The following is a 72,089-nucleotide window of genomic DNA, read 5'->3' as shown; positions in this document are numbered from 1 at the left end:
AGCCTTCACCTATCTTTGTATCATCCGTAGACTTCGCCACAAAGCCATCAATTCCATTATTGAAATCACTGATGAACAATATGAAAAGCAGCAGTCCCAGTACTGACCCCTGAGGAACACCACTAGTCACCGGCAGCCTACCAGAAAAGGCCCCTTTTATTCCCACTTGCTGCCTCCTGCCTGTCAGCCATTCCTTATCCATGCCAGTATCTTTCCTGTAATGCCATAGGATTTTATCCTGTTAAGCAGCCTTCTGTGTGGCACCTTATCAAATGCCTTTTGAAAATCAAAGTAAATGACATTCACTGCCTCTCCTTATCTACCCTGGATGTTACTTCCTCAGAGTGTCACGGTGGGGTGCTGGTAACAGACCCAAATGTGAGACACAGACACTGACGTACAAGGAACAGGACTTGACTAGAGTAGGGACGCGACAGGATTCAGACCAGGAGCAGGGACAAGAATGCAGACTTGGGCTGGGGAAAGCAGGACCAGGACTAGAAACCATGGACTAGGAGACAAGGCATCAACTTCGAGCCCGAGACTGGATAAGGACCCAAAACCTGGGTCTTGCCTCAGACTCAGACCCCAGAACCAGGCAAGGACATGACATGGTTTCAGGACAGGACGTGGCTGGGGTCTAGAGGCCTGAGCTTGGAGACAGGCTGGGGTCTTTGCTCTTGAGGCTTCAGGTTGGGGCCCTCAGGTTCTTGGAGCTTGGCTGCAGGCTGGGGCCCTCAGGTTCTTGGAACTTCTCCTGGGCAGGACACAGGTCTCCTGGGCAGGACAGGGAGGGACAGACCCAACCACAGGGTAACAGGAAACAGCCTGGCTTACCCGAAAGAGGCAAGGGACAGGAAAGGAGCACAATCCAGGGTGGCTCTGAGTCTCAGAGCAGTCAGCAACTTTGGCTGGCTACAGAAACAGCCAAATCCATGCCATGACAACTACTCCAACAAGTGGCAACAAGGCTCCATGAAGCAGTGGTCCTCCAACTAGGCCTAGAGATCACAAATGGTTTCACTAGCCTTCCATCAGAAGGTTACTCCAAGGGGAACTGACAAGACAAACTAGCAGCTCACACTCAACCCCAAGGTTACTTATATTCCAAGCCCCAAGATGGGAATCAGGTGCCTATGCTTAACTCAATCAAATGAGGGACAGCTGGAAGACCCGGAGTCCTGAGTCCATGGACCGGACCGTGAACTGGAATGCGGACTTCACGGACCGGACTATGACACAGATTAACAGATTAGTTAGGCAAGATTTCCCTTCACAGAAACCATTCTGATTTGAATCAGAATCAGGTTTATTATCACCAACATGTGATGTAATGTTTTGAACGGCTTGTCAAGCCTCATATCACAGCCAGCCTCCCCTCATCGCTGGATCCTCTACAGTTTGCTGATCATCCAAATCGCTCTGCGGAGGATGGAATATCCACCACACTGCACACAGTTCTCTCTCACTTGGACAACAAGGACACTTATGCCAGAATCCAGTACATTGATTTCAGTTCGGCATTCAATACCATCATCCCGCAGAGTCTAGTGGAGAAGCTGTCACTGGTTGGCCTTAGCACTGCCATGTGTCGCTGGATTCTGGACTTCTTGACAGAGAGACCACAGTCAGTCCGTGTTGGCAGGAACATCTCTGACTCTATCACACTGAGCACTGGATCCCCACAAGGCTGTGTGCTTAGCCCATTGCTGTTTACACTGCTAACACATGACTGTGCAGCCAGATTCAAGGAGAACCTGATCATTAAATTTGCTGATGATACCACAGTGGTGGGGCTCATCAGCAAAATGATGAAACAATGTACAGGGAGGAGGTCAAACACCTAGAGAGCTGGTGCAGGGATAACAACTTGGTGCTTAATGTCACCAAAACCAAGGAGATGAACGTCGATTTCAGACGGTCTCAGCCTGAGCACACACTCCTCAGCATCAGCTGCTCCACAGTGGAGTTCGTGGAAAACATCAAGTTCCTTGGGGTGCAGATCTTGGACAATCTCACTTGGTCCAGGAACACCACTGGGATTGTGAAACGGGCCCAGCAGAGATTGCACTTTCTGAGGAAACTTAAACAAGCATCACTCCCCACTAACATCTTAACTACATTCTACAGAGGCGTGGTTGAGAGTGTGCTGACCTTTTGCATCACAACCTGGCACTCCAGCTGCAGTGCTGTCGACAAAAAAGCCTTTCAGAGGGTGGTTAGGGGAGCAGAGAAGGTTATTGGGGTCTCCCTACCTTCTGTCCAAGATTTCTTTCAGAGTCAATGCCTCCAGAAGACACAGTACATCATTAAAGACCCCTCACACCCTCTCCATGAACTGTTTGTTCTTCTGCCATCAGGCAAATGTTACAGGAGCATCAAAACTAAAACCACAAGGCTACTGAACAGCTTCCTCCCACAGGCAGTCAGACTGCTAAATAGCTGCTCCACCTGACTCTGCTTTGGACACTTTTAACTTGCTCTGGACACTTATAACTTGATTTTAACTGACATGTGGCTGTTGTGTTTTAGTATTTATTGCTATGTTTATTATTTAGTGTTGCGTTTGTTATGTTATGATTGCACTGCTCCTGAGAAACGCTGTCTCATTCTGCCCTGCAGAGCTGATGTACGGTTAGAATGACAATAAAGTTTTTTTGAATTGAATTGAATTGAAATTTGTTAACTTAGCAGCAGCAGTTCAATGCAATACATAATCTAGCAGAGAGAGAGAAAAAAAACATAATAATAAATAAACAAGTAAATCAATTACTTATTTTATCTTTAGTCTCCAAGTACCCTGAAATCTCATCTTTAATAACAGACTTTTCCAACTTAGCACTTTTCCAACCACTGAGGTTAGGTTAACTAGCCTATAATTTACTTTCTTTTGCCTTTCTCTCTTAAAGAGTGAAGTGACATTTTCAATTTTCCAGTCCTCCGGGACCATGCCAGAATCAAAGTGATTCCTGAAAGATCATGATCAATGCATCTGCTATCTCTTCAGCAACCTCTTTCAGGACTCTGGGATGTAGTCCCTCTGGCCCAGGTGACTTAAGATCTTTGAATATGCCTAGCCTTTTTTCCTTTGTAATAGCAATGGCACTCATTCCTGCTCCCTGACACTCACAGACCTCTGGACACTGCTAGTGTTTTCCACAGAGAAGACGGATGCAAAATACCTGTTAGTTCATCTGCCATTTCTTTGTCCCCCATTACTACCCCATCAGCATCATTTTCCAAAGGTGTAAACATTAATGTAAGATTAAGGTCATAGTTTAATCATAATTTGTACTTTTTAAAAAAACTCATGTATTTTTCACAGTAAATGGTGGTTTGTTCCACCTACTGGCAGAAAATGGTATAGCAGTTCCATAACAGTTGATCACCTTTCTTATAGTCATAGTCATACTTTATTAATCCCGGGGGGAAATTGGTTATTTTTCATTGGCTAAGTGTTGGCACTAAGCACATGATGTAATTGTGGAACTGTTGATTGCTTTATTATTATCTAAGGGATTTCTGTTATCTAGACTATAAAGGTGGTGGGTTTTTCAGAGGCACCATCTTTGCCTCCTTCACCTTTGCTTTTCATTGATTCTCTGCTTTTCCCCTCAGGTTTTCACTTAGTTTCAACTGCCTGTATCTTTGTTTAAACTTTAAAGTAAACTATTGTTAGGAATTATAACTCCTCATCATTCTTGACCCCCAGAAGAAACCTAAGGATCAGAAAAAGAACAGAGAAACAACACTGTCAAACCTGCAACTTCTAATACCAGGCAGGATATGGGTAGTGTACATTAGAAATAGCACCCGCACTTTTCACTCCAGAAAGAGCCTACCGAGCACCACTGGTGAGGCCATGTACCATCCACGCTTGGACCACCAGACTAAAACAGTTACTCCCCCCCCAAGCAGTAAGGCTGATCAACACCCCCACCCACTAACCCACACCTCCACCAGTGTTCCCTCTGAGGTGTGTGTGTGTGTGTGTGTGTGTGTAGATGAACAGATCATCTGCTACTAGCACGCAAAGTAATTTAACCTGTGCACAAAAGGTTGTCCCCATCTACTTCGTTGGCATGTTAAATATATTTCATGATCGTACACAATCACATTTCCTTTTCCTGTTTTTGATGCAGATGGCATTGACAATGTAGAGATTGTGATGATTTGTCTGCAGATTTTAGAACTGATTTATATTATTTTTATTGAATAAATTATTGATTCACTATGTCAAATCCCAAAGAAGCAAAAGGCGTAAAGCACAAAAGAACTGTTGGTTCATTTAAAGTGGTATTGCTTATTGTTTCAGTAGAAACTACAACATCAAAAGCTCGTGAGGTCAGGAACATGCAGCTACAAGAAATATTTATGAATCCAGAAGCTAGTGTTATCCCATACCTCAGTAAATACTGTACATACAGTATATTTAAGACAGGGTTGGATAAATTTTTACGTAGAAGGGGAATTGAGGGTTATGGGGATAGAACAGGTATGTGAAGATGAGACCATGGCCAGATCAGCCATGATCTTATTGCATGGCCAAGCAAGCTCGACAGGCCAGATGACCTACTCCTGCTCCTGTTTCTTATGTTACTTCTGTGTATTGTCGCAAAGCTAAATTTGCTAGAGGATTTTCAAGTGGGGAGAAATGGAGTGATATTTGGAAATCTGACTTTTTAAAGCGTCATTTAGCAAGAAATCACATATGGACGGTGTGCAAAAGCTCCGGCAAGAAAATCCTTTATTACCCGCTACAGCCCGGCTACATATGTTTCGTGAGAGTGCAGATGAGTGAGAGTGAAAATGATTAAAGCCAGAGGATATAATCCTTAGAATAGCTTCAGGTTTACTTGCACTTAAAAATGTTGTCACTGGGCAAAATATTGCACAGCACAAGACTTTGGTGCATACTGGTCATTACAAATATTGGTGAATATTGGTCTCCATGCGCTCCAATACTACCACTTTATCATTTCTTCCCAGTCACCTTATGTACAGACACCCTGTGCCTAGTGTCACTATCTTTATAGGCATCCGTTAGTCTCGTGAGACCATGGATTTGCACCTTGGAAGGTTTCCAGGGTGCAGGCCTGGGCAAGCTTGTATGGAAGACCGGCAGTTGCCTATCCTGCAAGTCTCCCCTCTCCATGCCACCAATGTTGCCCAAGGGAAGGGCACTAGGGCTGATACAGCTTGGCACCAGTGTTGTTGCAGAGCAATGTGTGGTTAAGTGCCTTGCTCGAGGACACAACACGCTGCCTCAGCTGAGGCTCAAACTAACGACCTTCAGATCACTAGACCGACGCCTTAACCACTTGGCCACACGCCAACACAGTGTCACTACATGAACATACAATTAATCTATGTATATAAGCTATCTTATATATTTATGCTTATTGTGGTTTTTATTATTGTGTTCTTTATCTCAATTTTTTTTGTGCTGCATCAGATCCAGAATTTTCTCCTTCACACTTGTGTGTGGAAATGACATTAAATATTCTTGAATCTTGGAAATGCCTACACAAGCAGAATAATGTGTCTTTGAAGTTCTGTAATGTGAGACTCAGAAGGTTTAGTTTCCAAGCTACCCATTAATTTTTCAGAGTCTGCAAATTTTCGTTGTGACATCTGGTATGCAAGGTGCACTGAAGTTGAGAAGCTCTTCTGTTTCATCTACTTGGGCCATTTCCGGCAGGGATACCAGAGGATTTCGGATGTGTCCAGCCTGATAAGCAGCTGACTATCAGCAGGTGAGTGGGTGGATAGAGATAACATCATGGGATGGGAACCCCAGGTTGGGAACACCTGGTCGAGAGTAATTATGATGCTCGCTATCTCAGAACACAGCTCAACATCCTCTAATTCACCAGCCACCAGCCCACAACGTACCGCTCATTGTTCCAGATGTCACCTCTCCTCCTCTATTCACCTTGTTGATCCTGATTAAACCCCGGAAAAAATCACAGGTCCAGGCAGGTGAAGAGAACTGCAGTGGTGATAGGAGATTCCATAGTCAGAGGAATAGAGATGAGACTCTATGGGAACAATAGAGACCCCTGAATGGAATGTTACCTTCCAGGTGCCAGTATCAGGGACATCTCTGATCGGATCCATGAGACTCTAAGGGGGAAGGGGGAGCAGCCAGAAGTTCTAGTACATATTGCACCAATGATATAGATAGAAAAAATGAGGAGGTTCTGAAGAGATATTTTAGCGACTGAGGTAGAAAGCTGAAAAACAGGACCTCCAGGGTAGTAGTCTCTGGATTGCTGCCCATGCCACGTGCCAGTGAGGGTAAGAATAGGGTGATTTAGTAGGTGAATGCATGGTTGAGGAACTGGTGCAGGGGGCAGGGGTTCAGGTTTATGGATCATTGGGATCTCTTCTGGGGAAGGTATGACCTGTAGAAAAGAGACAGATTGCAACGGAACTCAAGGGGGACAAATATTCTTGTGGGAAAATTTGCGAGAGCTGTTCAGGAGGGTTTAAACTAATTTGTCAGAGGGATGGGTACCGGAGTGATAGTGTTGAGGATGGGGTAGTTGGTTTACCATCAGAGGCAGTGTGTAGTGAGACTGTTAGCTAGGAGAGGCTGATGATTGCAAAATATTAAAGAGGATATGAAAAGTTTCTTCAGATACACAAAGTTTAAAAGAGAGGCGAAAGTGGTTATGGGACGGCTATAAAATGATGCTGGAGAGATAATAAAGGGGTTCAAGGAAATAGCGGATGAACTGAGTAAGTATTTTGTATCAGTCTTCTCTGTGGAAGACACCAGCAGTATGCCAGAAGTTCGAGGGTGTCAGCGGGGCAGAAGTAAGTGAAGCTGCCTTTACTAGTCAGAAGGTTCTTGGGAAACTAATAGATCTGAAGCTACTGTACATAAGTCACCAGGACCAGATGGACTACGCTCCAGGGTCCAGAAAGAAGTAGCTGAAGAGATTGTATTGGAGGCATTAGTAATGATCTTTCTAGAATCAATTGATTCTGACATGATTCTGGAAGGAACGAAAGTTGCAGCTGTCACCCATCTCTTCAATAGGGAAAGATGAAGAAGAAAGGAAATTATTGGCCAGTTAATCTGACCTCAGTGTTTGGGAAGATGTTGGAGTCAATTGATAAGGTGGTGGTTTTGCGGTATTTGGAGGCACATGATAAAACAGGTTTCCTTAAGGGAAAATCTTGCATGACTAATAGGTTGGAATTCTTTGAAGAAATAGCAAGCAGATTAGACAAAGGAGAATCTGTTGATGTCGAGTACTTGGAATTTCAGAAGGCCTTTGACAAAGTGCCACACACAAAGCTGATTAACAAACTAAAAGCCCATGATATTATAGGAAAGATACTAGAAATGGATGAAGCATTGGCTGATTGGCAAGAGGCAAAGAATGAGAATGAAGGGAGACTCTTCTGGCTGGCTACAGGTGACTAGTGGTGTTCCACAGGGGTCTGTATTGTGACCAATTCTTTTTATGTAACATGTCAATGACTTTGCTAATGGAATTAACAACTTTGTGACAAAGTTCGTTAATGATACACAAATAGGTGATGGGGCAGTTAGTGTTGACATAGAGAGGCTTAATCTTAAGTGTGAAGGGACTTGGGAGCCCTTGTGCAGGATTCCCTAAAGGTTGATTTGCAAGTTGAGTTGGTGGTGAGGAAGGCATATAGATGTTAGTATTCATTTCAAGAGGACTAGAATGTAAAAGCAATGATGTAATATTGAGGCTTTATGAAGCACTAATGAGGTCGCACTTGGGATACTGTGAGCAGTTATGGGTCCCTTATCTATGAAAGGATGTGCTGACATTGGAGAGGGTTTAAAGGAAAATGGTTCTGTGATTGAAAGGCTTGTCATATGATGAGTGATTAATAACTCTGGGCCTGTATTCACAGAAATTCTGAAGAATGAGGGGTGACCTCATTGAAACCTATTTAATGTTGAAAGGCCTCAAAAGAGTGGATGTGGAGAGGATGTTTGCTATGGTAGGGGAGTCTAAGACTAGCGGACAGGGCCTTAGAATAGAGGAGATGAAGAGGAATTTCTTCAGCCAGGGAGTGGTGAACCTGTGGAATCTGTTGTCACAGGCAGCTGTGGAGACTAAGTCATTGGATGTATTCGAGACAGAGGTTGATAGATTCTTGATTAATTGGGGCATGAAGGGATATGGGGAGAAGGCAGGAGTTCGAGGCTGAGAGAGAAGATCGATCAGTTATGATGAAATGGCAGAGCGGACTTGCTGGGCCAAATGGCCTAATTCTGCTCCTAAATCTTCTGGTCTTGTGGTCTTGATGGGTGAAAGTGGCAGCTCCTCTCACCAACCTCACCCAGGTGAGAAGAATTGATTGGATGTAGATGCTTCAGGCCATTAGATTAGATTATGAGGACACTCAGTCCTTGTCTATTCCTGATAGCAGGCGGCAAAAGGGAGAAACCCTCCCTGCCATAAACTTCCAGGTGCCGACAACTGCCGATGCATTGGAAGCGCCTGACCACAGCCGACTCTGAGTCCGTCCGAAAACTTCGAGCCTCTGACCAGCCCTCCGACACCGAGCACCGAGCACTATCTCTGCCGAGCGCTTTGACCCTGCCCCGGCCGCCGAGCAACAAGCAAAGCCGAGGACTCGGAGCCTTCCCCTCCGGAGATTCAGGATTACACAGTAGCAAGGCATTTCAGAAGTTTCTCCAGATGTTCCTCCGTTCTCTCACATCTGCTCCATCAAATCAGGATTGTGCATGGCGCCCTACTTGACAGATTACAGATATCATTCACCGGAGTGCCTGCTGTGCGCTGCATCACACCGCTGTCTTCTCCTCCTCCCCTCTTAAGGAGAGAAAGGTGTGATAATTCCAGAAGTTTAAGCACAGTTTTAAAGTAAGTATTCATAAGCAGAAGGCCCCGAATCCTCGGCTTTGCTTGTTTCGTGGCCGGGGCGAGGTCGAAAGCGCTCTGCAGAGGATGGCAGTCAGGAGGCTGCATCAGAGCGGCTGGTCGGAGGCTCGAAGTTTTCGGACGGACGGACTCGGTGTCGGCTGTAGTCGGCTGCTTCCAAGGCATCGGCAGTTGTCGGTGCCTTGGAGATTTATGGCAGGGAGTTTCTCTCTTTTGCCGCCTGCTATCGGGGGCTCGGAGGTCGATCGGGATTTGAGGTTTTTTTTTTACTGTGCCCATGGTCTGTTCTTCATCAAATTATGGTATTGTTTTGCACTGCTGTAACTATATGTTATAATTATGTGGTTCTGTCAGTGTTAGTCTTTGGTTTGTCCTGTTTTCTGTGATATCACTCTGGAGAAACATTGTATCATTTCTTAATGCATGTATGCATTTCTAAGTGACAATAAAAGAGGACTGAGTGTTCTCATAATCTAAATCAGGATAAAATTGTGCTTAGCTGAATATAATTAAATTGCTAAGCCTCTTTGATATTTAAACACATACCTGTTTTTGGTAAAACCTCTGTGCTTCTTCGGTAGGAAGACAGGAAGCTGATATGCTGAGATAATAGTCACATGGAGGAAACAATGAACTTTCCTGTGCAATACTGGAAACAATTTTCATAAAGTTTGATTTATTAGTAAAGCAGGATCCGACAAAATTGTCCAGACCAAATGATTTGGCAGAAAATTCATGAGAAATGGCCAAAGAAATAATTAACTGTAGCAATCAGAACATGTCAGCTTTTTATCTGATTCACTTCAAAACTTATCCTAATGTGCCATAAATTTAATGGTATTTTGATGAAACTTCTGCCTTTGAGTAGTTTTTATTTGACTGAAGTAGTTAAAATTACATGGAACTGTTGGATCAGAACATTGTAATTGCAACAATTCTTCGAATTGGCATAGGGATTACCCTCCCCATCACAAATTGAACTGTGTCCTTCCCACTTGACCTGACTTCGGCTACATTCCTGAGTACTGGTCCTGAAACATCTTCAGTCAGATGCTCCACACAGAAGGCCTACGTTTAGTAAAAACCGGGCCATGTATATTGCGTGCTTATTTTCTAGACTATGAGGACAGTGCAGTCTGTCTGAATAACCTATAATCATCTGCTGCTATTAGCTGGTGCTAACCATCAGTGAAGGATGTCTGGTTGGAATTCTACCTGGTTTACTTGCTTTATTAAACTGCAGAAGAGATATCAACTTATGAACACAAAACTGGCCACCGGGATGTGTATTGCTAATGAAGGGATAACAGGACAGTAACCAAACACAATGAAAAAGCAAGACAGTCACCTCTAAAACACAGGCTAAGAATGGATAGAGAATATATGTTGGTGAATGTCAAAGTGTGAGATGTAACATTTCATCCTCTACAAAATGGAAACCTTCCTGAAATCTACTTTGCCAGGTTTTTGCCCATATCTTTTTATAGATAGAAAGATAAATAGATATACTTTATTGATCCCGAGGGAAATGGGGTTTCATTACAACCGCACCAACCAAGAATAGAGCATAAATATCGCAATACAAAAACCACAAACGATCAAACAACAAAATGCAAAATATGTCAGATGGAAAGAAGTCCAGGACCGGTCTATTGGCCCTGTTGATTCAAATGCTTGTCTCAATGTGAGAACACCTGACTCCACCACACTCAAAGAAAGGGTGTTTGAAATTCCAACTACCCTGTGAGTGAAAAAAGTTTTTTCCTCAACTGTTTTCTAAACTTCTTGCCCCATACCTTAACTGCATGACTTATGGCGTCAGATAACTTTGAGTATTTAACTGCTTTTTTAATTAGATAAAGTCGGGTTGCAGGACCAGGTGCTGTGTTGTAGCTGGATGATGCGGGAGCTAGTGGACCTTTTTATGGTTCCTGGTGACCACACCTGCAGTGAATGTTGGCTGCTCGAGGAACTCAGGCTCAAAGTTGATGACCTGGTATCAGAGCTTCAAACACTGCAATGCATCAGGAAGGGGGAAAGTTACCCAGATACTGTCTTTCAGAAGGCAGTCATACCCATTAAATTAATTACTTCCAATTCAGTCTGTGGCCGGGGACAAGAGGGTGTGAAACAGGTAAAGGGATCCAAGAGGTAGCGCTGGAGGAGTGAGAACCAACAAAATAGGAGAAATAGGGCAGAGGTTCTGGTGAGGGACATTTAGCAGCTAAGGGCTAAATGAAAATGTGGAACCAAAAACATTATAATCTTTGTATTGATACCTGAGCTCGCGCAAGTTGGCACAGAGTTAATATGATCAGAAAGCTAACTGCGTGGCTCAACGATTGGTGTGGGAGAAGTGGGTTTGAATTTATGGGATGTTGCTACCAGTATTGGAGCAGGAGGGTGCTGTTCCAAAGGGATGGGCTCCATCTGAACCACAAGATGGAATCCAGGCGAATCACAGAACTAGGGCTATGGATAGGGCTTTAAACTAAATATTAGGGGGTTGGGTTCAATATCTTGGAAATGTATGAAAAATGTAAAGCTGAAGGAGAGTGCAGGAGAAGTTACTCCAGAATAAAGAATAAGACCAAAAGTTAGAAGGGGATAAGAATTTAAATTCAGGCAACCTGAAGACAAAATTGAAGGAAGCCCGTTGAATACAGGACTGAAAGTGTTACATTTGAGTGCCCACAATATACATAATAAAGTAATTGATCTTGCAGTTAGAAATTGGCCCATGTGATATTGTGGGCATCACCGAGTCATGATTGAAAGAAGATCACATCAGGGAGCTTAACATCCTTTGTATTGAAAGGACGGGCAGGTGAGCAGGTTGGCTTCAATGGTGAAAAATGAAAACAAATCCTTAAAAAAACTGATGAAAGATCAGATGATGTAGAATCCTTGTGATGTAGAATCCGGTCCGAACTGTAGCCAGGATGTGGGGTACAAATTACAGTAGGTAATGGAAAAAGCATGTAAAAAGGGCAATGGTCATGGTGGAATTCAATATGCAAGCAGATTGGAAAAATCATGCTGGTGTTGGGTCACAAGAGAATAATTTGTAGAATGCCTATGTAGAACTCTTTTTACAGCAGAATGTGGTTGAGCCCACTAGGGGAAAAGCAATTCTGGATTGGTTGTTGTGTAATGAACCAGATTTGATTAGGGAGCTTAAGGTAAAGGAATTCTTAGGAGACAGTGATCATAATAGATAGAATTCCCACTGAAGTTTGAGAGAGAAACTAAAATCAGATGTACCAATATTACAGTGGCATGAAGGAAAATACAGAGGGATGGGAGAGGAGCTGGCCAAAGTTGATTGAAGGGGCACTAGCAGGGATAGTGGAAGAGTACCAGAGGCAAGAGTTCCTGGGAGTAATTTGGAAGATGCGGGACTGGTTCATCACAAAGAAGAATTCTAAAAGGAGGATGAAGAAAATACAGCTAACAAGGGAAGACAAAGACAGCATAAAAGTGAAACAGAGGGAATCTAATTTATCAAAAACTAGTGGGAATCTGGAGGATAAGGAAACTTTTAAAACCAACAAAAGGCAACTAAAAGAACACTAAGGAGCAAAAAAATGAAATATGAAAGTAAGCTAGCTAATAATATAAAAGAGGAAACCATAAGTTTTTTCAGATACGTAAAGAGTTAAAAAAAGAGACAAGAATAGATATTGGACCACTGGAAAATGACGCTGAGGACAAAGAAATGGTGGATGCATTCTATAGGCATTTTGCTTCAGTTTTCACTGTGTAAGACACCAGCAGCATGTACAAAATATGAGAAGAGTGTCGGGGGGGGGGTGCGCAGAAGTGAGTGAAGTCCCCATTACTGAGGAGAAGGTGCTAGGGAAGCTGATTGGTCTGAAGGTAGGTAAGTCACCTACATACTCCAGAATTCTGAAAAAGGCAGCTGAACATGCAGTGGAGTGATTAGTCATGATCTTTCAAGAATCATTAGATTCTGGAATGTTTCTGGAGGACTGGAAAATTGTAAATTCCACTCCACTCTTTAACAGGGGAGGGAGGCAAAAGAAAAGAAATTACAGGCCATTTTGCCTTACTTCGGTGGTTGGTAAGACGTTAAAATCCACTAGAGTCATAGAGTGCAGCACAGAGACTGGTCCTTCAGCCCATCTAGTCCTTGCTGAACTATTTAAACTGCCTACTCCCATTTATCTGCCCTCCAGACCCCTACCATCCATGTACCTATCCAAATTTCTCTTAAATATTGAAATCGAGCTTGCATGCACCTCTTGTGCTGGCAGCTCGTTCCACACTGTCACCACTTTCTAAGTGAAGAAATATCCCCTCATATTCCCCTTAAACTTTTCACCTTTCACCCTTACCCATGACCTGTGGTTGTAGTCTCACCCTACCTCAGTGGAAAAAGCCTGCTTGCATTTACCGTATAATTAGCCCTCATAATTTTGTATAACACTACCAAATCTCCTCTCAATCTTCCACAAATTTGTTGATCCAGTTAACTACATTATCATCCAGATTCTTCATATAGACGATGAACAACACTGGTCTCAGCACCAGTCCTGCGGCTCTCCACTAGTCACAGGTCTCCAGTCAGAGAGGCAACCATCTGCTACCACTCTCTGGCTTCTCCCACAAAACCAATGTTTAATCCAATTTACTACCTTATCCTGAATGCTGAACAACTGAAACTTTTTGACCAACCCCCCATGAGGGACCTTATCAAATGCCGTACCAAGATCCATGTAGACAACATCTACTGCCATGCCTTAATTAAAGTTCCTGGTAACTTCCTGAACAATTGTAAAATTGATTAGACATGCCCTACCATGCAGAAAGCCATGCTGACTATCCTTAATCAGTTCTTGTCAATCCAAATGCCTACATATCCAGTCCCTTAGAATACCTTCCAATATCTTTCCCACTACTAATGTCAGGCTTACTGGCCCATAGTTCCTTCATTTATTTTTTCCGCCTTTTTTGAACAGTGGAACAGCTTTAGCTATCCTTCAATCTTCTGGTACCTCACCTGTCACTAAGGATCATTTAAGTATCTCTGCTAGGGCCCCGACAACTCTGCACTTGTCAGGCCCTGAGGATTTATCCACCCTAATTTAACTCAGGACAGAAAGCACCTCCTCTTCTGTAATATGCTTAGGGTCCATGAAGTTAATGCTGCTTTGGCTCACTTCATATAGATTCTGTGTCTGTCTCCTGAGTAAATACAGATGCAAAAGAGTTATTTAAGATCTCCCCCATCTCTTTTGGCTTAACACATTGATCACTATTCTGATCTTCCAGAGGATCAAAACTGTTTCTTACAATCCTTTTGCTCTTACAATATCTGTAGGATTCCTTAGGATTCTTCTTCACCTTCTATGCTAGGGAAACTTCATGTCTTCTTAAGCCCTACTGATTTCTTTCTTAAGTGTTCTCTTGCACTTCTTATACCCCATGAACACCCCATTTGTTCCTACCCACCTATAGTTCCATGCACTCCATTTTCTTAACCAGGGTTTTAATATCTCTGGAAAACCAAGGTTCCTTACACCTCTTATCCTGTTATCCTTACCTTTTATTCGGACAGGCACATACAAGATTTGTACTCTCAAAATTTCACTTTGAAGGTTACCCACGGGCCAGACCTATCTTTTTCTATATTTACTTTGAAACAAATGGCATTGTGGTCACTGGATGCAAAGTGTCCCCTACACAAACTTCTGTCACCTGCCCTGTCTCATTCCCTAATAGCAGATCAAATATCGCGCACTTTCTCCTTGGGACTTCGATGTATTGATTCAGGAAACTTCCTTGAACACACTGACAAGGGGAAAAGTAAAAGTGGCAGGCCGACAAATCCAGGGCAAGCATTAAAAAGGGCTAAGAGAGTTGTAAAAGAGTGCCTGAAGGCTTTATGTGTCAATGCAAGGAGCATTCGTTGGATGAATTGAAAGGTGGATGAATTGAAAGTGCAGATTGTTATTAATGATTATGATATAGTTGGGATCACAGAGACATGGCTCCAGGGTGACCAGGGATGGGAGCTCAACGTTCAGGGATATTCAATATTCAGGAGGGATAGACACGAAGGAAGGGGAGGTGGGGTGGCGTTGCTGGTTAAAAAAGAGATTAACGCAATAGAAAGGAAGGACATAAGCCGGGAAGATGTGGAATCGATATGGGTAGAGCTGCGTAACACTAAGGGGCAGAAGACGCTGGTGGGAGTTGTGTACAGGCCACCTAACAGTAGTAGTGAGGTCGGAGATGGTATTAAACAGGAAATTAGAAATGTGTGCAATAAAGGAACAGCAGTTATAATGGGTGACTTCAATCTACATGTAGACTGGGTGAACCAAATTGGTAAAGGTGCTGAGGAAGAGGATTTCTTGGAATGTATGCGGGATGGTTTTTTGAACCAACATGTCGAGGAACCGACTAGAGAGCAGGCTATTCTGGACTGGGTTTTGAGCAATGAGGAAGGGTTAATTAGCGATCTTGTCGTGAGAGGCCCCTTGGGTAAGAGTGACCATAATATGGTGGAATTCTTCATTAACATGGAGAGTGACGTAGTTAATTCAGAAACAAAGGTTCTGAACTTAAAGAGGGGTAACTTTGAAGGTATGAGACATGAATTAGCTAAGATAGACTGGCAAATGACACTTCAAGGATTGACGGTGGATATGCAATGGCAGGCATTTAAAGGTTGCATGGATGAACTACAACAATTGTTCATCCCAGTTTGGCAAAAGAATAAATCAAGGAAGGTAGTGCACCCGTGGCTGACAAGAGAAATTAGGGATAGTATCAATTCCAAAGAAGTAGCATACAAATTAGCCAGAGAAAGTGGCTCACCTGAGGACTGGGAGAAATTCAGAGTTCAGCAGAGGAGGACAAAGGGCTTAATTAGGAAGGGGAAAAAAGATTATGAGAGAAAACTGGCAGAGAACATAAAAACGGACTGTAAAAGCTTTTATAGATATGTAAAAAGGAAAAGACTGATAAAGACAAATGTAGGTCCCCTGCAAACAGAAACAGGTGAATTGATTATGGGGAGCAAGGACATGGCAGACCAATTGAATAATTACTTTGGTTCTGTCTTCACTAAGGAGGACATAAATAATCTTCCAGAAATAGTAAGGGACAGAGGGTCCAGTGAGATGGAGGAACTGAGCGAAATACATGTTAGTAGGGAAGTGGTGTTAGGTAAATTGAAGGGATTGAAGGCAGATAAATCCCCAGGGCCAGATGGTCTGCATCCCAGAGTGCTTAAGGAAGTGGCCCAAGAAATAGTGGATGCATTAGTGATAATTTTTCAAAACTCGTTAGATTCTGGACTAGTTCCTGAGGATTGGAGGGTGGCTAATGTAACCCCACTTTTTAAAAAAGGAGGGAGAGAGAAACCGGGGAATTATAGGTCGGTTAGCCTAACGTCGGTGGTGGGGAAACTGCTGGAGTCAGTTATCAAGGATGTGATAACAGCACATTTGGAAAGCGGTGAAATGATCGGACAAAGTCAGCATGGATTTGTGAAAGGAAAATCATGTCTGACGAATCTCATAGAATTTTTTGAGGATGTAACTAGTAGAGTGGATAGGGGAGAACCAGTGGATGTGGTATATTTGGATTTTCAAAAGGCTTTTGACAAGGTCCCACATAGGAGATTAGTGTGCAAACTTAAAGCACACGGTATTGGGGGTAAGGTATTGGTGTGGGTGGAGAATTGGTTAGCAGACAGGAAGCAAAGAGTGGGAATAAACGGGACCTTTTCAGAATGGCAGGCGGTGACTAGTGGGGTACCGCAAGGCTCAGTGCTGGGACCCCAGTTGTTTACAATATATATTAATGACTTGGATGAGGGAATTAAATGCAGCATCTCCAAGTTTGCGGATGACACGAAGCTGGGTGGCAGTGTTAGCAGTGAGGAGGATGCTAAGAGGATGCAGGGTGACTTGGATAGGTTGGGTGAGTGGGCAAACTCATGGCAGATGCAATTTAATGTGGATAAATGTGAAGTTAGCCACTTTGGTGGCAAAAATAGGAAAACAGATTATTATCTGAATGGTGGCCGATTAGGAAAAGGGGAGGTGCAACGAGACCTGGGTGTCATTATACACCAGTCATTGAAAGTGGGCATGCAGGTACAGCAGGCGGTGAAAAAGGCGAACGGTATGCTGGCATTTATAGCGAGAGGATTCGAGTACAGGAGCAGGGAGGTACTACTGCAGTTGTACAAGGCCTTGGTGAGACCACACCTGGAGTATTGTGTGCAGTTTTGGTCCCCTAATCTGAGGAAAGACATCTTTGCCATAGAGGGAGTACAAAGAAGGTTCACCAGATTGATTCCTGGGATGGCAGGTCTTTCATATGAAGAAAGACTGGATGAACTGGGCTTGTACTCGTTGGAATTTAGAAGATTGAGGGGGGATCTGATTGAAACGTATAAGATCCTAAAGGGATTGGACAGGCTAGATGCAGGAAGATTGTTCCCGATGTTGGGGAGGTCTAGAACGAGGGGTCACAGTTTGAGGATAGAGGGGAAGCCTTTTAGGACCGAGGTTAGGAAAAACTTCTTCACACAGAGAGTGGTGAATCTGTGGAATTCTCTGCCACAGCAAACTGTTGAGGCCAGTTCATTAGCTATGTTTAAAAGGAAGTTAGATATGGCCCTTGTGGCTACAGGGGTCAGGGGGTATGGAGGGAAGGCTGGGTTCTGAGTTGGATGATCAGCCATGATCATAATAAATGGCGGTGCAGGCTCGAAGGGCCGAATGGCCTACTCCTGCACCTATTTTCTATGTTTCTATGTTTCTATGTCTAACTGATTTAGTCCTTTTACAGAATGGGAGTCCCAGTCAATATGTGGAAAGTTAAAATCACCTACTATAAACAAACTTGAGTTTCTTGCAACAGTCTGCCATCTCTCTGCAAATTTGTTCCCCTAAATCCCTCAGGCTATTGGATGGTCTGTAATATAGCTCTATTAACATGGTCATACCTTGATTATATCTAAGTTCTTCCCATAACGCCTCACCAGAGGAGTTCTCCAGTCTGTCCAGACTGAGTACTGCCATGATAGTTTCACTGACTAGTAACACCACCCCTCCCAATCTGTTGTGTCTAAAACAATGGAACCCTCTTCTCTGAAGAAGGAGGACATCTCTGATATCCTGAACTGGAAATCTGCATCCTGGGAACAGATGTGATAGAGGCAAAGAAACTAAGAAACTAAAATAGCATTTTTACAGGAGGTACGGTGGGAAGAGGTATAGTTGAGATAACTGTGGGAATCAGTAGGTTTATGAAAGGTGTTGGTTGACAGTTTTCTTCAGAGAAGAAGAGAGAGAGTTCAAGAAAGGGAAGGGATGTGTCAGAGTTGAACCAAGTGAATTTAAGGGCAGGGTGGAAATTACAGGCAAAGTTGATAAAATTGATGAGCTCAATTTTGAAAAGCATTTGATAGGATGGTGTTGAAAAATATGGAAGTGGACTGAATAATCTGACAAATAGGGTACTCTTTAATAGATGATTCTCCAGGCATAAAGCACTGATCTGTGGTGTCGCACAGGATGTCTGCAGCTCACTGCTCTCCTCATCTTTATTAATGATTGAGATGAAGATAATAAGCTGAATATCTAAAACTATGAATGGTTTAGAATTGAACAGAAAGGCAAACTGCACAGCAAAATGGATTATTATTCAACATGATCAAAGTAGGCTCAAGAGGATATGGCTAGGAAATTGTCTCACTGGGATTTAATAAAGGGCTACTTGGAAACATGCACAGACTCATATATCTGAAATGGAAAAATACAATGGGCAGATGGCAGAAGTTGATGACAAATTTATTATGATGGATAATAAGAGGTTATGGTATCTCACACTGGAGTGAATGTACAATATGTCCCAGTAAGAAACTTTATTGTAATGATGTAAAAAGTCAAAAATTTACTCTATTAATAAGAGTAATGATAAAAATAAGAAATGTTTTGGGTTGGGTTGCTTATTCTAATTCACAATTATTGAAAAATATAAGGTTAATCAAACATGAAGGAAATATCCTAGAGGCACAAATAAGAAGAGAGAGTAGACCACTTGTTCCTTGGCCTAGTGTTCAAGCCAACATCCTCCCCTCCACATCCCTGTGGAAACTTTTATGCTCCCGTTCATACCCTCAGTGTCTGCACTTGTTCAAATTTCAGAGAATGACCCCTGTGCTGCCTATTGCCCGCCACTTTAACTCTAAACTCTCTGCCTGTGGCCTCCTGCTACAATTAAGCCTAAGGTAACTCAAGGAATGGTGCCTCAATTTTCTTGTCCAGGCATATGCAGCATTAGAACATTGCTGAACTTTCAAACATCAGATAATTTTCTTTCTTTCTTTATGTATCAGCATGGACGTTTGTGCTTGTAATTCTGCTTCACTTTTCCTTTCTTTCTTTTCTACAGTTGTAGTACTGGAAATAAGTTTTTCTGATTGGAAGTTTGTGACCAGTGGTGTACCACTGGTATTGTTACTGGAACCTCTGTTGTTTGTGATATATATTAACAACTGTAATGTGAACGGAGGAGGAATGACTAGCAAATTTGTGGAAGGCATGAAAGTTGGTGGTGTTGTGGACAGTAAGGCTAGATGTTACTTGAACTTTGACCTCTCGAACCACCCTGTCTGTGCCAGCTATGTTACTAATCGAAACTGATCCCATCTTGCCTGCACATGGCCTTTATCCTTTTATTCCTTGCCTATTTGCATATCTTTCTAAATAATGTCTATACAAACAGTGGCCACTTTGTTAAGTACAGCTGTATACCTGCTCGTTCATGCGAATATCTAATCAGCCAATCATATGGTAGCAACTCAATGCATAAAGACTTGGAGACATGGTTAAAGTTCAGTTGTTGCTCAGAACAAACATCAGAATGGGGAAGAAATATGATCCAAATGACTTTGACTGTGGTCTAATTACTGATGCCAGAGTATCTCAGAAACTCGTGGGATTTTCGCACACAACGGTCTCCAGAGTTTACAGACAATGGTGCAAAAAATAAAAAAAAAACAACCAGTTAGTGACAGTTTTGTAGGCAAAAATGCCATTTTAATGAAGGACGTCAGAGGGGAATGGTTACAATGGTTGAAATTGACAGGAAGGTAACAATAACTCAAATTACCAGATGTTGCAACATTGGCGTGAATGCAAAACGCATCGACCCTTGAGATGGATGGGCCAAAACAGCAAAAGACATGAACATACACTCAGTGGCCACCTCATTAAGTAGAGTAGATGCCTACTAAGCCTATCTATCACTTCCTCTTGGGAGTATTGAGCGCATGTTTCCTATACGGGGAGACCAGAATTGAAAGCAATACTCTGGATGAGGCCAAACCAAAACTTTATAATGCTGCAATATAACTTTCAGACTCTTGAATTCAATGCTACAACTAATAAAGGCAAGCGTTCTTTATCATCTTTTCCTCCCTATCAGCTTGTGCAGCTACTTTCAGGGGATGATAGACCATACAACCAAATGACCATAAGAAATCAGTTGACCGATAGAGTCTGCTCGGCCATTCCACCATGGCTTAAATCAGCCTCCTCAACCCTATTCTCCTGCATTCTCCCTGTAATCTTTGATGCCCTAATTAAAAACCTATCAACTTCCACTTAATGACTTGCCCCCCCCACAGCTAACTGTGGCAATTAATTCCACAGATTCACCATCAAATGGCTAAAGACATTCCTCTTCATCTCTGTTCTACATGGACATCCTTCTGTTCTGAGGCTGCCCTCTGCTCCTCGGCTCACCCAGTATTGGAAATATCCTCTGCACATCCACTTTCAATATTTTATAGGTTTCAGTGAGGTACCCTCTCATTCTTCTAAACTCCAGCAAGCACAGGCTTCAAATGCTCCTCATGAATTAACCCTTTCATTCCTGGAATCATTCTCAATACCCGCTCCAATGCCAGCACATCTTTCTTCGATAAAGCCCTACACTGCTCACAATACTCCAATACTCCCAGTGGAGGTCTGACCAATGCCTTAGCATCACACCTTGCTAGAGTGTTAATGTACGGACCCAAGGTCCATCTGTACATTAATACTGTTTTGGTTCTTGTCACTATGGTCCTGTCATAGATTCTTGATTAGTCAGTGCATGAAGAAATATGGGGAGAAGGCAGGAGATTGGGGTTGAGAGGGAAAATGGATCAGCCATGATGAAATGATTGAGAAGACTCGATGGACCGAGTAGCCTAATTCTGCTCCTATATCTTATGGTGTTATTAACTATATACTGTTCTTTTAGGTTTGAACTTCCAAAGTAAAACAACTCATTCTTGGCCAGATCCAACTGCATCTGCTATTTCTCTGCCATATCTGTAACTGCTCCATCCACTGCCCTCCTCCACCGTCTGACTGGGCAATAACCATTAGAGCTACCTCGTTGGCTCTTCACACAGCCCTAGATCATCTGGACAGCAAATATGCATGCATCAAGATGCTCTTTATTGATTACAGTTTGGCATTTAACACCATTATCCCCTCAAAACAAATCCCTAAACTGCAAGACCTGGGCCTCAATAACCCCTTGTGCATTTGGATCCTGGATTTCCTCACTTGTATACCCCAGTCAGTTCGGATTGGCAAAAACATCTCCTCCACAATCTTCATTGGCCTTCATAAATCAATGTACTAAGTAGAGAAGATGGGATGTTATGTTGAAGTTGTATAAGAAGTTGGTGAGCCCTAATTTGGAGTATTTTGTGCAGTTTTGGTCACCTACCTACAGGAAAGATGTAAACAAGGTTAAAAGAGTGCAGGGAAAATTTACAAGGATGTTGCTGGGTCTGGAGGACCTGAGTTAAAAGGAAAGATTGAATAGGTTTTGACTGTATTCTTTAGAACGTAGAAGATTGAAAGGAGAATTGATAGATGAATATGAAATGTTGAGGGGTATAGATAGGGTTAATGCAAGCAGGCTTTGTCCATTGAAACTGGGTGGGACTACATTTAATGGTAACATTTGGAGAAACTTCTTCAGTCAGACTGTGGAACGAGCTGCCAGCACAAGTGGTCCATACAAGCTCAATTTCAACATTTAAGAGAAGTTTGGACAGGCACATCGATATTAGTGGTATGGAGGGCTATGGTCCCGGTGCAGCTCATTGGGGGTAGGCAGTTTAAATGGTTCTGGCATGGACTAGATGGGCTGAAGGGCCTGTTTCTGTGCTGTACTTCTCTCTGACTCTGGAATTCTAACAGAACTGCAACTGAAGTTTAGCCACTGGAGTTACTTCTTTGTGATTGCATCAGTATTGTGGGCCCAGGATCCTCTTAGAGATTGACATTCCGTAATTAGAAGCTGCTCATCCTTTCCACTGCTGCCCCTCGATGAGGAATAATGTGTGATCTCCTGACTTCCCCTTCCTTAATTCCACAATCTATTCCTTGGTTGAGTGCAAGGTTGCTTTTTTGTCATGTCTCAATCAGCTGATCCTGTGCACCAGTTGTGTCATCGGCAAACTTTTAAATGGTGTTTGAGCTGTGCCTAGCCACACAACTACTTTATCATTTTGAAAATAGACAAGTACCACATTACACATACCAGCAACTTCAACATTTTGAAGTTGTTTTGCAGGACTTGAATTATCTATCTATACCCCTCAACATATTGTATTTTGAGTAGTTTTGCAGAATTACATATTTACAATGAGGGTAAATCCCAACTAGCAGAACCCGTTTGAATATTCAAATAATTGTGGCTGGCCCAAGGGATTTCTGAGCATAAAATATCAGACACATAAAATATACATATTTCTCTTGTTACAATGTTGAGGGATAAATACCATCGCACTAAAGTACAACAGAATAATAAGTGACCAAGCAGACATGTTATGAACTTTGCATTAAGTGGTGGTATATTGTTAGATACGTGGGCTATGACTAGAGAAATAACGTTGAAGTCCCTTAGCACTTTAGTGCAATGGTGTTTAATAGGTGCATCAAAAATCAAACTTACAAAAATTAGTTAAATGAAAAACTGCCAATATTTACAAAACAATATCTACAAGTGAACACAATAATAGCTCTGTTCTTATTCTTGTCCATTGTGAACTCGCAGCCTCTATCTCTCTCCCCCTTACTGAGGGAGGATGAAGAGCTCCTTTTTTAGGCACTAGGACATATCATCTTTAATTATCAACATAGTTGTAGTGGTAGTTAATAGAGTTATTCCTGTGCCAATCAGTTAGCTGCTCCCACATTCTATACAAGTTGGGTTATCAATAAAGTTTAGTTGAATATTCCGCATACTGGCATTTTGGTGGTTGAAGTGGTTGATTGTCGATGAATTGGTGCTACAGACAAGTGAGATCCCCAACAAGAAAAAATTTATAGTAAGACTGTTCTTGTTCACATATATCTATAAAAAATATCCAGAGACTTATCAACCTAAACTGCTTATGCTCATTTGTTAAATGTATGCATCATGAGCTGAGAAAGGGTCAGGTTTGCCAGGCAACACCTTGAAGCTGACTCCAACCTCATGGAAGATACCAGAATCTACTTAGCTCAGGCACATGAAAGCTTTCATGCACCATAGAATAAACTGGAAGAATTCACGTTGAGTTGAAAAGGAACAATTCTGCAGCAAGATCGTGCAATGCACTACTGTGAGCTTGGATGGCCAGCTGTTACAAAAAAAGCTCACAAACTCAGACCTTTCTGGCTTGAAAGAGACACACTCACCATTCTAGCAACACACACAAAAACTGCTGGTCAACGAGCGGGCCAGGCAGCATCTATAGGAAGAGGTACAGTCGACGTTTTGGGCCTGGGGAGAAAGAGAAGGGGGGAGGAGAGCCTGCACGGCCTCATCTACTGTCAGGATGAAACCACACTCAGGTTGGAGGAACAACACCTTATATTCTGTCTGGGTAGCCTCCAACCTGATGGCATGAATATTGACTTCTCTAACTTCCGTTAATGCCCCACCTCCCCTTCACACCCCATCCCTCATTTATTTATTTATTTAATAAATATGTATTTTACATATATTTTTATTTTTTCCTCTTTTTTTCTCTCTCTCTTTTTTCTCCCTCTGTCCCTCTCACTATAACTCCTTGCCTGCTCTCCACCCTCTGGGTTCCCCTCCCCCCTTCTCTTTCTCCCCATGCTTCCCATCCCATGATCCTCTCCCTTCTCCAGCTCTTGGCTCCATCCCTACCCCCCTATCTTGTGGTGACCCGGTTTGAGCTCACATCTGGGAGATTATGTAAATCAATGTGAAAATATCAATGTGAAATATCTTCTCACTGTTGATTATTACTCACGGAATGCTGAGGTGTCCAATCTGTCCTCTACATCTTCAGCAGTAGTTATATAGTACCTGAAAGCTATATTCATTCATCATGGAATACTTATCAGACAACAGTCCACAATTCAGCTGCTCAGAATTCAAAGCCATTGCTTGGGACTCTGAGCTCAAACACCAGACAAGCAGTCCGCAATAGCCACAGGCAAATGGTGAAGCAGAAAAAGCAGTGTAAACTGTTAAAAGTCTCCCACTGAAGGCAAAAGACCCCCTCAAAGAACTCTTATTTTATTGTTCCACACCTCTTGTGAATGGCTGCAGTCTTTTAGAGCTGTCAATGGGCAGAAGTCTGAGAACAAGCCTTCCTTCCCTTCCAACCTCACTTATCACACCTTGACAGGTGAGAAACTTTAAGACTACACAGCGTGAGAGAACAAAGAGTATGTATAATCTCAGACACAGAACAAAATCTTTGTTGCTGCTCAGGAGTGGTGAAGCTTTTGGGGTTTCAGACCAATTCACCAAAGGAACAATAGTCCAGCAGCATGCACCATGATCGTTTGTGATCAGAACATCACAAGATGAAATCAGGTGGGACAGGTGTGCACTTGTGCACCTTCAAAGTTCACGAAAGGTATAAGACCTCTTTTTACTGGGCATCTCTAGAGATGCGACTTGTTAGCTCCTTGCTAACAGCCACCGGACTCATCGGTGAGTAAACCACCTTTCATAGACTCCTTATGTCTAGCGTTGATATGACTTGGGTCCTGCAAACCCATGAGGTTGGGATGTCTCGCCCACCCGAACACCAATCTGTGTGAATAACGTGTAGTTTACTGCCCCCATGCAATCGCCCGTTGGCTAGAAGTAACTGACCATACACTGGATACAATTATAAAGAAAGTATTTTTATGAATGTTAACTTAACCAAACAGTCATTAAAGAAAAGAATGAATTAAAACAAAAGGACCCATCATAATTAAAACAGTCAAATGTGCACAGATTGGAAATTCAACTCTTCCAAAAGCCATTGTGTCCAATGTACTCACGGTGCCAACTCCTAATCACCAATCCCTGGTAGAAATCCCCCTCTTGGGCTCCTTTGAATTGCTCATTCCTGTCAGATCGAATCGTATGTCTGATACTCTCAAGCTTCTCTCTCCATCTCCTGCTGAGAAAAGACTTTGAACTCCCTCAGGTGTCCATTACAAAACCTCTCCCCCAGCATCCTCTAGAACCTTCTCCCAGTTCCACCATCCTGATTGGAAGACGCAACATTCCTAAGCATCCCTTATTTTTAATGGTAATCCAAACACTACCAGCGGAAAACACTTCTACAGAAAAACATTCCATGAAATACATTATCAGTATCATCTTTACAAGGGCATTACAATGAGCAAAATAAATAGAGTGGCCGGATCCTCATGTTGAGAACCATTTACCTGAAGTGGACGCACCTGTTCAAGAATCTCCATCCACTCCAACACTTCCAGGAACGTAAACCATTTTGTGTCCTTTATTTGTTGCACCACAGAAATATACTCAACAGCCTAGGCTACACACCGTAGCTTAGGGAAAGTGACTAAAGCGTGTTCAGGTAGTCTACCCTGACCTTGATTAGGTTCAGTGTTATTGAAAAGAGTTCTAATTTAGAAAACATTTCACAAAATGCGACTGTTCTTAAAAAAAAAAGGAATTGGTTAGACAAAAGGAGAAAAACAAAAAGTGAGAGAGAGAGTTAAACAAAGAGAAAGACAGTTATAAAGCTGGCAATTATTTTTATATTTATGTAGGGAGCGTTATTAGTGCTATGGGTAAAATGAACCGAATCACTCAATTTCAGTGACTATAATTTTAATGCAATTTTAGGGATGATAAGTACATACTTAGGAATAAACTCTTCTCAGACTTCTAGCTAGGTATCAATTTTAACTGACGTTTCAATGACCAACTCTGCAATCTTCTTCAGGGACAAAGCCTGAGAAGAGTTTATTTGCCATATATATCTGGAAAGCACTAGATCCTTTTTGAAGTACATACCTTATTTTTCTTTTTTTCAAGAAGGGGAGATGTAGTGATCGTTAATAGTGTTATTCCTGTGCTATTCAGTTAGTCACTCCCACATGGGAGGAGTTCATTTTCTCAACAAGCAGGGTTATCAATAAAGTTTTATTGAATATCTTGCATGCTGATGTCATAGTGTGCTCTGCACTATCCCTCAATATTGAACACAACAAAAGTTAACTTAAGACTACACATGAATTAGAATATGATGCACCCCACAATCGTGGTGCATGCTGCTGGAGGAGGAGGAGGAGAAGATGGCGGTGAGATGGTAGCACGCGTGGCCACTTTGGTGGTGATGTCTGTTATCTGTCAAGTAGGGGACTGTGCACAATTCTGATTTGATGGAGATGGACGTGAGAGTACAGAGGAACATCTGGAAGACTTCTGAAATGCCCGCTTTGCTACCGCTGCTACTGTGTGGTAACCGGAATCTCCGGAGCTGAAGGTGCCTCAAATAACACTGAACAAAAATTATATCATGGCCCTCCTGCTCTTATTTTCTATGCCTTGGCTAATGAAGACAAGTGTCCACCTGTCTACAGTGATGCTCCTTTCATTGAGCCTTGGGCTTAGATCCACTGTTGCTCAAGACATACCACTTCTAACACACAGTTGGACAGGAACACAGATAGGTAATATTTTGAAGGATATGGATCAAAATCACTGACAAATAAGGCTATATAGGTTTGGGCACCCTGGTCATATGGGCCAAATTTGGTGCTGTATGATATATGGCTCTACGACTTCCCAAGATCTTATCACATGTTGCATACAACCTAACCTTATGAACATGGTAGGCTTATTCAGAAAGTCAGAAGGCATGGGATCCAGGGAAGTTTGGCCAGGTGGATTCAGAACTGGCTTGCCTGCAGAAGGCAGAGGTTCGTGGTGGAGGGAGTACATTCAGATTGGTGGATTGTGACTTGTGGTGTCCCACAAGGATCTGTTCTGGGACCTCTACTTTTCGTGATTTTTATTAACGACCTGGATGTGGGGGTAGAAAGCTGGGTTGGCAAGTTTGCAGACGACACAAAGGTTGGTGGTATTGTAGATAGTGTAGAGGATTGTCAAAGATTGCAGAGAGACATTGATAGGATGCAGAAGTGAGCTGAGAAGTGGCAGATGGAGTTCAACCCGGAGAGGTGTGAGGTGGTACACTTTGGAAGGACAAACTCCAAGGCAGTAAATGGCAGGATACTTGGTAGTGTGGAGGAGCAGAGGGATCTGGGGGTACATGTCCACAGATCCCTGAAAATTGCCCCACAGGTAGATAGGGTAGTTAAGAAAGCTTATGGGGTGTTAGCTTTCATAAGTCGAGGGATAGAATTTAAGAGTTGCGATGTAATGATGCAGCTCTATAAAACTCTGGTTAGGCCACACTTGGAGTACTGTGTCCAGTTCTGGTCGCCTCACTATAGGAAGGCTGTGGAAGCATTGGAAAGGGTACAGAGGAGATTTACTAGGATGCTGCCTGGCTTAGAGAGTATGCATTATGATCAGAGATTAAGGGAGCTAGGGCTTTACTCTTTGTAGAGAAGGAGGATGAGAGGAGACATGGTAGAGGTGTACAAGATTATAAGAGGAATAGATAGAGTGGATAGTCAGCGCCTCTTCCCCAGGGCACCACTGCTCAATACAAGAGGACATGGCTTTAAGGTAAGGGGTGGGAAGTTCAAGGGGGATATTAGAGGAAGGATTTTCACTCAGAGAGTGGTTGGTGTGTGGAATGCAATGCCTGAGTCAGTGGTGGAGACAGATACACTAGTGAAGTTTAAGAGACTACCAGGCAGGTATATCGAGAAATTTAAGGTGGGGGGTTATATGGGAGGCAGGGTTTGAGGGTCGGCACAACATTGTGGGTCGAAGGACCTGTAATGTGCTGTACTATTCTATGTTCTATGTTAATACTCCCAAGATTCACCTCCTTGTTTTGATTTAGATCTTACTCCATCTGCTATTGGTCTGCCTTTCTTACCCACTCAATTATATCATTTTACAGGTATACTGTACTGCCAAAATATTCTGAGAATTTTCATTTCCTTCCTCAGATTTATGATACCAGCTTAGTTTATATAACACACATTCCAAAACTATTTGAATAGCGATTGCAATGTTTTCCTTAAAACACAATTTAACAGAAGAGTAATGTCACACGCAGGCAGGGTTGTTAACCTTCTAACTATACTTGGGCTCAGAATAACACTTTACTATTTCCATTCCAGCATATTGTTTATGTTTCAAGCTGATGCATTTTAATGTTCTATTTTCATAACTCTGGCAGTTACATCTAATAATATTATAAAGTACACCAGCAATAGGTTATTAAAATTCAATATGTTATGCAATGATTTAGTCAATGAAGGGCTCAATTCACAATTGAGTCTGCTTCACTAGATGTTGTATTGTCTACCCATGGATTTCAATACATGTAATCACAGACAGCAGTTCTCTGCAACCCTGTACAATATTGCAGCAGATCCAATATCACTTCTTAATGTTATTGGTGAAAGATTGGGCAAAAATAATTAGACCATAAGATACAGGATATAGGAGTAGAAGTAGGCCATTCAGCCCATTGAGTCTGCTAACATAATACGGTCACAAAATATGCCAATATGCTGCTGTGTTCAATACAAAATAAAGATCTATCAATATTCAGTGCAGGTGTGAAAGAAGGTGTGGAATTCTGTTAGTCAATCTCCAAGTAGCATCAATATATTTAGAAGTAAGGCTGTTAATTTATCCTCAATCTTAACAGTTGAATAGTAAATTAATCCATGGAATTTACAAGAAAGCACATGATTAGATAGAGCATAACCCTTACAATGACATTCTGGGGTACGTTGGATTGGAAACTGAACAATAAGAAGAATTAAGAACACATACCATATCAAACACAATTGAAATATTCAGCGGGTCTGGCAGCACCAATGAAGAGAGAAATAGAACTATCACTTTAGTTTGATGACTTTTCATCAAGACTCAGGAAGGTTGTCACTAATAAAATTTTAAATTGCAGAAAAGATAAGAGTGTTTGGGGCAGAAGGAATGAAAGAGAAGATCTCTGATGGGTGGAAACCTAGAGAGATTTGCAAGTGGTGTTGAGGAGGATGAAGACTTGTTAATAATAGAAGCAATATCTAGGAAGTATTAACAGGATGAACCTAGAACAGTACAGTACAGGAACAGACCGTTTGGCCCACAAAGGTGTGCTGAACCAGCTGAAAAGCAAATTTAAAACACCCAAATACTAATCCCACGAACCTACACAATGTCCACATCCCTCTTAAATATTTCTTAAAGGTGTCTAATGTATTTGCTCTACCACCATCCAGGCAGCGCATTCCAGGCATCCACTACTCTCTGAGTAAACAACTTACCTCTCAAATTCCCATGAACCTACTCCCTCCACCATCAACACAGGTCCTCTGGTATTAGACATTTCAACTCTGGGAAACAGATACTCTCTGTACACTACCTATGCTTCCTCTTTAAACCTCTATCAGATCTCCCCTCAGCTTCCGCTACTCCAGAGAAAACAACCCAAGTTTATCCAGCTTCTCATGATAGTACAGGCCCTCTAAACCAGGCAGCACCCTGGTAAAGCTCTTTTGCACTCTCTCCAAAGCCTCCACATCCTTCCTATAGTGGACTGACCAGAACTATATACAATACTCCAGATGTGGCCTAATTAGAGTTTTATAAAGTTGCAACATAATCTCCTGACTTTGAACTCAATGCCTCAACTAATAAAAGCAAGCATTCCATTTCTTAATCACGTTATGAACTGTGGAACCAGTTTCAAGGAGCTATGAACTTGGATCCCAAGATCTCTCTGCTCATCAACACTGTTAAGGATTTTGTCCATGTCTGCAACTGATCTACTGTATTCTTTGCCAGTCTTCTGCACTATCCACACTCCACTGATCTTGGTGTCATCTGCAAATTTACTACCCCACCTATACACATTTTCATCCAGGTCATTTATATACATCACAAACAACAACTCCACTAATTACAGACCATCAGCTTGAATAATTTCCTTCAACGACTACCCTCTGACTGCTATGTGCAGACTAGTTCTGAATCTAAACAGCCATTTTGCCACAGAACCCATGTATCTTAATCCTCTGGGTTAGCCTCCCCATGAGGGACTTTGTCAAATGCCTTACTAAAATCCTGTCTGTCAACTTCCCAGCTCTTTACTTTGTCTCTCCCCCTCCAGGTTTCACTATCACCTGGTGTTTCTCTCTCCCCTCCCCTCCTCAGCTTTATTTCTTCAGTCCTGCTGAAGGGTTTCAGCCCGAAATGTCGACTGTACTCATGTGCGGCCAAAAAGTTCTATTGAAAAGGTTCAAAGGAACATCTAAACAAGCCTGTTGCATTTTGGAAACAAGTCCTGTAGACTGATGAAGTTAAAATAGAACTTTCTGGCTGCAATGAACAAAGGTATGTTTGGAGAAAAAAGGGTGCAGAATTTCATGAAAAGAACACCTCTCCAACTGTTAAGCACAGGGGTGGATCGATCATGCTTTGGGCTTGTGTTGCAGCCAGTGGCACAGGGAACATTTCACTGGTAGAGGGAAGAATGTATTCAATTAAGTACCAGAAAATTCTGGAAGCAAACATCACATTGTCTGAAAAAAAAAGCCGAAAATGAAAAGAGGTTGGCTTTTACAACAGGATAATGAACCTAAGCACACCTCAAAACCCACAACGGACTACTTCAAGACGTGCAAGCTGAAGGTTTTGCCATGGCCCTCACAGTCCCCTGACCTAAACATCATTGAGAATCTGTGGATAGACCTCAAAAGAGCAGTGCATGCAAGACAGCCCAAGAATCTCACAGAACGAGAAGCTTTTTGCAAGGAAGAATGGGTGAAAATCCCCCAAACAAGAATTGAAAGACTCTTAGCTGGCTACAAAAAGCGTTTACAAGCTGTGATACTTGCCAAAGAGGGTGTTACTAAATACTGCCATGCAGGGTGCCCAAACTTTTGCTTTGGGCCCTTTTCCTTTTTTGTTATTTTGAAACCATAAAAGATGGAAATAAAAAAGTTTTCTTGCTTAAAATACTAAAGAAATGTGTCATCTTTAACTTTATGCCTTTTGGAAATCAGTTCATCTTTTACTCGCTTAGTTATTCGCAGTAACAGAAATTTTGACCGGGGTGCCCAAACGTTTGCATGCCACAGTATACGTTATCACTCTACCCATAGTTATTTTCTTGCAAGCAAGAGTTCTGAACTTTCTGAGTTCAAACAAAACTTCTTAGCCCTGTTTCCCTTTCAACAGATGCTGTCTGACCTGCTGAGTATTTCCAGAATTTCTGTTTTCGCTACCTGAAGCAGGTAACCTGGTTATTAATATCACCACAGTTTGTGGGAGTTACTATGTGTCAAGTTCCTGCTTTTTTTCTGAGGTTTCAAACCACACTTGAAAACAGCTATGTCTAAATAGCCTTGCGGCATCCTAGTGTTGTGAAGTGTGACTAAAATGCAGTCTTTTTAATTTCAAGGACTAAATCAATGTTGCATCACATAATTGATAATAGGGCTATATAGAGTTACAAGGTAGCTAGAATGGAACTGAAGAGTGGAGATAGGAGAGAGCTGGGGGGGGGGGTGGTGGTAAGAAAGCCTTGGCGAATAGAATTAAGGAAAACCACAAGGTGTTCTATGTGTATGTGAGGAACAGCTGTTACGACATGCACCCAACTGTGCCATCCTCCGGAGTTTCGATGCTTTAACTCTCTGGAAGATGGATAGCTGGCACAGCCCCTTTAAAGAATCAGGCCCTCCCTACTTGCTGCCAGCTATGCTTTGGCACCAGGATTTTAGTATTTAAAGAGCACCTGAACTGAGGTCAGCACTCAATCGTCAGCTGAATTTGGAATTCTCGTTTAGTGTCTAGTTTAGAATCCTGTCTTCGTTTCAAACTTGAAACATGCCTTGATTCTAGTCTCAGATACTCCAGCATTTGGGTCTGAATCATTCTCACCCAGGCCTCTCATCACAGTACGACTGAGCCGAACATGGACCCAGTGGGGTATCGGAGTCTTCCATTGGCTGTGGGCAGCCACAGTGAGAAAAATTCAAGACAGAGCCGGGAGATGCACGACTTCCAGGTCGTCAGGCACCAACTTTTGTTAAGAGGAAACCCGAATCGCTTAGGTGAGGCTGTTGGTCGCTCTGAGGAGTCAGTCTATCTTCCAATCTGGGAGAGGTTTGGTGGTAACCTAGGCGTTTGCTGTGGCTTCCTTACTCATTGTTCATTTGTATTTGTACTCCAGCTGTCCCAGTTCCCTGCAGAATGCAGAAAGATGGCCTTCATGATCTCTCTCCCAACCAGGAGAGCCCTGGCCTGGGCCACTGTGCATTTGGAGTGGAGCCGAGTTTTGTACGGCTTTGGAGGAATTCATGGCTGCCATGAAGAGGGTTTTCCATCATCTCTCCATGCAAAAAAAGGCTTGTACCATCTGATGAAGGTGCATAAGGGCAGTCGGTCAGCAGCTGACTGCGTTATTGAGTTTCAGACTTTGACCAAAGAGAGTGGCTAGAACGGGGAGACCTTGGCCACTCTGTACTGCAGCAGACTCCAAGGTGAACCAAAGGACGCACTTACCTTGGAAGAGCTGGTAGAGGACTTGGAGTCTCTGGTTGATCAGTCCATCTGCCTTGATAGTCACCTGGGACTACTCATGGAGGTCAAAGAGGGCCAGCCCGAGTCCGGCCTCAATGCATCTCAGTTTCACTCCTGACCTCAGGCAATGACCAGTCAGTCTCCTGCTCAAGATCCTGTCAAGTCCATGCAAATCGGTTGCACAGGTGGTCCCAGCATTGGAATCGAAGTTGCTGCTATTTCTGCAGGGAAGTGAGTCACCTGCATGCTGAGTGTCCAAAGCTGAAGTCGGGAGAACAGCTAAGACTGTCCAGTGTCAGGAGGACCGTGATGGAAGCAGCCACTCCACCCAACCCTATTCATTCTGGTGTCGTGCTGAAGGTGCAGATATCCTGGGGAAAGGACCAGCGAGAGGTGAATGCCTTCGTGGACTCTGGGACAGCTTGTAATTTCCTGGACTTGGGGACCACATGCTACTGAAGAAGTTGAGCCAGCCCATGCCTGCTACTGCCCAGGATGGTTGTCTGCTTGCTTCTAGACACATCCTGCAGCAGACATTGGTTTTATGTATGAGGATAGAGGAACATGAGGAGGATATTTGTTTCTGTATTATCAATTCTCCTCAAATACCCCTGGTCCTTGGGAACCATTGGCTGTCCCAGCAATAACCTTTCCATGAATTTGTCAGTACATACAGATGAACTCTGTCTTTTTGTGTGTTTCTCCCTAGCCGTCAGTCTGTGGTTTTGTATTGCCATGTGCTCTTGTTTGTTTTCATGCCCCATGTTCTCCTGTCCCCGCTCCTGCTCTACTCCGGCCCCTGTATTACTGAATACTCTGCCTCTCACCTGTTTCTCATTATTACCTGTTTTGCTGCCACCTGTATCTCATTGTGCTCCACCTATCATCTGCCTCTCCGTTTATTGCTCAGTGTATTTCAGTCCTGTGTTTTCACCTGTTTGTTGCCAAGATTGTGCCAGTGAGTTTTCCTGAGCCTTTCCAGCATTCAAATTTGAAGTCTGTCTGTCTGAATATTGACTCTGCCTGGATTTCTGTGGAATTTTTGATCTCTCCCTGAACGTTGACGTGACTTTGTTGCCCCTCTGGATTTGCTACTCAGTAAATATCACAGTGCGCACAATAGTTGGTCTGCGATTGGGTCCCTACTTCAGCGTCCTGACAGAATTGGAAGGGAGGACCGTTGCATGATCAAGTTGTTGCAAAAGAGAATTTTTTCAGCTTGGTGTTCCGACCCCAGACTCTCTCAAGACCAGTGGCTGACGAGGAGGCCAACTTTTGTTTAGGGAAACCTGGAGCCTCTGAACCTACTCCAATGTCAGCACACTCTTTCTTAGATAAAGGGCCCAAAACTGCTCACAATACTCCAAGTGAGGCCTCACCAGTGCCTTACAATGCTTCAACACCACTTCCTTGCTTTTATATTCTAATCCTATCAAAATGAATGCTAACATTGCATTTGCATTCCTCACCTCTGACTCAAGCTGCAAATTAACCTTTAGGGAATCCTGTACAAGGACTTCCAGGTTGCTTTTTGCCTCAGATTTTTGAATTTTCTCTCCATTTAGAAAATTGCCCATGCTTTTATTTCTTCTAGCAAAGTGCATGATCATTTGAAATATTTCTGTCAGAGCCCCTGCTATTTTTCCACACTAACTTCTCTCAAGGTCCTAGGGAAAAGCCTGTCAGGACCCGGAGACTTATCCACTTTTATATTCCTTAAAAGCGCCAGTACTTCCTCTTCTTTAATCATCGGCGTGATGGCGGCACGACGCAGCGCGCAGCGGCCACTCCGGTGGTGACGTCTGTTATCTGTCAAGTAGGGTGCCGTGCACAATCCTGATTTGATGGAGACAGACGTGAGAGCACGGAGGAACATCTGGTGAAACTTCTGAAATGCCTGCTTTGCTGCTGCTGCTACTGTGTGGTCCAGAATCTCTGGAGGAGAAGGCCCCGAATCTTCAGCTTTGCTTGTTGCTTGGCGGCCGGGGCGGGGTCGAAGCGCTCGGCAGAGGATGGTGCTCGGAGAGGCTGTGTCGGGGGGCTGGTTGGAGGCTCAAAATTTTTGGATGGACTCAGAGTCCGTTGCCGACGGGTGCTTCCAATGGTGCTGCATCGGCGAGTTGTCGGTGCTTGGAGGTTCATGGCAGGGAGAGTTTCTCCCTTCTGCCGCCTGCGTGAGATGATGAGTCTATCTGGACTTTAAGACTTGTTTTTACTGTGCCCATGGTCTGCTCTTTATCAAATTATGGTATTGCATTGCACTGTTGTAACTATATGTTATAATTATGTGGTTTTGTCAGTTTTGGTCGTGGTTTGTCTTGTGTTTTCTTGTGATATCATTCTGGAGGAATGTTGTATCATTTTTTAATGCATGCATTTCTAAATGACAATAAACGAGGACTGAGTGTCCTCATAATCTAAAAATCATAGTTTCCATAACTTCCCTACTTGTTTCCCTCATCTTACATAATTCAATATCCTTCTCTTTCGTGAATACCGAAGAAAAGAAATTGTTCAGAATCTCCCCCATCTCTTTTGGCTCCACACATAGCTGTCCACTCTGATTCTCTAAGGGACCAATTTTATCCCTCACTATCCTTTTGCTATTAATATAACTGTAGAAACCCTTCGGATTTATTTTCACCTTACTTGCCAAAGCAACCTCATATCTTCTTTTGGCTTTTCTAATTTCTTTCTTAAGATTCTTTTGACATTTTTTATACTTCTCGAGCACCTCATTTACTCCATGCTGCCTATATTTATTGTAGATATCTCTCTTTTTCCGAACCAAGTTTCCAATATCCCTTGAAAACCATGGCTCTCTCAAACTTTTAACCTTTCCTTTCCACCTAACAGAAGCATAAAGATTCTGCACCTTCAAAATTTCACCTTTAAATGACCTCCATTTCTCGATTACATCCTTCCCATAAAACAAATTGTCCCAATCCACTCCTTCTAAATCCTTTCGCGTCTCCTCAAAGTTAGCCTTTCTCCAATCAAAAATCTCAGCCCTGGGTCCAGACCTATCCTTCTCCATAATTATATTGAAACTAATGGCATTGTGATCACTGAACCCGAGTGCTCCCCAACACAAACCTCCATCACCTGACCTATCTCATTCCCTAACGGAGATCCAACACTGCCCCTTCTCTAGTTGGTAGCTTTATGTGTTGCTGCAAAAAACTATCCTGCACACATTTTACAAACTCCAAACAATTCAGCCTTTTTACAGTATGGGCTTCCCAGTCTATGAGTGGAAAACTAAAATACCCCACAATCACAACCTTGTGCTTACTACAAATATCTGCTATCTCATTACAAATTTGCTCCTCCAATTCTCACTCCCCATTTAGTGGTCTATAATACACTCCAAGTGTTACTATACCTTTCCCATTCCTCAATTCCACCCAAATAGCCTCCCTAGACGAGTCCTCTAATCTATCCTGCCAGAGCACCGCTGTAATATTTTCTCTGACAAACAATGCAACACCTCCCCCTCTTGTCCCTCCGATTCTATCGCACCTGAAGCAATTAAATCCAGGAATATTTGGTTGCCAATTACACCCCTCTTGTAACCATGTTTCACTAATAGCTACCACATCATACTTCCAGGTATCAATCCATGCTTTAAGCTCATCCACCTTTCTTATAATGCTCCTAGCATTAAGGATAAATGTATTTAAGAGATTTTCCACCTCTTACTCTCTATTTATCACTAACAGTGCAAACAACTTTACTATTTTCTTTTTCTTCCTTCTCCCCTACATCTGTTCCTACACTCTGGTTCCCCTCCCCTCTTGTATCTAGTTTAAATCCACTGGAGCCTCTCTAGCAAACCCACCCGCAAGAATATTTGTCCCCCTCCATTCAGATGTAAACTGTTCTGCCGGGACAGGTCCCACCTTCCCTGGAAAACTGCCCAATTATCTATAAATCTGAAGCCCTCTCTCCTGCACCATGTCTTCAGCCACATGTTGATCTGTGCTATCTTACTATTCCTAAACCTGCCTGCACGTGGTATGGTAGCAATCCTGAGATTGCTATCCTGGAGGTCCTGTCCTTTAACTCGGCGCCTAACTCCCTAAACTCACCTTTCAGGACTTCCTCACTCTTCCTATCCACGTCATTGATCTCTACATGGACCATGACATCCGGCTGTTCACTCTCCCTCTTGAGAATGCTGAAAACTCGATCCGAGGTATCGCGGACCTTGGCACCAGGGAGGCAACAGATTATCTGGGATTCTCGATCTCTTTCACAGAACCTCTTATCTGTCCCCCTAACTATCGAATCCCCTATCACTACTGCTCTCCTCTTTTCCCTCCTTCCCTTCTGAGCTGAGGGTCCCGTCTCAGTGCCAGAGATGCAATCATTGCAACTTGTCCCTGGTAGGTCGTCCCCATCAACAGTATCCAAACGATGTACTTACTATTGGTGGGAACGGCCACAGGGGGTGCGCTGCTCATTCTGTCTATTCCCCTCCCTCTCCTGACAGTCACCCAGCTACCTGTCTCCTGTCTCTTAGGGGTGACTGTCTCCCTGTAACTCCTCTTTATTTCTGCCTCTGCCTCCCGAATGATCCGAAGTTCATCCATCTCCAGCTCCAGTTCCCTAACTCGGTGTGTCAGGAGCTGCAAATGGATGCACCTTTCACAGGTGTAGTCATCAGGGACAATTGTGCTCACCCTGACTCTCCACATACTGCAAACGGAGCATTCAACTGCCCTAACTGCTAACTCTATTACCTGCTCTTAAGGTAATTAGATTTATTAAAGGAACTTACCCAGCCTTATCTCACTTGGAGTGAAGCTCGACCTCAGGAGCCAAAGCCTTACTACTCTGTCTCCCACTACTCGATCACCCTCTACAACATCGCCTGCTCCGTTAATCTTCTCACTTTAAAGCACTCACGGTCCGACTTACGCGCGCTTGCGCAGTTGTGCCCTGTTCAACTGCTGAAGAAATAAACGTATCAAAGAGAAAGATTGGCTCACAGGAGAAGTCAAAGCCTGCATAAAAGCCAAAGAGAGAGCATATAATAGAGCAAAAACGAGTGGGAAGTTAGAGGATTGGGAAGAATTTAAATACCAAGAGAAGGCAATTAAAAAATTCTTTATGAACGTAAAGCTGGAATACCAAAGTAAGCTAGCTAATAATATGAAAGAGAATACCAAAACTTCCTTTAGATACATAAAGTTTAATCGAGAGATTAGAGTGAATATTGGACCACTGGAAACAATGCTGGAGAGGTAGTAATGGGGGGGCAAGGAAATGGCGGACAAACTGAGTAAGTATTTTGCATCAGTTTTCACTATGGAAGACACTAGCAGTATGCTGAAAGTTCCAGGTGTCAGGGGTCATGAAATGTGTGAAGCTACCATTACTAGGGAAGAAGGTTCTTGGGAAACTGAAAGATCAGAAGGTAGATAAGTCAACTGGACCAGATGGTGTACACCCCATGGTTCTGAAGGATGTGGCTGAAGAGATTGTGGAGGCATTAGTAATAATCTTTCAATAATTGCTAGATTCTTGAATGGTTCCAGAAGACTGGAAAATTGCAAATGTCACTCCACTGTTCAAAAAGAGAGAGAGGTAGAAGAAAGAAATTATAGGCCAGTTAGTCTGACCTCAGTGGTTGGGAAGATGTTGGAATTGATTATCAAGCACGATGTCTCAGGGTTCTTTGAGGAACATGATAAAATAGACCATAGTCAGCATGGTTTCCTCAAGTGAATATCTTGCCTGACAGATCTGTAGGAATTCTTTGAAAAAAATAACAAACAGGATAGGCAAAGGAGAATCGGTTGATATTGCGTATTTGGATTTTCAGAAGACCTTTGACAAAGTATCACACATGAGGCTTATTAACAAGCTATATGCCCATGGTATCATGGTATTACAGGGAAGATTCCTGCTTGGATAAAGCAGTGACTGAATGGCAGGAGGCAAAGTGTGGGAATAAAGGAGCCTTTTCTGGTCGGCTGCCGGTGACTAGTCATGTTCCACAGGGTCTGTGTTGGGACCAATTCTTTTTACATTATATATTAATAATTTGGATGATGGAATTGATGGCTTTGTTGCAAAGTTTATGGATGATACAAAGATAGGTGGAAGGGAAGATAGTTTTGAGAAAGTACAGAGGCTACAGAAAGACTTAAACAGATTAGGAAAATGGGCAAAGAAGTTCTGATGGAATACAGTGTCGGGAAGTCTAAGGTCATGAACTTTGGTAGAAGAAATGAAAGGATTGACTATTTTCTAAATGAGAGAAAATACAGAAATCTGAAGTGCAAAGGGATTTGGGGGTGCTTGTGCAGGATTTCCTAAAGGTTAATTTGCAAATGAAGTCTGTGGTGAGGAAAGCAATGCAATGTTAGCAATCATTTCAAGAGGAGTAGAATATAAAAGCAAGAATGCAAAGTTGAGACCTTATAAAGCACTGGTGAGGCCTCACTTGGAGTGTTGTGAGCAGTTTTGGGCCCCTTATCTTAGAAAGGATCTACTATAAATGTACTGGGTTCAAAGGAGATTCATGAAAATGTTTCTGGGTTTGACCAATTTGTCATATGAAGAGCTTTTGATGGCTGTAGGTCTCTATTCTCCAGAATTGAGAAGAATGAGGATGACCTAATTGAAAGCTACCGAATGCTGAAACATCTCAATAAAGTGGATATGAAGAGGATGTTTCCTCTGGTTGGAGTGGCTATGACCAGAGGACACAGCCTCAGAATAGAAAGGAGTTGTTGCAGAACAGAAATGAGGAGGAATTTCTTTAGTGTTACGAGAATACACATAAAATTAAGATGTTTGCTGGCCTGGGCTAGCATCAGTGGCATCAGCAGTTGGTCTGCCACCTGCCCTCAGGGGAAGGAGAGATAAGGAACAATGGAGCAGCGTCTGGAGATGTGTAATGAAGGGATGTGGGAGAGAGAGCTGTCTGGAGCGGCTCCCCCCTTTGAACCCTGAACTGTTTGAAGTGATGGACAGGCGATACCCCAGCAGGGGGATAAAAAGGGACAGGTTCGCTAAGACAGACACACACGCCACCCGAGGTAACGAGACCCTGGAAGCGGTGCGCCTCTCACGAGTGGTGAGAAGTACCGGACAACGCACAGGGTGGAAAGGTACGATCAGCGGGAACCCGGTGTGTGTCCGCCCTTGCCTGGGTGCCGGGTTCACTGCAGAGGATCGACCGCATCTGGAGGAGGGGTCACAGTCGGTGACCTCAGGTGACATCACCAAGGACCCGCCCAAATGCTGTTTGTGAGCAATCTCGCTGATCTGTGAGTGAAGCCGTGCTGAATGATGAGTTGTTCCTGTTCTCTCTGTCTCTCTTCCCCCACGTTGTCCATCGCCATGGAAACGATTACTGCGAACTGAACTTTGAGTCACTTTGAAATTTGGTCATTTACCCCTAGACAACGATAGAGCTTGATTGATGCTGTTATCTTAATTCTGTGCACATGTGTGTTTATCATCACTGAACTGTTGCATTTATTATCCTTTCGATTACTGTGTTGCTTGTTTCTTTAATAAAACTTTCTTAGTTCTAGTAATCCAGACTCCAACTGAGTGATCCATTTCTGCTGGTTTGGCAACCCAGTTACGGGGTACGTAACATTAGCCAGAGAGCGGTGAATCTGTGGAATTCATTGCTACAGGCAGCTGTGAGGCCAAGTCTTTATGTATGTTTAAGGCAGAAGTTGTTAGATTTTTAATTGGTCAGAACATGAAGGAATACGGGGAGAAGGCAGAAGATTGGGGCTGAGAGCAAAATTAGATCAGCCATGATGAAATGGGAGTGCAGACTCGATGGGCCGGATGGCCTAATTCTGGTTCCTATATTCTATGATCTTATGATCTAAAGAAGAACTAGAATTTATTCCTCAAACTTTAGTTTCTGCAAGGGGTGCCATGTTCATCTGCAATTTGTTGGTATGTTTTTTTTCAGTTTGCGAGAATTATACCTGTGTTTGGAAATCCTTTGTAGTTCATAAATATTTGGGAATTTGGAAATCTCTTTATAATACAAAAATCATCTGTGAGTTTTAACTATTTTTTTAAGAACAATTTGTCCAAATTTAAATGCAAGTGTGTTCAAGGATATCTTCAATCTCTTACTCCTGTAGTCAACGGTTTCCACCTGCTTCAAAAGGGCAGCAATTATACCAGTGCAGGGTGAGCTGCCTCATCAGCTATTGCTCACTGGAACTCACATTCACTGCGATGAAGTGCTTTGAGAGGTTGGTCATGGCTAGAAGCAACTCCTGCCTAAGCAAGGACCTAGAAAAGCTACAATTTGCCTATCACCATAATAAGTCTATAGCTCACTGGCTCCCCACTCAGCTTTGGATCACCTGGACACTAGTAATACCTATGTCAGACTGCTATCCATTGATTACTGTTCTCGGTGTCGGATGTGGGAGGCCCTGGAGTCTCCAAGCCTCCCGGACGTCTACATCTGCGCCAAGTGCATCGAGATGCAGCTCCTAAGGGACCGCGTTACGGAACTGGAGCTGCAGCTCGATGACCTTCGTCTGGTCAGGGAGAGCGAGGAGGTGATAGAGAGGAGTGGGAGGCAGGTGGTCACGCCGGGGCCACGGGAGGCAGACAAGTTGGTCACGGTTAGGAGGGGGAAGGGGAAAAGTCAGGTGATGGGGAGTACCCCGGTGGCTGTGCCCCTTAACAACAGGTACTCCTGTTTGAGTACTGTTGGGGGGGACAGCTTACCCGGGGGAAGCGACAGTGGCCATGCCTCCGGCACAGAGTCTGGCCCTGTAGCTCAGAAGGGTAGGGCAAGGAAGAGGAGGGCAGTTGTGATAGGGGACTCGATAGTAAGGGGGTCAGATAGGCGATTCTGTGGACGCAGTCCAGAGACCCGGATGGTAGTTTGCCTCCCTGGTGCCAGGGTCCGAGATATTTCTGATCGTGTCCAAGATATCCTGAAGTGGGAGGGTGAGGAGCCAGAGGTCGTGGTACATATAGGTACCAATGACATAGGTAGGAAAAGGGATGAGGTCCTGAAAGGAGAATATAAGGAGCTAGGAAGGGAGTTGAGAAAAAGGACCGCAAAGGTAGTAATCTCGGGATTACTGCCTGTGCCACGTGACAGTGAGAGTAGGAATGCGATGAGGTGGAGAATAAATGTGTGGCTGAGGGATTGGAGCAGGGGGCAGGGATTCAAGTTTTTGGATCATTGGGACCTCTTTTGGCGCAGGCGTGACCTGTACAAAAAGGATGGGTTACACTTGAATCCTAGGGGGACCAATATCCTGGCAGGGAGATTAGCGGGGGCTACTGAGGTGACTTTAAACTAGAATGGTTGGGGGGTGGGAATCAAATTAAAGAGGCTAGGTGTGAGGAGGTTAGTTCACAACAGAGGGATGGGAACCAGTGCAGAGAGACAGAGGGGTGTAAAGTGAGCGTAGAAGCAAAAAGTACAAAGGAGAAAAGTAAAAGTGGCAGGCCGACAAATCCAGGGCAAGCATTAAAAAGGGCCACTTTTCAACATAATTGTATAAGGGCTAAGAGAGTTGTAAAAGAGCGCCTGAAGGCTTTATGTGTCAATGCAAGGAGCATTCGTAATAAGGTGGATGAATTGAAAGTGCAGATTGTTATTAATGATTATGATATAGTTGGGATCACAGAGACATGGCTCCAGGGTGACCAGGGATGGGAGCTCAACGTTCAGGGATATTCAATATTCAGGAGGGATAGACATGAAGGAAGGGGAGGCGGGGTGGCGTTGCTCGTTAAAGAAGAGATTAACGCAATAGAAAGGAAGGACATAAGCCGGGAAGATGTGGAATCGATATGGGTAGAGCTGCGTAACACTAAGGGGGGCAGAAGACGCTGGTGGGAGTTGTGTACAGGCCACCTAACAGTAGTAGTGAGGTCAGAGATGGTATTAAACAGGAAATTAGAAATGTGTGCAATAAAGGAACAGCAGTTATAATGGGTGACTTCAATCTACATGTAGACTGGGTGAACCAAATTGGTAAAGGTGCTGAGGAAGAGGATTTCTTGGAATGTATGCGGGATGGTTTTTTGAACCAACATGTCGAGGAACCGACTAGAGAGCAGGCTATTCTGGACTGGGTTTTGAGCAATGAGGAAGGGTTAATTAGCGATCTTGTCGTGAGAGGCCCCTTGGGTAAGAGTGACCATAATATGGTGGAATTCTTCATTAAGATGGAGAGTGACATAGTTAATTCAGAAACAAAGGTTCTGAACTTAAAGAGGGGTAACTTTGAAGGTGTGAGACGTGAATTAGCTAAAATAGACTGGCAAATGACACTTAAAGGATTGACGGTGGATATGCAATGGCAAGCATTTAAAGGTTGCATGGATGAACTACAACAATTGTTCATCCCAGTTTGGCAAAAGAATAAATCAAGGAAGGTAGTGCACCCGTGGCTGACAAGAGAAATTAGGGATAGTATCAATTCCGAAGAAGTAGCATACAAATTAGCCAGAGAAAGTGGCTCACCTGAGGACTGGGAGTAATTCAGAGTTCAGCAGAGGAGGACAAAGGGCTTAATTAGGAAGGGGAAAAAAGATTATGAGAGAAAACTGGCGGGGAACATAAAAACGGACTGTAAAAGCTTTTATAGATATGTAAAAAGGAAAAGACTGGTAAAGACAAATGTAGGTCCCCTGCAGACAGAAACAGGTGAATTGATTATGGGGAGCAAGGACATGGCAGACCAATTGAATAATTACTTTGGTTCTGTCTTCACTAAGGAGGACATAAATAATCTTCCAGAAATAGTAGGGGACAGAGGGTCCAGTGAGATGGAGGAACTGAGTGAAATACATGTTAGTAGGGAAGTGGTGTTAGGTAAATTGAAGGGATTGAAGGCAGATAAATCCCCAGGGCCAGATGGTCTGCATCCTAGAGTGCTTAAGGAAGTAGCCCAAGAAATAGTGGATGCATTAGTGATAATTTTTCAAACCTCGTTAGATTCTGGACTAGTTCCTGAGGATTGGAGGGTGGCTAATGTAATCCCACTTTTTAAAAAAGGAGGGAGAGAGAAACTGGGGAATTATAGACCGGTTAGCCTAATGTCGGTGGTGGGGAAACTGCTGGAGTCAGTTATCAAGGATGTGATAACAGCACATTTGGAAAGCGGTGAAATGATCGGACAAAGTCAGCATGGATTTGTGAAAGGAAAATCATGTCTGACGAATCTCATAGAATTTTTTGAGGATGTAACTAGTAGAGTGGATAGGGGAGAACCAGCGGATGTGGTATATTTGGATTTTCAAAAGGCTTTTGACAAGGTCCCACACAGGAGATTAGTGTGCAAACTTAAAGCACACGGTATTGGGGGTAAGGTATTGGTGTGGGTGGAGAATTGGTTAGCAGACAGGAAGCAAAGAGTGGGAATAAACGGGACCTTTTCAGAATGGCAGGCGGTGACTAGTGGGGTACCGCAAGGCTCAGTGCTGGGACCCCAGTTGTTTACAATATATATTAATGACTTGGATGAGGGAATTAAATGCAGCATCTCCAAGTTTGCGGATGACACGAAGCTGGGTGGCAGTGTTAGCAGTGAGGAGGATGCTAAGAGGATGCAGGGTGACTTGGATAGGTTGGGTGAGTGGGCAAACTCATGGCAGATGCAATTTAATGTGGATAAATGTGAAGTTATCCACTTTGGTGGCAAAAATAGGAAAACAGATTATTATCTGAATGGTGGCCGATTAGGAAAAGGGGAGGTGCAACGAGACCTGGGTGTCATTATACACCAGTCATTGAAACTGGGCATGCAGGTACAGCAGGCGGTGAAAAAGGCGAATGGTATGCTGGCATTTATAGCAAGAGGATTCGAGTACAGGAGCAGGGAGGTACTACTGCAGTTGTACAAGGCCTTGGTGAGACCACACCTGGAGTATTGTGTGCAGTTTTGGTCCCCTAATCTGAGGAAAGACATCCTTGCCATAGAGGGAGTACAAAGAAGGTTCACCAGATTGATTCCTGGGATGGCAGGACTTTCATATGAAGAAAGACTGGATGAACTGGGCTTGTACTCGTTGGAATTTAGAAGATTGAGGGGGGATCTGATTGAAACGTATAAGATCCTAAAGGGATTGGACAGGCTAGATGCAGGAAGATTGTTCCCGATGTTGGGGAAGTCCAGAACGAGGGGTCACAGTTTGAGGATAGAGGGGAAGCCTTTTAGGACCGAGATTAGGAAAAACTTCTTCACACAGAGAGTGGTGAATCTGTGGAATTCTCTGCCACAGGAAACTGTTGAGGCCAGTTCATTGGCTATGTTTAAGAGGGAGTTAGATATGGCCCTTGTGGCTACAGGGGTCAGGGGGTATGGAGGGAAGGCTGGGGCGGGGTTCTGAGTTGGATGATCAGCCATGATCATAATAAATGGCGGTGCAGGCTCGAAGGGCCGAATGGCCTACTCCTGCACCTATTTTCTATGTTTCTATGTATTACAGCTTAGTGTTCAATGTTATCATATCCTCATTTCTAATCAACAAACACCAACTGCTGGACCTCTGTACCTCCTTCTGCAACTCGGCACTTGACTTCCTCACTGGGACACCACAGGAGGTGTGGATCGCAAATAATATCTCCTCCTCACTGAAAATCAATACTGGAGCACTTCAAGGATGAGTGCTTAGCCCACTGCTCTACTCCCTCTACACCCACAACTACATAGCTAGGCAAAGTTCAAATGCCATGTATACATTTGCCAATGACACATCTATGGTTAGCTGAATTTCAGATTGTGGCGAGGAGGCATGCAGGAGTGAGATAGATCAGCTGGTTGAGTGGTGCTGCAACAACCTTGCACTCAGTGTCAGAAAGACCAAGAATTGATTGTGGACTTGAGGAAGAGTAAGTTGAGGAAACACACACCAATCTTCATCGAGGGATCAGCAGTGGAAACGGTGAGCAGTTTCATGTTCCTGAGTGTCAGCATCTCTGAAGATCTATCTTGGGCCCAGCATATTGATGCAATTGCAAAGGAAGAATGACAACACCTGTATTTCATTAGGTATTCAAGGAAACTTGGTAAGTCACCATTGACACTCGCAGTTTTTTACAGATGCACCATGGAGAGCATTCAAGCTGGTTGCATCATTGTCTGGTGTGGAAGAACTATTGCACAGGATTGGAAAAAGCTGCAGCAAGTTGTAAACTCAGTCAGGCTCGTCATATCTTCCCCAGCATCGAGGACACCTTCAAAAGGGGGGTTGAAAAACTATATGAGAACGAAGCGTGGCTGACACAGCGCGGGAAAGTGAGAGAAACATTGTAAACTATCAGAAACTAAAGATATAAAACTGTGAAAGGTGGAATTAGTAGTGAGTATCTCTACCCCACTTACTTGAAAACCTCAGAGTGAAACCCCTGGAGGAGAAAAGATAGTGATAAAAGATCTATTGAAGCTACAGCTGTAACAAGCAGCAGCTCAAATGAGACAATATCAGTAGAAACGAGTGTTCAAGATCTCTACTGTGTGACCAGGAATTAGTTCTGTTAAATCACACCAAAGGATTTGGTCAAGTTTTTTTTGTGTAAATTGTGAATCGACTTTCCGTGGATGATCAACTATTTCATCCAACAAAACAAGAAACAAGATGGTGAGCCACCCAAAATGAAGACCCAGCATGGGAATGAAATCTTTCAAGATGCAGACGATTTAATATGGTTGGATGTATAAGTTTATTTTCATTTGAAGAATCTCAATTTGATTTTCCGCAAGAACTGATTATTTTTCCAAAGACTTAGTGAATAAGATTTACTTGTTTAAAAGTTGTGATGTTGAAGAATTGTGAAAGGAGTTAAGCTGTTTAGGTATATAATATTTGAATTTCAATTTGTAGACATACTGACTTGAACTGGAACTGAAGTTATCCATTTTATACTTAAGAATAAGAATTCAATTAATTTTCTAACTATGGATAGGTAAAAAGAAAAGGTTAGTCTGTAAACCCTTAATTAGGGAATAAGATTAGATCTAATTAGTTGGAGAAATTAGAATATCACTGATTCTAACTAAACAGCAGCTTGGTTTTTGTTGATATCTGAGATTTGGAACTTAGACAGAAAGTTGAAATTTTGAATCCTTCTTACTCATGTAAATATTTTGTATATCTTGCTTTTTTTATAATCAAAACTTACCTCCAGAAATGTTTGTTTTCTAATCACCGCCTCCTTCCAATATCTAGAGTTTCTGATGGCCTACTAGCACCTAGTGTAATACTATATAATTTGATTTTCTCTTAAAGAGTGCAGTGCCCAGTCACATGAGATAAGACAAGCACTACACAGGTGTTACAACTGGGTATATTTAAGGTGCAGGTAAACAGGTTCTTCATTTGTAAAGGTTTCAAATGTTATAGAGAGAAGACAGGAGAATGGGATTGAGGGGGAAAATAAATCAGCTAGGGTGAAGCAGACTCAATGGGCCAGATGGCCCAATTCTGCTCCAAAGTCTTATCGTCTTGTGGAACACACAATGATCATTTACTGCCCCACTAAGGACACAATGGAGACACAAGAGACTGCAGATGCTGGAATCTAGAGAAGCAAACAAATGGCTTAAAGAACTCAAATTATTGAGTAGCATCATTGGCATGGAAAAATTGTCAACAAAGTTGAAACCCAGCATTAAGACTGATAGTGGACAGTCAAGATGGCCAGTGTAAACAGAAGGGGAATCATGAGAAAGAATGCTGAGGTAATTAGTACACTGAGGGTAGAGAGAGTGAGATGACAGGCATGTGGTGGCAAGTAGGAGTGGTGAGCAAGGGTGAAGTCAGGAGATAGTGGCAGCTGAATGACAGATGGACACAGACAAAGAGAGAGAAGTAAAAGAAAAAAATAAACAGATGGAGCATGGTGGGTCAAGGCGAGTGTAAAGATGTGAATGCTTAAGAAGGAAATCAGCAAGGCTAAAAGAAGGCATGAGGTTGCTCTAGCAGACAAGGTGAAGGAGAATTCCAAGAGCTTCTGTGGATATATGAAGAACAAAAGGATAGCAAGAGTCAAAATTTGTCCTCTTGAAAATCAGAGCAGTGATCTATGCATGGAGCCAAAGGAGAAGGGGAAGATCTTAAATGGATTTTTTTCATCTATATTTACTTGGGAGATGAACGCAGAGTCAATAGAAGTGGGGCAACACAGTAGTGAGGTTATGGATTGTAAATGGATTACAGAACAGGAGGTGCTTGCTGTCCTGAGGAAAATTAGGGTGGATAAATCCCTAGGGACTGACATAGTGTTCCCTCGGACCTTGAAGGAGGCGAATTCAGAAACCACAGGGGCCTTAGCAGAGAAATAGAAAACATCCTTAGCCATGAGTAAAATGCCAGAGGATTAAGGACAGCTAATGTTGTTCTGTTGTTTACGAATGGCTTTAAGAATACGCCAGGAAATTACAGGCTGACGAGCCTGATATCAGTGGTAGGTAAGTTATTGGAATTTATTCAGAGGGACTGGATATGTAAGTATTTGGATAGATAGAGACTGATTAGGGATAGTTAGCATGACATTGTGCATGGTAGGCCATGTCTAATCAATCTTTTAGAGTATTTTGAGGAAGTTACTAGGAAAGGTGATGAAGGAAAGGCAGTGGATGCTGTCTACATGGACTTTAGCAAAGCTTTAGGCAATGCCTTTGGCATGGAGGCTGATCAAAAAAGTTGAGTTGCTTGGCTTTCAGGAGGTAGAAAATTGGATTAGTCATTGGTTTTGCGGGAGAAGGCAGAGAGAGGTAGTAGATAGCTACTTCTCTGACTGCAGGTCTATGACTAGCGGTGTGCTGCAGGGATGGATGCTTGGTCCATTCTGATTTGAATGAATATGTGGTAGACTGCCAGCAAATTTGAAGCTAACATCAAGACAGGCATAAAGGCACAAAGAAAGCTATCAAAGTTTGCTCAGAGATCCCGAACAGCCGGAAATGGGCTGAAAATGGCAGATGAAATTTAATGCAGATGAGTGTGAGTGCTGTACTTTGGGAGGATAAACCAGGGTAGGATTTACATGGTGACCGGTATGGCATTGAGGAGTGTGGTAGAATGGAGGGATCCAGGAACACAGAGCTATAATTCAGTAAGAAGGCTGTGTGCTTGGTTGCAGCAGCCTCTCTGGATCCAAACAAAAGCGTAACTGTTTGTCCTGTATGCCTTTTGTGCAATTGCAAGGCACTACCGGATGTTGAGAACACAAACTGCTGCAACAGGTCTGTCCCACTGGTGAGCTGCTTGATGATGGTGGAGCTGAACTTGCTATGTACTGTGTTGCCAGTGGCTACAGCCATCCAAGGAGAAAGGCATCAGAGGCGATTTGCAGAGGTGGTGTGCGGTCCAACAAATGGTGCAAACGATTGCCATCGATTATTTTTTCTCGAGATCACAACATCTTGTTGGACACTGGTGATGTAGTACAATGCAAGCCCAGTTCACAGGTGCATGAGTGAGTCTGGCAGCCGGGGGATCAGCCTGGCTTCAGCTGTTGCGCAGACCAGTCCCTTGCGCCTGTTGCAGTCACGCAGGGAAGGAGACGCCAGAGCCGGTGTGAGAGAGAGCTGGGGTCCGTGCTGACACCTCCCATTGATGCTGCTCTCCAGCATTCGCTCACTGAATTGCGTTTGTCTGCTGCGCGTGATGAGGACTGTTGCATGCTTGTTCTTGCTGCAGGCCAAGTCACTCAGAGACTTGGGCTATATTATCTTGTGACTGAATGATTTTATGTTATTGTAACTATATGCGTGGTGTGCCCTGTGTATGTGTGACTGTTGGGACTGTGGTTTGCAGCTCGGCCCCAGAGGAATACTGTTTCGTTTGGCTGTATTCATGTGAATGGTTGAATGAAAATTAAACTTGAACTTGAACACGAAAGTGGCACCCCACTTTCGTAAGGTTCATATGGAGAGCTTTCAGCACATTGGCCTTCATAAATCAAAACACTGAGTACAGCTGTTGGGATGTTGTGTTGAAGTGTAAAATGCTGGTGAGACCTAATTTAAAGTGCTGTGTGCAGTTCTGGTCTCCTACATACATGAAAGATATCAGTAAAATTGAAAGAGTGCAGAGAAAATTTACAAAGATGTTGCTGGGACTTGAGTTACATGGAAAGGTTGAATAGGTTAGGACAGGGTTTCTCAACCAGGGTTCCGCAAGAGACCATGATTTAAAAAAAGCATTGATTATTTTTTTTAACTTAGCGCAACCCGTTGTGCTAACGCTCGCAGTGGTGGGCAGTGACCGAGCAGCCCGTTAGCAATCTCGTTAGCTGTCTCTCAGCCCAGTATAGCAGTGCGCAGTAGGATGGTGTTTGTTTGGTTGAGTCCATCCTCAGTTTTTGATGCAAGATATGAGAGACTGTTGATAATTGCTGGGCACTGAGTTGCATAGACGGGAGGACAGTAGGCTGATAACTGATGAGTGCTGTATTGCATGGAGGGGAGGATAGCAGGCTGAAGAGGAGTGTGAAGTGTGTTTTCCAAGTATTCAACGGACTTGTCCTACTTAGGCTGTGCCGACAGCCTCTCCCTCCTGAATTAACTGTCCCAATTTCCCCTTATGCGCCGTCAACTGACTTATGGGAGCGATTTTCATTCTAAAGGAAGTTTTATGCTTCGCAATTCAGAAACTGGCCTACCACCTTACTGTTGTTGTAAATGTTGCAAAAGGGGGATTGTGTAGGTTAGAAGTGAACTGCATTGTGAAGTTTTAGCATTATTTGTGGTTTTCTTGTTTAGTTATTTATTATACCATTCTTTTTTATGTTTTATTAAACCCTGTGTTTTACAGGCATGTCTGTCAGTACAATTTTCTGAGTCATTTCACTGCACTAGTGCAATGATAGATTTAAATAAAGGTGTAAATTGATTTTAATTAATGTTATTTACAACATGAAAATTTATTGACAATGTTGAATAGTAAAGTTACTGAAAATAATAAGCCAAAGCAACACAGTTGCCAATACAGCTCCTCCAAGACCAACCTATTGCTTCTAGATATGAAGACAAAGCATTAAATATACCTTGGCCTTTGCTTGTTCCGGGCAGGTCTTTGCAAATGTTTTCTTGAATCTCACCACCATTTGCAAATCTTACAAATCCTGCAACATGGTGAAATCTGTTGACTCATCAACCTGAATACAGAAACTGTTATTTTTCGGTTTATCACACAAAAGCTCTTCAGCATCATGTGACATGTCATCAATACATCAACTTATCGTACTGTTTGAGAGTGAAACCTCGTACTGGATCTTGTCCTAGCATTTCACCCAGTGTATTTTTACATGCTGGCATTATTAGGTTCTCGCCAACTGTGAGACTCTTCCTTTTTCTGGGTAATGTTCTACTACTAAATAACTTGCTTCCTGAACCCTTTTACTGACTGTGACTTTATTAACAAAAGCTTTACTCTGTTTGTTTTGAGATTCCCATAACCATTTAAAATAATCAGCTTTTTTGCATGTCATATGGCTGTGATCTGTTGTTAAGTGTCTTTTTCAATTTTGCTGGAGCCATTGCTGCATTTGTAAGTTGGTTGTCACAGACTAGGCACAATGGATCACCAGTCCTTGCAAAACCCACTGATAAGTAGCTTTTATTGTAAAGACAGACTTTTTCATGTTCTACTGAGCCTACTTTTAGAAAAATTAAACCCCATTTGGCTTAGGCCAGTTATTTAACAGAAATTCACTACGTTTGCCTAATGAGTTTTTGAAATTTATGAAGGAGAAAGAAAGAGATTAATTTCAAAAAAGGTAAGCTAAGCTTAACTACCTGTTGCTTTTTTCAAGAAAGGTTAGCTAAAAATTCATTCTCTACTCAAAAGTGCATTGACAATTATTTTTGGATTATTACTGACCACAATAACGTACCGTGAGCTGCAGATATATGTAATTTTTACGCAGGGGTTCCCTGCAACCTGAAAATTATTTCAAGGATTCCTCCAAGACAAAAAGACTGAGAAAGGTAAGGTTAGGACTTTATTCTCCGAAGCATAAGAGATTGAGTGGAGATGGAGGTATACAAAATTATGGCTGGTATAGACCGGGTAAATGCAAGCAGGCTTTTCCACTGAGTTTCAGTGAAACTAAAGCTGAAGCTAAAACTAGAAGGCATGGGCTAAGAGTGAAGGGTGAATTGTTTAAGGGGAACATTAGGGGGAACTTCTTTACACAGAGAGTGGTGAGAGTGTGGAATGAGGGGCCAATTTCAACACTTAAGAGAAATTTGGATAGGTACATGGATGGGTGTGGTATTGAGGGCAATGTTTCAGGTGCAGGTTCATGGGTCTAGGCAGATTAATATTTTGGCATGGATTAAATGTGCTGAATGGCCTGTTTCTGTGCTGTGGTGTTCTATGACTTTATGTGACACAGCACATCCTGGAAATCTACAGCAAAACACACAAACTTCTGCAGGAACTCTGCAAGTCAAGCAGCATTCAATAATCAACATTTCAGGCTGAGACCCTTCATCAAAGTTTTAAAGTTTCTAAGTACAAACCGGTGCAAATGCCTTAGGCACGTATATATAACTAGCGTGCCTATGACCTTGGCACGGTACTGTAAATGGCAATAAGGTTTGCTCACTCATGAGCTCGATGCCTTTTATACTTGCCATTAGGTAGTATTTTGGAGTTGTGTAAGAAGGTGAGCAGGTCAGCCACACAAAGCAAACCCCAAGGTCCTGAAGGGGTATGCTATGCTGTGTGGAGTTCTCCGGCACATTTTCAATCTGAGTCTCAGTCTGGAAAGTGTCCACCTGTGGAAAACATCTTGTGTTGCCCCAGTACTCAAGAAGGGCCATCGAAAGTCTTGGTTGACTATTGTCCAGTGGCCTTGATCTCACACATTATGAAACCCTAGAGAGGCTGGTCCTGGATCACCTCTGACCCCTGGTCAGATTAGCCCTCATTCCCCTGCAGTTTGCCTACAAGAGCACATTGGAGTCGACGATCCTGTCATTTACCTTCTGAACAGAGCCTACTGTCATTTGGGTAAGCAGGACAGCAATGCGAGGATCATACCTTTTGATCTCTACTGACTTCAGTACAGTCTTCATTGCTGGGGGGAAAGCTCTGTTCGATGCAGGTTGGAGCTTCCATTGTATCCTGGACAATGGACTACCAGACTGGCAGACCACAGTTTGTACGGCTTCAGAGCTCTGTGTCAGACGGGACTATGAGCAGCAATGGGGCTCCACAGAGGACTGTATTGGCTTCCTTCCTGTTTACCCTGTATACCTCGGACTTTAGATACAACAATGTGTCATGCCATCTGCAGAAATTCTCTGATGTCTCAGCAATAGTTGGATGTAGAAAGCGTGGATGGGAGGATGAATACAGGGTCCTGGTGGAGGAGTTCGTCAAATGGTGCAAGCTGGATCATCTGCAGCTTAACATCAGTAAGACAAAGGGGATGGTGATGGACTTCAGGAAGACTTAGCCTACCCTGCTCCCTTTTACTATTGATGATGAGGATGTGGATGTGGTGAGGACCTACAAGTACCTGAGGGTGCACCTGGATGACAAACTTGGGTGGAGCACTAACAGAGACTGTGTACAAGAAGGGCCAGAGTTGCCTCTAATTCTTGAGGAGACTGAGGTCCTTTGGAGTATGTACGCTTCTCATTCACACGTTTTACCATTCTGTTGTTGCCAGTACAATCTTCTTTGTGGTGGTGTGCTGGGGCAATGGCATCAACACGGGTGATGCCAACAGGCTCAATAAACTGATTAGAAAGGCTGGCTCTGTTATGGGAGTCAAACTGGACACACTGGAGGCTGTGGTAGAACAAAGGACCCTATGGAAAATCCTGACAATTCTGCAAAATGTTTCTCACCCTCTGCATGCCACCTTGGCTGAACACTTTTAGTAATAGACTAAGACAACTGTGCTGCTCCAAAGAGTGCTATACGAGGTCATTCTTACCCTTGGGATCTATAATGAGTCAACCTATAGCCGGGGAAATGATGGCTCCCTCTTGTTAAAGAAGTAACTTATTTTTTACTCTTTCTTGCTTCTCTTCTAATATTTGTACATTTGTACGTATATCTGTGCACTTGTAATGCTGCTGTAACACTAATTTCCTTTGGGATCAATAAAATATCTGTCTATGTAGCAGAAATTAATTCAAGCTGGAACCAATCTCCAGTTCTTAATGTTCATTGTAAATTGCAAGCAGTAAATTGAAGTTGCAGTACTGTGCAAAAGTCTTTGAAACATACTGTATATCTATAGCCAAGACTTTTGCACAGTACTGTATGTATACAGTAGAGAAACCTTGAGACTTGTCCTACTGTGAGCAGCCGTGAAATTAAAAAAAAACAGCATAGACCCATTTAAAGAAAACACCAATCACCCAATTCACGGAGAAAGGAATAAATTGTGCAAACAGCAAAGAATGAGTAAACAATACACAGAATATTAAACATCAAACCATAGAGTCCCTGAAATGGTTTGGTAATGACAGTCACCGAGTCAGTTCAGTTAGTGCTGTGTTAATGACTGCAGGCCACGGCCACAGAGACAGTTCTGCACCAAAATGCCTTGCTCAAATAGTGCAAATAGCAAAAAACAGCAGAAACACGTAGTCCTCCAAAATATAAGTTCATAACCTCGGGGTGTATTCAGCACTGAGGATATTAAATATCAAACTTGCAGAGTCCCCTGAACAAGAGTCCCCCAGCCCTGAACCACAATTGAACCCTGCAGAGTGAGGCCCAAGACTCCTGCACCTTTCTCTAGCGGCTGCGAGAGGGAGACCGGACAAATGTAGGCAGACGGCGCTGAATTCCCAATTGCCCTCCACTCTCGTCCTTGTTGATTTCAATCTTGCCTGATACTTTAATTGGCGAGGAGTAATGGAACCGACAGTGGGTTTGTGTTCTGCCATTAGTAAACAAAGACTACACCCTCTGCTCTCAGCCTCGTTGAATTCCCCAGGAGATAGTGTAGGTCTTCATAAATATAATGGCAGAGGCACCTTAATTCAGAATCAGAATCAGGTTTATTATCACTGGCATGTGACGTGAAATTTGTTAACTTAGCAGTCGCAGTTCAATGCAATACATAATCTAACAGGGAGAGAGAAAACAAAAATAAATAAAATAAAACATAATAATTAAATAAACAAGTAAATCAATTATATTGAATAGATTATTAAAAAATGTGCAAAAACAGAAATACTGTAAATTAAAAAAAGTGAGGTAGTGTCCAAAGCTTCAAAGTCCATTCAGGAATTGGATGGCAGAGGGGAAGAAGCTGTTCCTGAATCGTGGAGTGTGTGCCTTCAGGCTTCTGTATCTCCCACCTGATGGTAACAGTGAGAAAAGGGCATGCCCTGGGTGCTGGAGGTCTTTAATAATGGACGCTGCCTTTCTGAGACACCGCTCCCTAAAGATGTCCTGAGTACTTTGTAGCCCAAGATGGAGCTGATTAGACTCACAACCTTCCGTAGCTTCTTTCGGTCCTGTGCAGTAGCCCCTCCAACCAGACAGTGATGCAGCCTGTCAGAATGCTCTCCATGGTACAACTATAGAAGTTTTTGAGCATATTTGTTGACATGCCAAATCTCTTCAAACTCCTAATAAAGTATAGCCTTCTTCATGACCACATCAATATGTAGCGACCAGGTTAGATCCTCAGAGATCTTGACACCCAGGAACTTGAGGCTGCTCACTCTCTCCACTTCTGATCCCTCTATGAGGATTGGTATGTGTTCCTTCATCTTACCCTTCCTGAAGTCCACAATCAGCTCTTTTGTCTTACTGACGTTGAATGTCAAGTTGTTGCTGCGGTACCATTTCACTAGTTGGCATGTCTCACTCGTGTACGCCCTCTCATCACCACCAACAATGGTTGTATTGTCAGCAAATTTATAGATGGTATTTGAGCTATGCCTTGCCACACAATCATGTGTATACAGAGAGTAGAGCAGTGGGCTAAGCACACACCTCTGAGGTGCGCCAGTGTTGATCGTCAGCGAAAAACATAAGAAATAGGAGCAGGAGTAGGCCATCCGGCCCATCGAGCCTGCCCCGTCATTCAATAAGATCATGGCTGATCTGTCTGTAAACTCAGCTCCATCTACCTGTCTTTTCCCTATAACCCTTAACCTTTACTATGTAAAAGCCTATCTAACTGTTTCTTAAATATATTTCCTGAAGAAGCCTCAACTGCTTCCCTGGGCAGAGAATTCCACAGATTCACCACTCTCTGGGAAAAACAGTTTCTCCTCATCTCTGTCCTAAATCTTCTCCCCTGAATCCTGAGGCAATATCCCCTAGTTCTTGTCTCACCTACCAATGGAAACAACTTTCCTACTTCTATCTTACCTATCCCTTTCAAAATTTTGTATGTTTCTATAAGATCCCCTCTCATTCTTCTGAACTCCAGAGAGTATAGTCCCAGGGGACTCAATATCTCCTCATAGAAGAGAATATGTTATCACCAATCCACACAGACTGTGGTCTTCTGGTTAGGAAGTTGAGGATTCAATTACAGAGGGAAGTACAGAGGCCCACGTTCTACAACTTCTCAATCAGGATTGTGGGAATGATGGCATTAAATACTGAGTTATAGTTGATGAACAGCATCCTGACGTAGGTGTTTGTGTTGTCTAGGTGGTCTAAAGCCGTGAGAAGATCCATGGAGATTGCATCTGCTGTTGATCTTTTGTGACAATAGGCAAATTGCAATGGGTCCAGGTCCTTGTTGAGGCAGGAGTTCAGTCGAGTCATAACCAACCTCTCAAAGCATTAATCACTATAAATGTGAATTTTAAGAGAAACCATAATAACTCCTTTTTTAACCAAACTTTGAACATTAAGGTCGATTATTTACAAACTGCAATTGATCGCAGTTCAGAAGAAGAAGCAAATTTATTTCAAACCCACTGACTCTCACAGCTACCTGGATTATAGCTCCTCCCACCCTGTTACTTGTAAAAACACCATCCCCTTCTCTCAATTCCCCCGTCTCCACTGCATCTGCTCTCAGGATGAGGCTTTTCATTCCAGAACGAAGGAGATGTCCTCCTTCTTCAAAGAAAGGGGCTTCCTTTCTTCCACCATCAACGCTGACCTCAACTGCATCTCTTTCATTTCACGCACGTCTGCTCTTACCCCATCCTCCCACCACGCTACCAGGCATAGGTTTCCTCTTGTCCTCACCTACCACCCCACCAGCTTCCACGTCCAGCACATAATGCTCCGCAACTTCCACCATCACCAATGGGATCCCACCACCAAACACATCTTTTCCTCTCCCCCCCCACTTTCTGATTACCACAGGGATCGGTCCTGACACGACTCCCTTGTCTATTCGTCTCTCCCCACTGGCACTTATCCTTGCAAGTGGAACAAGTGCTACGCCTGCCCTACACCCCCTCCCTCACTACCATTCAGGGCGCCAAACAGTCCTTCCGGGCGAGGCGGCACTTAACATTTGTGAGTCTGTTGGGGTCATAAACTGTGTCGCGTGCTCCTGGTGTGGCCTCCTGTATATTGGTGAGACACGGTATAAATTGGGAGACCGCTTCACTGAGCACCTATGCCAGAAAACGCAAGATCTTCCAGCGGCCACCCATTCCCATTCTGATATGTCTATCCCATGGCCTCCTCCACTGTCACAATGAGGTAGAAGAAACAACATCTTAAATTCTGTCTGGGTAGACTCCAACCTGACCGCATAAACATCGATTTCTCAAACTTCCAGTAGTACCCCACACTTCACTATTTCCCATCCCCTTCTCCCTCTCTCACCTTATCTCATTACCTGCCCATCGACCCCTCTAATGCTCCTCCCTCTTTTCTATCTTCCGTGACATCTGTCCTCCTCTATCAGACTCTCCTTTCTCCAGCCTTGTACCTCTTTCACCAATCAGCTTTTTAGCATGCTCTCTGTAATCATTCACAGGTGTGTTAGCGAGGGCTGTGCAAACTTGATCAGGCATTTGCTGCATAAAGAGCTCTTTAAGAATAAAACAGGGATGGTAATTTCCCAATACAGATACAGCATCCCAATACAAATAGATACAGCACGTGGTCCATTGACTTTAATAGCTTAGCATCCCCCAGGCCGTCCAAGGAGAGCAACTATCCAAAAGTCTTTAATTGGTGAGTTTTCAGCATGTGATTCTTTTTGCGTTCTGGTGGGTGTTCAAACAAGCACTCATCTCTCACTGCCATGGAACTACTGAGTGATGCATCTATGTAGTAATATCATTGGCGGAAATTTCTCATAGCAAGAATTGGGCCTCAGTTTGTACAAACCAAGCGATGGTATTTTGCTCCCAAAACTCCGATAGTTTACACGCGACTACATTGACCGACACGCTGAATAACTCTGGAATCATACAAGAGCATCAGGGTTACCAATGTAGGTTTTTGTAAATAAAATGGCAGAAGCACTTTTAGTTTAAGGGAAACCAGTACAGCCTCTTTATTCTCAACCAAACAGCGAACACGAAGCGCGATTAAAACTCCACATCATTATGTCACCGTTTCAGACCAGGCTCTTAAAATGAACCCCAACCCAATGTCTGTACTTGTGAACATAAAATAGTACAGCACATTACAGGCCCTTCGGCCCACAATGTTGTGCCGACCCTTAAACCCTGCCTCCTATCTAAACCCCCACCTTATATTCCTCCATATACCTGTCTAGTAGTCTGTTAAATTTCACTAGTGTATCTGCCTCCACCACTGACTCAGGCAGTGCATTCCACACACCAACCACTCTCTGAGTAAAAAACCTTCCTCTAATATCCCCCTTGAACTTCCCACCACTTACCTTAAAGCCATGTCCTCTTGTACTGAGCAATGGTGCCCTGGGGAAGAGGCGCTGGCTATCCCCTCTATCTATTCGTCTTAGTATCTTGTACACCTCTATCATGTCTCCTCTCATCCTCCATCTCTCCAAAGAGTAAAGCCCCAGCTCCCTTAATCTCTGATCATAATGCATACTCTCTAAACCAGGCAGCATCCTGGTAAATCTCCTCCGTACCCTTTCCAATGCTTCCACATCCTTCCTATAGTGAGGCGACCAGAACTGGACACAGTACTCCAAGTGCGGCCTAACCAGAGTTTCATAGAGCTGAATCATTACCTCGCAACTCTTAAATTCTATCCCTTGACTTATGAAAGCTAACACTCCATAAGCTTTCTTAACCACCCTATCTACCTGTGAGGCAACCCGAAACATTGACAATTCCTTTTCTCCCACAGATGCTACTGGAATTTGTAAGTTTATGCATTAGATTGTTTATTGCTCCACCTCTAACACAACTCATAAATTGATTTCAATTTCCAGCTAAGTTTCTTCGACCATCGCTGCCTTTGTTCATCATTCTCACTGAATTCCCCTTTAGTCATAGTCGTAGTCATAGTCATACTTTTTTGATCCCGGGGGAAATTGGTTCTCGTTACAGTTGCACCATAAATAATAAATAGTAATAGAACCATAAATAGTTAAATAGTAATATGTAACTTATGCCAGTAAATTATGAAATAAGTCCAGGACCAGCCTATTGGCTCAGGGTGTCTGACCCTCCGAGGGAGGAGTTGTAAAGTTTGATGGCCACAGGCAGGAATGACTTCCTATGACGCTCTGTGCTGCATCTCGGTGGAATGAGTCTCTGGCTGAATGTACTCCTGTGCCCACCCAGTACATTACGTAGTGGATGGGAGACATTGACCAAGATGGCATGCAACTTGGACAGCATCCTCTTTTCAGACACCACCGTGAGAGAGTTTCTGTCACTTGCCCTTGTAATCTGTTACCCCACCACTGCTCTGGCACCATGCACTGAAACATTTAAGATGGCAGCGCAGCTGCATTAGAGATAAGATTTAAATGCATGGTAGCTACAATTTTTCATAATATTTAAAGTGCTCATTTAATTATAGTATTTGGGATTACTGAAAGCTCTTAAGAAAGAAATGAACAGTTGTTTCTTCTATCCATTTGCATGTTCGTGACAAGTTCATTTACAGGAATACAATAAACTTATTGGGATGACCTCATTAATATTTTTCAGAGCTGAAAAGCATTTCTTTAGAGACAGTATATAAGATGGAAGATTTACTGAGATTTTGCCCTGGAGTTACAAATGATGAACAGCTTTCTAGGTCTGAATGTGAGGATATTTCAAATCCCTTCTCTCACACTCAATGAGGCTTTAGCAAATCCTTTCAAATACCTTTGTCTTCTCATTCAACATGTCTCAAACATGATTTCCATTTTTTCTTTACCTATAAAAATATTTTATTATTAAACTCTAAACTCTGCTGCACAATTGGCACTTTAAGCAATGTGAAGTGCATTTCATTCTCAATAGCATTGGGATAAAACCCCAAACAAGCAGTTTAATGGGATGATATTATTGCAGGCATACGAAGTTGGCTGAATTCACAGAATTTCAATGCAATTTAAGTGCTAAAAAATTACCAATGTATTTTGGTATTGATACAAAATGTAATATATTTGTTGCATTGATTGTAACTGAATTACTTTCAAAATAATTATGTACAATAAACAATGAAGACTTAAAGGAAATAGGAAAAATAGTTTCTCCATTGATTAAACACACCTAGTTTGGTAAAAGTCTCCAAATGTTAGAAACACAGGAACATAGAAGAACTACAGCACAGTACAGGCCCTTCGGCCCACAATGCTGAGCTGATCATGCACTTACTTCAGAAATTACTTAGGGTTACCCATAGCCCTCCATTTTTCTAAACTCCATGTACCTATCCAGGAGTCTTTTAAAAGACCCTATCGTATCCGCCTCCACCATCATCGCCAGCAGCCAATTCCATGTACTCACCACTCTCTGTGAAAATACTTACCCCAACATCTCCTCTGTACCTACTTCCAAGCACCTTAAATCTGTGCCCTCTCATGATAGTTGTTTCAGCCCTGGGAAAAAGTCTCTGACTATCCACATGATGAATGCCTCTCATCATCTTATACACCTCTATCAGGTCACCTCTCATCCTCCGTCGCTCCAAGGAGAAAAGGCTGAGTTCACTCAACCTATTCTCATAAGGCATGCTCCCCAATCCAGGCAACATCCTTGTAAATCTCCTCTGCACCCTTTCTATAGTTTCCATGTCATTCCTGTAGAGAGGCTACCAGAATTGAGCACAGTACTCCAAGTGGGGTCTGACCAGAGTCCGATATAGCTGTAACATTACCTCTCGGCTTTTAAACTCAATCCCATGGTTGATGAAGGCCAATACTCCGTATGCCTTCTTAACCACAGAGTCAACCTGCACAGCAGCTTTGAGTGTCTTATGGAATCAGACCCCAAGATCCCTCTGATCCTCCATACTGCCAAGAGTCTTACCATTAATACTATATTCTGCCATCATATTTGACCTACCAAAGTGAACCACCTCACACCTACCTGGGTTGAACTCCATCTGCCACTCTCAGCAGAGTTTTGCATCCTATTGATGTCCCGCTGTAATCTCTGACAGCCCTCCACACTATCCGCAACACCCCCAACCTTTGTGTCATCAGCAAATTTACTAACCCATCCTTCCACTTCCTCATCCAGGTCATTCATAAACATCACGAAGAGAAGGGGACCCCCAGAACAGATCCCTGAGGCACACCATTGGTCACCGGCCTCCGTGCAGAATATGACCCATCTACAACCACTCTTTTCCTTCTGTGGGCAAGCCAATTCTGGATCCACAAAACAAGGTTCCCTTGGATCCCATGCCTCCTTACTTTCTCAATAAGCTTTGTATGTGGTACCTTATCAAACGCCTTGCTGAAATCCATATACACTACATCTACTGCTCTACCTTCATCAATGTGTTTAGTCACAACCTCAAAAAATTCAATCAGGCTCATAAGCCATGACCTACCTTTGACAAAGCCATGCTGACTATTCCTAATCATATTATGCCTCTCCAAATGTTCATAACTCCTGCCTCTCAGGTTCTTTTTCATCAACTTACTAACCACTGAAGTAAGACTCACTGGTCTATCATTTCCTGGGCTATCTCTCCTTCCTTTCTCGAATAAGGGAACAACATCTGCAACCCTCCAATCCTCTGGAACCTCTCTAGTCCCCATTGATGATGCAAACATCATTGCCGCCAGAGGCTCAGCAATCTCCTCCCTCGCCTTCCACAGTAACCTGGGGTCCATTTCATCTGGTCCCAGAGATTTATCCAACTTAATGCTTTCTAAAAGCTCCAGCACATCCTCTTTCTTAATGTCTATTTTCCCAAGCTTTTCATTCCGCTGTAAGTCATCCCTACAGTTGCCAAGATCCTTTTCTGTAGTGAATACTAAAGCAAAGTATTCATTACGTACCTCAGCGATTTCCTCCGATTCCATACACACTTTTCCACTGTCACACTTGATTGGTCCGATTCTCTCATGTCTTATTATGATTATGAGGACACGCAGTCCCCTTTTATTGTCATTTAGCAATGCATGCATTAAGAAATGATAAAATGTTTTTCCAGAATGATATCACGAGAAACACATGACAAACCAACTTAAACACAAATAAAAACCACATAATTATAACATATAGTTACAACAGTGCCAAGCTATACCGTAATTTGATAAGAACAGACCATGGCACAGTAAAAGTCTCAAAGTCTTTCTAAAGTTCCATCATCTCACGCAGACGGTAAACCTCCAGCGCCGCCAACTTGCTGGTGCAGCATCCTGGAAGCATCTGACCACAGTCCGACTCCGAGTCCGTCCGAAAAACTCCGAGCCTCCGACCACCTGTTTGACACCGAGCACCAAGCACCATCTCTGCCGAGTGCTTCGACCCTGGCCCCGGCAACAGGTGATACGCAAAGCCGAGGATTTGGGGCCTTCGTCTCCGGAGATTCTCGATCGCACAGTAGCAGCGGCAGTGAAGCGGGCATTTCAGAAGTTACTCCAGATGTTCCTCTGAGCTTCTCACGGCTGTCTCTTTCAAATACGGATTGTGCACGGCCCCTAGTTACACATACTATATCATTCGGAACGGCCGCACGTGCTGCATCGCACCGCCATCTTCTCCTCCCTCCTCCTTCTGCTCTTTCTCTTATCCTCTTTCTCTTCATATACTTGTAGAATGCCTTGGGGTTTTCTTTAATCCTGCTCGCCAAGGCCTTCTCATGGCCCCTTCTGGCTCTCCTAATTTCTTTCTTAAGCTCCTTCCTGCTAGCCTTATAATCTTCTAGATCTCTATCATTATCTAGATTTTGACTCTTTCATAAGCTTTTCTTTTCTTCTTGACTAGATTTTCAACAACCTTTGTACACCATGGTTCCTGTACCCTACCATACTTTCCCTGTCTCATTGGAACGTATCTATGCAGAACGCCACGCAAATATCCCCTGAACATTTGCCACATTTCTGCCATACATTTCCCTGAGAACCTCTGTTCCCAATTTATGCTTCCAAGTTCCTGCCCGATAGCCTCATATTTCCCCCTATTCCAATTAAATGCTTTCCTAACTTGTCCGTTCCTATCCCTCTCCAATGCTATGATAAAGGAGATAGAATTGTGATCACTATCTCCAAAATGCTCTCCCACTGAGAGACCTGACACCTGACCAGGTTCATTTCCCAATCCCAGATCCAGTACAGCTTCTCCACTTGCAGGCTTATCTATATATTGTGTCAGGAAACCTTCCTGAACACATCTAACAAACTCCGCCCCATCTAAACCCCTCACTCTAGGGAGATGCCGATAAAGTTTTGGGAAATCAAAGTCTTCCACCATGACAACCCTGTTATTATTACACCTTTCCAGAGTCTGTCTCCCTATCTGCTCCTCGATGTCCCTGTTACTATTGTGTGGTCTATAAAAAACACCCAGTAGAGTTATTGACCCCTCCCTGTTTCTAACTTCCACCCACAGAGACTCAGTAGACAATCCCGCCATGACTTCCTCCTTTTCTGCAGCCATGACACTATCTCACCACCTCTTTTGCCTCCCTCCCTGTCCTTTCTGAAACATCTAAAGTCTGGCACTCTATAACCACTCCTGCCCCTGAGCCATCCAAGTCTCTGTAATGGCGGCAACATCATAGCTCCAAGTACTGATCCAAGCTCTAAGCTCATCCGCTTTGTTCATGTTGCTTCTTGCATTAAATAGACACATCTCAAACCATCAGTCTGAGTGTATCCCTTCTGTGTCACCTGGCTATCCTCCCTCTCCCACTGTCTCCAAGCTTTCTCTATCTGGGACCCAACTGCCCCTTCCTCCGTCTCTTCAGTTTGGTTCCCACTTCCCCAGCAGTTCTAGATTAAACTCTCCCCAATAGCCTTAACAAGCCTCCTTTCCAGAATATTGGTCCACTTCGGATTTAAGTGCAACCTATCCTTTTTGTCTAGGTCACCCCTGTCCCATAAGTCGAGGTCCCAATGATCCAGAAATCTGAATCCCTGCCCCCTGCTCAAGTCCCTCAGCCACGTAGTTATCCTCCACCTCATTCTATTCCTATACTCACTGTCACGTGGCACAGACAGTGATCCTGAGATTACTACCTTGGAGATCCTGCTTCTCAACTTCCTTCTTAACTCCCTGTAGTCTGTATTCAGGACCTCCTCCCTTTTCCTACCTAGGTCATTGGTACCAATATATACCACAACCTCTGGCTGTTCACCTTTACCACTACATGATATTGTGGACGTGATCAGAAACATCCCGGACCCTGGCACCTGGGAGGCAAACTACCATCCAGGTTTCTTTCCTGCATCCACAGAATCGCCTATCTGACTTCCTGACTACAGAGTCCCCTATTACTGCTGCCTTCTTCCTTTCCCTACCCTTCTGAGCCACAGGGCCCGACTCTGTGCCAGAGGCGCAGCCACTGTTGCCTCCTCTAGGTAGGCCATCCCTCCCACCCCCAACAGTCCTCAAACAGGAGTACTTATTGTCAAGGGAAGAGCAGATACCATGTTCTGCCATGGACGAGCAGATACAAAAATGTAACAGAAGTGTAATTTCAGAGATGTGGCGACTACATAGGATTTAGGAGACATTGAAGATGGACATTAAAAAAAAAGCAGATTTGTGGAATATTGAGCCAACCCACAAGGTACTAGAGAAGATCGATGTGTCAACAATTTGTATTGAGGAAAAGGAAAAAATTAGAGTGGTCGAGTATCTGGACAAGGAAAGAGGGGAGATAGCCAGTGTAAAAAAGTGGATGGAAGGGGTGGAGCAGGAGCTGATAGGTGACAGGTGCATCCAGGTGAATGGCAGCTGAGTGAGAGGGAGAATGCAAATACTGTCAGAAAATTGAAGGTGATAGGTGTAAGTGACAAAGAGCTAACGCTGATGGAACTTGATAGGAGAGGTAGGTGGAGCATGGAATGAAGGGAAGGAGGTGTGGAGGGGAAGCAGTGGGGGGAGTGTGTTTGTATTGGGCAGATAGAAAAGGTAGAGGAGAGTAATGGGGGCTGATATTTCAGGAAGAGAGAGAAGCAAAAATAGGGGAAAATATTAAGGGAGCAGTTACTAGAAGTTTGAGAGTTTGATGCTCATGCTTCCAGGTAGAAGATCGCTCAATGGAAAATATGAGTTGATGAGGTGGAGTATTTGGATGGGTGTTTAATCATAGGGTTTAGACAAAATTTGATTGTGGCACTCATGCTGGTAACCCAGGGGGCTCAGAGAATGATCTTGCTAATGGTAGAGGTTTCTGAATTCAATGCATCATCCTTAGTTGGTGAGAATGAGAAGTGATGGCAGAGGATGTACATTATTACATGAAAGATGGAAATAAGAAGGCATGGAAAATAAGTTAGTTGTTACTTTAATAAGGCACAGCAGTATGCTGGCAGAGCGGAAGATCCTTTAGGGAGCATTGGTGAGAATATTCTCTGCCTGGTCCTGTTACTGAAGGATAATCGGGTGCTCCCCCATGTTCATCATCGGCAGCGTCCTTGTGCACAGCGTTTCTTTGGAAGCTGTTGGTGGAATGCACCCCTTGAGTCCACTCCAGAATTTAATACGATCATGGATGATCTGATTATATTCTCATTCTCACATTCCCATCTATCCCATGTGCTTAGGTAATGTCTAATACCTTGGCTTTAGAAATATTTAAGGACTGTACTGTGACAGAGTTCCAAAAGGTGACTCACTGAGAGAAAAATAATTGCCCCATCTGTCTAAAAGAGATTTTTAAAGAATGATGTTAAGTTTTAAATTCTCCCATAAGAGGAAATAACCTTTCAACTTTCACCCTTTCAATATCTCAAAGGATCTTTGCATGCCATAGTGGCACAGCTGGTAGAGCCGCTACCTCAGGAAAGGCATGCTTCTGTCCTGTGCTGCTTTGACTCACAACCCCAGACACTTGGGTTCAGTACCGAACTTGGGTGCTCTCTAGCTGGAGTTCACACATCCTCCATGTGACCTGTGTTGCTGCAGTTTCCTCTGAAATCCCAAAGACTTGCAGGCTGCGAGGTTCATTAGCTACCGTAAAGTCCCCATGAGTGTAGGTAAGTGGTCACCTCTGGGGGAAGGCGAAAGAAATGTGAAGAGAATAAAAATATGATTAGTGTAAATGGATGATCGGTGGGTTTAAGGGCCTATTCCCAATCCCTGTGACTCCTAAATGTTTCAATCATGTTGTCTCTCAAAACTCCAGCACATACATGCCTGCCCTGTTCAAATTAACTTCAAAAGACATCCCACTCATCCCATGTATTAGTCTGTTAAACCCTTTATGTACTGCTCACAACACCTTCATATCCTTCTTTACAATAGTAAGAAAATCTTACCATAATTACATGGTACCAAGATGAGACCACACCAGGAGTATTATATGAACCTTTTGTCTCCTTACCTCCTCGCCACAGAGCGAGTACAGCAAAGCTCCATTGGCCTAGTTCCAGGGAGGAGAGATTGACTGTATTGGCACTGCGTTTTCTTGAGTTTAGAAAAATGAATAGATCCCATTGACACTTGGTATGATGTGGGTGCACAAACTGAGAAAGAAGACTTGGTCCTTTAGGACTGAGATAGGAAAAAGCTCTTCGATCAGAAGATTGTGAACTTTCAGAAGACTTCACTCAGAAGGCTGCGGAAGATCAGTCACTGAGTACATTCAGAACAAGAACTGGCAGATTACTGGGCATTAAGGTAAAGAAGGGGTGAAAAAGATTCTGTGGAAAAAAAACATGACCTTGATAGAAACATAGAAACATAGAAAATAGGTGCAGAAATAGGCCATTCGGCCCTTCGAGCCTGCACCGCCATTCAGTATGATCATGGCTGATCATCCAACTCAGAACCCTGCACCAGCCTTCCCTCCATACCCCCTGATCCCTTTAGTCACAAGGGCTATATCTAACTCCCTCTTAAATATAGCCAGTGAACTGGCCTCAACTGTTTCCTGTGGCAGAGAATTCCACAGATTCACCACTCTCTGTGTGAAGAAGTTTTTCCTAATCTTGGTCCTGAAAGGCTTCCCCTTTATCCTCAAACTGTGGCCCCTCATTCTGGACCCCCCCAACATTGGGAACAATCTTCCTGCATCTAGCCTGTCCAATCCCTTTAGGATTTTATACGTTTCAATCAGATCCCCCCTCAATCTTCTAAATTCCAACAAGTATAAGCCTAGTTCATCCAGTCTTTCATCATATGAAAGTCCTGCCATCCCAGGAATCAATCTGGTGAACCTTCTTTGTACTCTCTCTATGGCAAGGATGTCTTTCCTCAGATTAGGGGACCAAAACTGCACACAATACTCCAGGTGTGGTCTTACCAAGGCCTTGTACAACTGCAGTAGTACCTCCCTGCTCCTGTACTCGAATCCTCTTGCTATAAATGCCAGCATACCATTCGCCTTTTTCACTGCCTGCTATACCTGCATGCCTACTTTCAATGACTGGTGTATAATGACACCCAGGTCTCGTTGCACCTCCCCTTTTCCTAATCGGCCACCATTCAGATAATAATCTGTTTTCCTATTTTTGCCAGCAAAGTGGATAACTTCACATTTATCCACATTAAATTGCATCTGCCATGAATTTGCCCACTCACCTAACCTATCCAAGTCACCCTGCATCCTCTTAGCATCCTCCTCACAGCTAAAACTGCCGCCCAGCTTTGTGTCATCCGCAAACTTGGAGATGCTGCACTTACAGTCTTATGAAAATCCAAGTAACCAACATCTATTGACTCTCCTTTGTCTATCTTAACATGTTATTTCCTCAAAGAATTTCAACAGATTTTTCAGTCAAGATTCCCCTTTGAGGGAACCATGCTGCCTTTGGCCTGCTTTATCATGTGCCTCTAAGTACATCAGAACCTCATCCATAATAATTGACTCCAATATCTTCCCAACCACTGAAATCAGGCTAACTAGCCTATAATCTATTTTCTTCTGTCTCCCTCCCTTCTTAAAGAAAAGAGTGCCATTTGTAGTTTTCCACTCCTCCAGGGTCATTCCAGAATCTAGTGATTCTTGAAATATCATTACCATTGCCTCCACAATCTCTTCAACTACCTCTTTCAGAACACTGAGGTGTGGTCCATGTAGTCCAGGTGACTTATCTACTTCCAGCCATTTCAGTTTCTCAAACCCCTTCTCCTTCTGTCCTCTGACACTTACAAATTTCTGGCATAGCGTTAGAGTCTTCCACAGTGAAGACTGACGTAAAATAGCTATTAAGTTTTTCTGTCATTTCTTTGTCACCCATTATTCCTCTCCAGTTTTATTTTCTGGTGGTCCGATATCTACTCTCGACTCACTTTTACTCATTATATATCTGTAAAAGCTATTGGTATCCTCTTTTATATTATTGGCTCCTCTTTTATATTATTGGCTAGTTTACCTTCCCATATTCCATCTTTTCTTTCTTTATCGTTTTTTTTTTGCCTTCTGTTGTTTTTAAAAATCTTCCCAATCCTCTATCTTCCCACTAAATTTTGCTCAATTATTTGCTCTCTCTTTTCTCTTTTATGCTGACCTTTACTTATCTTGTCAGGTATGATTGCCTCCCTTTAGAATACTTCTTCATCTTTGGGATGAATTGATCCTTCACCTTCCAAACTGTCCCCAGAAACTCTAGCCATGACTATTCTGTCATCATCCCTGATTGAGTACCCTACTAATCAACTTTGGCCAGCTCCACTCTCATGCCTCTGTAATTCCCTTTACTCCACTGTAATACTGATACATCTCAAGCTGCAGGGTGTTAAACTCCTGACTGTGATCTTCTTTCAGCCTTGACTTAGTCATGCCCACAACGTCATACCTGCCAATCCCTAACTGCACTAGAAGATCATCTACTTCATTCCATATACTCCATTCATTGAAATATAACACCCTCAGTCCTGCATTCATCAGCCTTTTCAATTTTGCCCCCATGTTACACATTCGACTCATCCCGCTAACTGCAATTTTGGCCTGTCATCTGCCTGTTTTTCCTCACAGTTTTATAACACAATACTTTGACTTGTAGTCCCATCCTCTGCCCTATCACTCTGTTTAACTTTCTCTACCAAATTAGTTGAAACCCTGCCCAACAACTCTTCAGCATCTTCCCTAACTCCCTATGCTCGCTGTGCAGGACCTCTTCCCTCTTTGTAACCGTATTGGCCAGTCTCTGAGGCTGAGCAGGGAACTGTAAACTCAGGCAGATTGATAGTGATAGGAGACTCAATAGTTAAGAGGACGGAGAGGTGATTTTGTGGCCGCAAAGATGACACCAGGATGGTGGGCTGCCTCCTAGTTGCAGGATGTCTCAGAGCAGCTGTAGAAAAGGGAGGGTGAGCAGCCAGAGGGACTGGTGCAGGGGGCAAGGATTCAGATTTTTGGATCATTCAGATCTCTTCTGGGGAAGATATGAACTTTACAAAAGGGACAGTTTACACCTGAACCCAAGGAGGACAAATACCTTTGCGGGCAGGTTTGCTAGAGCTGTTCAGGTGGGTTTATACTGAATCGGCAAAGCGATGGGAACCAGAGTGATAGTGCTGAGGATTGGGTAGTTGGTTTACAAACAGAGGCAGTGTGTAGTGAGACCGCTAGCAAGGAGAGGCGGATGACCGCGAGATTGTGGCCAACAGGATGAGTTGCAATGTAAAAGGTGGACAAAACAAAACAAAAAGGGTGAATATGGGACTGAAGGTGTTATATTTGAAGGTGTGCAGAAAACGAAATAAGGTAGATGAACTTGTAGCACAGTTACAGATTGGTATGTATGATGTGGGCGTCGTTGAATTGTGGCTGAAAGAAAATTGTAGCTGGGAGTTTAACATCCAAGGAGACACATTGTATCAAAAGGACAAGGAGGTGGGCAGGAGGGTTGGCATGGCTCTGTTGGTAAAAAAATGAAATCAAATCATTAGAATGAGGTGACATAGGGTTCAAAGGTGTTGAATAGTTCTGGTTAGAGGCAAGGAATTACAAGAGTACAAAGATCCTGATGTATAGTGTATACAAGGACAGGCAGATGACAGGGCAAAATTTTATTCAACAGGATGAGATGCAATGAAAAAGGTGGACAAAATCAAAAAGGGTGAATACAGGATTGAAGGTGTTGTATTTGAAGGGACACAGTACACGGAACAAGGTAGATGAACATAGCACAGTTACAAATTGGCATTTATGCTGATGTGGTCATCATAGAATCATGGCTGTAAGAAGATTACAACTGAGAGCTTTACATCCAAGGATGTACATTGTATCGAAAGGATTGGCAGGTATGCAGAGGGGTTCTGTTGATAAAAAATGAAATCAAGTCATTAGAAAGAGGTGACATAGGATTGGAAAGTGTTGAATCATTATGGAACTGCAAGGGTAAAATGACCCTGTTGGGAGTTATATGCAGACCCCCAAATGGTAGTAAGGATATGGTCTACAAATTACAATGGGAGATAGAAAATGCATGCCATAAGGGCAACGTTACAATAATCATGGGGAATTTCATGGGGAATATGCAGGTAGATTGGGGAAGTCAGGTTGGAACTGAATCTAAAGAGGTGGAATTTCTAGACTGCCGATGAGATGGCTTTTTAGAGCAGCTCATGGTTGAGCACACTGTGGGATCAACTAATCTGGATTTGGGTGCTGTGCAATTAACTGGAATTGATTAGAGAGCTTAAGGTAAAAGAACCCTTAGGGGAAAATTATCATAATATGATAGAATTTACCCTAAAATTTGAGAAAGATAAGTTAAAGTCAGATGTATCAGTATTACAGTGAAGTAAAGGGAATTATAGAGCCATGAGAGAGGAGTTGGCCAAAATTGATTGGAAAAGAACACTGGCAGAGCAGTAATGGCTGGAATTTCTGGAAGGAATTCAGAAGGAACAGGATATATACATCCCAAAGAGCAAAAAGCATTCTAAAGGCTATATGACAGAACCCTGACTAACAAGAGGAGTCAAAACCAAGATAAAAGCCAAAGAGATGGCATATGATAAAACAAAAATTGTGGGATGTTAGGGGATTGGGAAGCTTTTAAAAACCAACAGAAGGCAACTAAAAAGTCATTAGGAAGGAAAAGATGAAATAAGAAATAAGCTAGCTAATAATATTAAAGAGGATACCGAAAGTTTCTTCAGATACATAAAGTGTAAAAGAGAGGTGAGAGTGGTAATCAGACCGCTGGAAAACGATACTGTAGAGGTAGTTATGGGGACAAGGAAATGGCGGATGAACTGAGAGTGCATTTTTGCATTGGTCTTCACTATGGATTCCTTAAAGGTTAATTTCCAGGTTGAGTCTGTGGTGAGGAAGGTATATGTAATATTAGCTTTCAGTTCAAGTGGACTAAAATGTTAAAGAGAGGATGTAATGTTGAGACTTTATAAAGCACTGGTGAGGCCTCATTTGGAGTATTGTGAGCAGCTTTGGGCCCCTTATCTTAGAAAGTATGTGCTGACACTGGAGCGGGTTAAAAGAAAACTCATGAAAATTGAATAGCTTGTCTTATGAATAGCACATGGTATCTCTGGGCATGTATTCACCGGAATTCAGAAGAATGACAGGTGACCTATCGAATCTTGAAAGGCGTCAATAGAGTGAATGTGGAGAGAATATTTCTTATGGTGGGATAGTCTAGGATCAGGGGACACAGCCTCAGATAGAATGGTGTCACTTTGGAATGCAGATGAGGAGGAATTTCTTTAGCCAAGGGGTGGTGAATCAATGGAATTCATTGCCACAGGTGGCTGTGGAGGCCAA

Source organism: Mobula hypostoma, chromosome 2, assembly GCF_963921235.1.
Source record: "Mobula hypostoma chromosome 2, sMobHyp1.1, whole genome shotgun sequence".
NCBI lineage: Eukaryota > Metazoa > Chordata > Chondrichthyes > Myliobatiformes > Myliobatidae > Mobula > Mobula hypostoma.
Note: the sequence above shows the minus strand (reverse complement) of the source record.